The 72,089-nt window shown below is 41.8% G+C and overlaps 1 pseudogene; it reads left to right on the forward strand.

Moving 5' to 3' along the window:
- Nucleotides 1-22,268: 22,268 nt before the first annotated feature.
- LOC114036964 lies at nt 22,269-24,064 on the forward strand (annotated as a pseudogene).
- The last annotated feature ends 48,025 nt before the right edge of the window (nt 24,065-72,089 follow it).

A 72,089-nucleotide genomic window follows, 5' to 3' on the forward strand; every position in this document is an offset into this window, starting at 1 on the left:
TAAAGTGAAGAAAATAATAGAGTTCTTATGAGTATCAGAAGAGATAACATATGTAAAGCACTTTACAAACTTTAAAAAGCACTCAATAAATACTAGCTATCATCATCATCATCACCATCATCATCATCATCTTCATCATCATCATCATTACTTCTACTGCTTTACTATTACTACTACTACTGCTACCACTACTACTACTACTACCACCACCACCACCACCACCACCACTACCACCACCACCATGACTATTACTATTCTAGAGGCCCCTAATCTGCTGAGTTCCACACCAGTCATACTCTTGTGCTCAGTCCTGTATTCACATTTTATGCATACATTTATACCTTATAATCCCACTATGCATTTTACCAACCTAAATACATCCACACTTTGTTTTACATACACTGCATCCCACGTATCCAAAGGTGACTTTCCAGATACGACTAACCCACTTATTACTAGCATCAGAACAGCCTACTATTGTTGTCTGTGCCAGCCTAGAACATTTGACCAAGTCTAATATGAGTCAGCTTAAGAGATTCACATGAAGCATGAAAAAATAACACATTCGAATGTCAAACTACGCCAAACTAATTATTGACTTATGGGGAGATGTGTGGGACAGACAATCAACTATGGATGGGAATATAGGTGGCAGGACATGTCTTGTGGTTGTCAAAGGGAATGCAGGAGGTAGGGAAAGGGGATTCTGGGATATTTCATCATTACAACCACCATAGGTACATTAAAGATATAACAATTCAGATCTAGAACTAGAAGACAGCTTAGAAATCAATTAGCCTAGAATCAGAGAATTTCAGTGTTGGGAGAGACTTCAAGGAGACATCTAGTCCAACCCACATTGGAGAGAAATCCCCACTATAACATAGCCAACAAAGGGTCCTTCCATCTTGGCATAAAGGCATAGCACCCTGCTACTTCTTGGGCAGCCTAGTCCACTTTGGGCAGCTGGAAGTGTTAGAAATCTTTCCTGACATCCAATCTAAACTCATCTGTTCACAACTTCTGCCCAGAGTTCTTGCTTTTGTTCATCTGGGATCACACAAACCAAGTATAATTCACACTCAAAATATAGATAGGCTTTCATGTACCCCCACTGTCTTCTCTTCTCCAGGCTTTTTGTTCTCCCATCATTTCAATCGTGTCCAACTCTTTATGACCCCATTTGGGATTTTCTTAGCAAAGATACTGGAGTGTTTTGCCATTTCCATCTCCAGTCCAGGGTCACACAACTAGGAAGTGTCTGAGGCCAGATTTGAACTCAAGAAGATGAATCTTCCTGATTCTAGGGCCTGAGCTCTCTCCATTGTACCACTTAGCTGCCCCTTCTCCAGGCTAAGAATCCCCAATTGTTTTATCTTGTTCTTATGTTTCATGGACTCAAGGCCCTTCATCATCTTGATTTTCCTCCTATGGACATTGTTTATCATGATTATTATTAATATTTTATTACATTATAAATATTGTTACTTGTATAATAAGTATATGTATGGACTACGTAGAAGTATACATATAGAAAATGGACCCATATATTGGAAACTTTTGGGTGAGAAAACACCCTTTACTGCTGCAAATCAGCACCTTCTCAGAAATGGCAAGAAATTTGCCTAAACTACTGAGAGGTAGAAGTCTTGCCCAGAGTCACATAACCAATCTGTGTTGGAGACAGGATTTGAACTCAGGTCTTCCTGGCTCTGAGGCCAGTGCTCTATTCATGATGTGATATAACCATTTTCAATAACTGATAATAATAACAACTTCTATTTACATGCCATTTTAAAGTTTATAATGGATTGTATGCATATGAGTGTTTAAAATTTCATCAACATTCTTAAATTGTAATGCTTATAGCTGAACCCAGCACTTCAGATGGCATGTAACAAGAGCTGAGTGCTGATGCCCAATGGCGTCTTTATTCCTAGAAGCTATGCTTCTCAATGAAAAAACAAATAAACAAGATCACATTAGCTTTTTTGACTGATACATCATGCCTTTGACTCCCAGGGTCCTTGGATTGCAGGATCATAGATTAGAGTTTGAAGAGGCCCTAGAATCCAAACCCCTTATTTTACAGATGAGAAACTGAGGCACAAGGAGGTTATGTGACTTACTTAGGGAGACACAACTAATAAATTTTGGAGGTAGGATTTGAACCCTGGCCTTCCTGACTCCAAGTTCAGTGCCCTACTACATACTACATTAGGCTGCCTCTTAAAAATTGAGGTAGCAGAAATAGTATTGATCTTTCAACCTACCAAAACCCCCAAAGTATTTCCATACAAACTTCAGTCTTACTGTAATTCCCATATCCTTTCTTTGTAAATTTGATTTTTGAGCCCCAGGGTAAGCCTTTCCATTTATCTGCAATGAATTCCATCTCTACATTTCTTTCCAAGTTCCAGCAAGCAGGGTACCTGCTGGAGTGAGTATGAATGGTCTAGAGAGTTGCAGAGTTAATTGTTTACTTCTTGGTGTCAGGATTTGTACCTCAGAAGTAAGAAAACCCTTCAAATCTGGGTTTCATTTATTGTCTTGTTAATTCTCTAGATTTAAGAAAGTGATGGATAAAGTGTCAATACTGCAGATTAAACTTAAATTTGTGTGTGCAGCCTCCCTCCTAAGAAAACTGGTTGTTAAACATTTCCCAATATATCTCTAGCATGTTACAAACTTTTTGGAGCCTGATTCTGTGATTCAACATGTTAGCTAATCCTTCCAGTCTTCTGTCATCTGTAAATTTAATGAGCATGCTAACTTTCCCTTAACCGTATGGTTAATAAAAATATTAAACAGCACAGGGCCAACTACAGCTCCCTAGGGCTCCACTAGAAACCTGCAGTCCAAGTGACAATGAATCATTAATGACTACTCTTTGAGTATGCCCATTCAAACAATTCGGAACCCATCTAATTGTATCATTGTCTTTTATAAGACTTTCCATCTTCTCTGCAAGAGTGGAGTAAGAGTTTTTATCCAATATTTGCTGAAATCATGGCAAATTATGTCAACAGCTCTCCCTTCATCTACCAGCTTAGAAACTGTCAAAAAAAAAAGAAGGGTAGTTTTATGTGACCTCTTCTTGTCAAAATTGTACTGGCTCTTTGAAATCACTGCATCTGTTTCTCAAAGTTCATTAACCATCTCTTAATGATCCATTTGAGAATAAATTTTAGCTATTGAAGTTCAACACACTGGAGTATATTTGGTAGGTTCTGTTCTCTTCCTTATTTTTTAAAATTCAGACATTACTCCTCTTGGATACTGTTTTGCCTCTCTTATTTTCAATAATCTTTCACATATAACTAACAGTGACTGTCTCATTAATCAATGAGAATGTAGTTTATCTGGAGCATTGACTTCCTTAGCAGCAACTAGGTTCTATGTTATTATTTCCTCACATATCTTGGGTAACCCCCTGTTGGCTATTTTTTGTCTATATTTTCCATTGCAATGATTAATCTTCATGGCAGAGCAAAGAGAAGAGAAATTGAAATGAGTAGCTCTGCCTTCTCTCTTGTATTACTTCCTATCAAATCGTCCACTCCAAGAGGTCTAGCTCTCCTTGGATTCTCCCATTTCTTTCCCGAATGGCTAAAATAAAAACCCAACCCACCACTTTTGTGTTGTCCTTAGCTTCTCTCATCACTCTCAGCTTCTGAGCTTGAATTTCCCTGACACTGTGTTTATAGACCATGCTATACTTTCTTATTCATCCTGTGGCACACACCTTTGCTTCTAAGTTCTTGACTCAAAAATGGGGTTATGTGAATGAAAGTGCTCAGTAAATAGCAAAAAAATGATATACTTACATAGAGATATTCCTACTGGTAGACTCTGAGTGGGGAATGTGTGCCAGAACAGGAGATGGCTTTCTTGCAGCTGGCCCTAATTGTTAATTACCCTCCTCTCTTCTACCTCTACCATCCTCATATGCTTATACTGTAGAGAGTATTCAGGGCATGCTTTTCTGATGCTGGCAACAGGCTAGATACTTGTGACTATAAAACCAGCCTCTAGGCTCATGAACTTTGTGTTTGGAATACTGGGCACATGTGGAGAATGGGAATACATGTTACAAAAGAGATTGAACCATAGTGAGTGAATGAATGAATGGAAAGCTTTTATTAAAATCATTAATTAATAATTAATTAATTAATCTATCAAATTAATAACATCAATTAAATGGAATCAGTTAAGTGGAAACCATTTATTAATAAATAAGTCTATTGATACATTATTAATTGTTTATTAAGAGAAGAATTATCAATAAATGATTGAGGAGATAATTTATCAATCATTTATTAAGTGTTTGCTATGTGCTATGGACTGGAGATAGAAATACAGAAGTAGACATACTCCAAACCCTTAAGGAGATTACATTCCAGTAGAGACAGGGAATACCTATGGGAGAATGGTGGTCAAGAAGAGGGTCTTGAAGCACAAAGTTACAAGAATGGTGAGGGGAGTCATAGAAGAGTAGCTTGACATGCCCCTTTCAGTAAAGAGTCAGGATTTATTTCATTATGTTTCCAGAACTGAAAAACAGACTGTGGGGGGATACGTGCATTGTGTTAGGTTGGCTGGTTAGAACATAACAAGGGGTTAAGGTGAAGGTTGGCTGAGGCTGATGTAAGGGGAGAGGTAAGGGGTTAAATGAAGCACTTACAAGCCTGGACAGTGGGGTTTCAAGGAGGATGTTCTGGAACTAAAATGATTAAGTTCTTCAGAGCATGGTCTCTGGTCCCAGAGGCCAACAGCAGTGTACTTGATGAGAAGATGACTGATGAGTAAGGAAAAGCATGTAGAGAATGATGAGAGATAGAAAGGGGGAGAGTGAGAGGGGAGAAGAGGGAGGGAAGGAGAGAGGGAGAGAGAGAACAAGAGAGAAGAGAAAGAGAAGGGAAAAGAGAGAAGGGGAGAAAGACAAGAGGGAGGGGAGAAGAGAGTCAGAGGCAGACAGAAAGACAGAGAAAATGCAATTGGAAAGTGACCAAAGAGAGTATACGTCATTGCATGTAGCTTGGGGATATGTTTGGTTATTATGATGCCTGGCAGTTTGTGGGTGAGTCCAGTGGATCTCCAGAGATTTGCTTTTAAATGAGTCTTGACTTTTAGTATTATAGAGGAAGCGAGTCCTAGGAATTCATCTGGTAGAGGCTGAGATTATGCTCTATGGATATCTTGACTCTGGGGATTGTCCTACTCTGGGCCTTGGTGTCATCCCCCATTCTCCAAAATTTGAGGGGCAATAAGGAGATAAACCAAATATATGCCATATCTGAATGCCTCAGTTCTGAGCTTCCACTAGTGTCTACTCAGGAGAAGTAGGGCCAGGAAAGAAGGTGGTGCAGAAGAACACCTATAGCTTGGAGAGTAACTGAGAAAGAGTTCTGATTAAGATGGCGGAGTCAATGGGAACAGATCTGACCACCTCTCATACAAATACTCTGAAGAAAAACTCAGAGTTCTTCATGTATACTAGATCTGTACAAAGAGACAGTCAAACACACAAAGAGACAGTGGGCTACAGAAGGTTCTGCCAGAGAAGCCTAGGCAAGCTCCATGCTCAGAAATCTATCAGCGTGGATCAGAGATGCTCAAGAGAGATCTAGAGCCTACAGAGCTATGTACCAGGCTTCAGAAAGACCATAATGCTCTAATGAGGATGCCATAAAGCACTCAGAAACACTCCAGCTCCGATACAGGAGAGGAGAGATGGCCAGGCCTAGTCCATAAATGCAATAATCAGCCTGGCATGCTCCTGGGCCTCTGAAAGTTGTTAGCACTCTGACCTGATAACCTTGAAGAACATGGTGGGGAAGAGGGATGTGTATTTTATTTTACTCTGGAGAAGCTCAGATCCCCCATAAATATCTTAGTGCAGCCCTAAAAATAGATCACCAGGAACATTAGTAAAGAAAAGCAAAGTTCTACCTTCAGTCCAACACTTCACAAAAAGATGTCCAGAATCCTAAGGAAGCTTGGAGAGGAGAAAGCTCAGGTTAGGTCGAGGGCAAAGCACATAAGTAATGATCCAGAGCAGGAGACAGGGACAGACTGATGCCCAGGAGACAATGCTATATCAGTGCCCAGGCAGAGCAGCATTCAGGTCTAGTCAGGACAGCACCCTGGTAGCCTTGATTGGGGCTCAGCAAGAAAGACAATACTCAGGGATCACAGCATCCAGGCCCAGGCAGCCCAGTGCCCAAAAAACCCATGTCCAGGTACAGTAGGAGCCACAGGAAGGGAGCACCTAGACAGCAGCACTCTTGGGGTCTTATTGGAGGCCTGCCGCCAGCACAATAAACACCATCTGGAGAGAGCCTGTCAAGTTCATGGAGTGAGAATCAAGTCTAAGTGAAGAAATGTCCAAGGAGGAGGATAAAGTAAAAGATCCAAGACTAAAACCTCATTGAAGCATCTAAGAGATTGACCCCACACCAGAAATCCCTAAAGAATGAGGAGCTGCATCTTAGCTATAATATCCAAAACCAAGCCGGACCTGCCCATAGTGCCCAAGATTGTGGAAGGAAATACAGTGCAAACAAATCACAAAGTCATAATCCAGAACCTGAGGCTGTAGACATAAATCAACAGAAGAAAATTCTGACTGAAATGAAGAAATGCTACGGATTGAATGAATTCCCAAAAGTAAGCCAAAAAGATAGTAAATCTAAAAGAAGATTTAATAGATCTCTAGAGAAAGTATGCTTCCAGGTTTTGGGGGAAGGAGGAAGGATGCTTTGTAGCTGCATTTTTCTTTTGTTTTGCCATTTGAATTAATTCTTCTGTTGTGTGCTAATTGGGTCTCCTGCATGATTATTATTGGGAATTGTCCTTGTGGGGGCTCATTAACTATAAGTTAGAAGAGCAAATCACAGGGCTATCTCTAGAACCAGGGCTCCTCCTATCAACCCCACTCTGAGGATCCAACCCTCAAGTGTGAGGGCAGTTGGAGGAGTCACCAGGAAGGGTGTTTCACTTACTTGTTTGTCCCTGAGAAGTATGTGAGAATGATGGTCTAGCAAGTTCTTTAGAGTTTTTCATGACGACAGAGAGAGATGAAAGTGTGATATCCATCATTCAGTTACCGCTGGTCACCATTCAAATGCTGCATTGTTGCATTTTCTGCTCAGTAGGTACTTTTAGTAACATCTAGACTCATTGTCTTTCAATGGTATAGAGTAAGGCTGACACCTCTGTGGACTGAGGTACTTTGTAACACATCAAATATAAGGAAATCCTCTATTTCTTCTCCTGCCATTTCATTCTTCTAAAGAACATCAGTTAGCATAATGGAATTAAGAGGTCTGCTTTTTTTTTTCCTCCTCTTGCCTTTATGTGTGACTTCAAGGGAGTTAGTTCTCCTATCTGGATCTCATTCTCCTCATCTTCAAAATGGGGAGGTTGGAATAGATGATCTCTAAGATTTCCTCCAGTTCTAAGTTTTGATACCATGAATTAAGTGATCAAAAATCCAAGTGTGTCTTTTCTATTCAGTCAAGATCTGGGAGCATTGAACTACCAGATATGTGTTCCCAAATTTCCAGCTTCTCTCATAAGAAGTGGAAAGAGAGGAAAGAAAAAAGTGGGTCAAGTGAACATCCTGGGTCCTGAGGGAGTGGTTGAGGGAGAAAAGGCTCTGAATGAGAAGTTAGAGGCTCTGATTTTGAATCCCATTTTTCTATTTGCTGGCCCTGTGACCCTAGATAGGTCATGTGATATCTCTGAATCTATTTCTTCATTTGTAAAATAAGATTGGAGATACACTTTAAAGTGTCTTTTAGTTCTAAAACTTATAATTCTGTGATCATAAGTGACGTAGGAATAGGGAAAGTTGTCAGCTCCTGTATAGTGAGCCTCTGTCCACCTGGAGAATTTCTACTGGTTCTGAGACCTGATAGAGAAAATAAGACTACTCCAGTCTTGGGGTATTAGAACAAGGCTAGCTTTTATATTTTAAAATAGTGTATTTCTGAGATAGAAAGGAAATCAAAAGATCATCTGTCTAAGTCCTTTGTTTCTTGGCTTATAAGGAATGATCCAGAAAGGTCAAGTTGTACAGTGGAAACAACTTTGGACTTGGAGTTGAAATTCTGATGGCAGTATATTCCTCCAAGCCTCAGTTTCCTTCTCTGTAGACTAGGGATGATACTATTCACAAGAATATTGTGAAGGAAGAGCTTTGTAAAGTGCACTGAAAATGGGATTATTCTGATTCTCCACCTGACAGATGAGGAAAGGGAGGCCCACCCAGAGAAGAATAACGTGTTTCCCAAGTGTTCTTGCTCCACAGCTCATGAGGGGAAGAAGCCACATCAGAATCCAGGGCCCTTGCCTCCTAGACCATTGCTCCTCCCCTACAACACGCTTGTGATTTGTGTTTCTCCTCAGAGTATTTGGAAAATAAGGGTTTTCCAACACACCCGCTCCTATACTCATTGAGAAGGCTGGGTCCCGTTGGCTATCCACAACCTATCCAAATGATTGACTGAGTGGGAAGTCTTCAGTTTTCACTTTTCAGAAATGGGGGGTGGGATTTTATAGAACCTGCATCCTCCCAAATCCCACAAGGCAGCCACTGAGGATAAGGAGGCTAGGCCAGGTCCCTCAGGAACTATACCACTTGAAAGCAAGGAACTTTCTGGCTTCCTGTGCTCCCTAGAAAATAAATCCTTTCACGCCTGTTGGATTAAACAGCATTCCTTGGGGGCTAATGTTTTTTTCTGTGGGGCTCTTTCCTTGAAATTCTTATGAGAGCCAGAGCATGGATCCCTGTTGTGAGAACTCCCACCAATTGGGACATGACATCATCTGAATTACATTGGAGTAGTCTTTGTATGTTTTGTTAATATGATATTCTTGGCAAAGATGGAGATGCTCAAGTCAGAAATGAAAATCGATGGGTTTTGCAGCCCACGTCCTTGCTCGCTCTCTGGGATACCCAGAATTTCATGTCATTGTATGCTAACATGCACAAGGACAGAATTATGGTGATTGTGGGAACCTAGACGTAATATTTCCTAGCGTGTGTGTTCAAAAGAGCATGTTTTCCCAGCTGGCCTGTGAGCAAGCATTCCATATTAGCTGATATTCTTATACATACACGATATGGATTCTAAAACTCTCTATAATTACTCCACTCTATTACATTGTGTAGTCAGGAATCGGACTGATGGTATTCCATGGTATTCCATGTACCAAATCTATCATAAGCACCTACTGTGTGCACAGCAGTGTGTTATGCAGTGTTTGTGTGGTGGGGAGGGAAAGTCAAGTTTCCATAAGACTTTTAGCACTTGAGTTGGTAATATCAATTCCTCAATCAGCAGGGATTTATGAAGCACCTGCAAGTTCTAGGCATTTTTTTAGGTGCTGGGGATGCAAATACAAAGGATGAAATTGTCCCTACTCAAAGGGAGCTTGCATTCTTTTGTTTTTCTTAATAGTATTTTATTTTTTTCGAATTACACATAAAGGTAGTTCTCAACATTCATTTTTGTAAGATTTTGAGTTCCAATTTTTTTTCTGCCTCCTCCCCAAGACAGCAAGCAATCTGATAAAGGTTGTACATGTACAATCGAGTTAAAAATATTTCCACATTAGTCATGTTGTAAAGAAAGAATCAGAACAAAAGGGAAAAACCACGAGAAAGAAAAAAAAAAGAGCAAATAATCTGCTTCACTATGCATTCGGATGCCATAGTTCTTTCTCTGGATGTGGACTGCATTTTCTGTCTTGAGTCTTTTGGAATTGTCTTAGATCACTGCATTGCTGAGAAGAGCCAAATCTATCAAAGTTGATCATTGCTCAATATTTAGTCGATCACACAATGTTGGGAGTTTGCATTCCAAAGAAGAAAACAAGGACTTATATAATTATGTACTGCATGAATATAAAGTGAATAAATACAGACATATACAAATTAGTTAAATACAGGTGAGTTTAGGAGGCAGAGAACTAGCAGTTTGCGGTGAATGGAGCAGGAAAGACTTCATGCAGAAGATTGTGTTTAAGAAGATTGTGTCTAAGCTTTATCTTAAAGGCAGAGGGAGACATGGAGAACCATTAAAGCAAAGGCACAGGGATGGGAGATGGGATATAATGAGGAACAAGGAGAAGGCTAGTTCAGCTGGACTATAGAGTGTGGGAGGGTGTGTAATGTCCAATGAGGTTGAGCAGGGCTTTAACGGCAAAACAGAAGAATTCATGTTTTACCCTAGAGGCAATAGGAAGCCACTTTAGTTGGTTGAATAGAGGAGTCATGGGGTCAGATCTGTGCTTGAAGAAAATTATTTTGGTGGCAGTGTGTAGAATGGACTGGAGCAACGAAAGACTTACGGCAGAGAAAACCATTAAGAGGCTTTTGCAACAAGTCAGAGGAAAAGCGATGAAGGGTTGAACGAGGGTGGCAGTTGTGTGAGAGCAGAGAAAGGGTCAGATGAGAGAGATGTCACAAGAAAAAGAAACAAGATAGTCTTAAAAATTTTTACACAGCTAAATGACAGAGAGACAAGAGGAGAGGAGACAAGAGAATGAGAGGGAGAAGATGGAGTATCTCTTCCCCAATTTGTGTTCACACTCATGGGTTGGATCCACAGAAGGTAGTTGCTAGCCCTGGGTTCTAAGTATCCCTCTATGTATACATTCCTAAAACTACATAGAGCTCATGAGTCCCCAAGGTGAGCTTCCCCTTAATATTCTTAGGCTATAAACCAAGTTGGTTCATGCAGCTCTTTCAGCTAGGCCAAAGACCCTTAGCCTAGGATAGGCAGCAGCAGAAGTCTCACCTCTGACTCCTTCAGATCAGTTTTTTTAAATTTTATCCTAGAGGCAATAAGGCAAGAAAATTCCTAATGGGGTCATGAAGAGTTGGACATGACTGAAAGAAGAACAACAAAGAGAGGCAATAAGGAATTAGTTAAGCTTCTTGAGCAAAGGAGCGACAAGGATGTGCGTGATCAGAAAAGAAGGAAGGCAAGTCACATTGGCTAAGCATTGCTCTGGTCACCAGGAAATGTGGAGAGAATCATGGGAAGGTGTTCACTGAATTGGATATATGGTCTGGCAGATTTATGTTAATATGTGGATAAGAATTATAACTCATTCTCAATCGGCTGTAGAGAGGGTGACTATTCAGAAAAGTTTGTCAAAAATCTAATTATCATTGAACATTATTTGGTCATTACTTACAAAAATCATTAAAGTAATTATTATTAAAGTAAGAAGGTATAGAGAGGTTATGAGTTATTTGGTGACAGAAAAGAGTTCCTAATTCAAGACGACAGATCAGCTAAATATCATTTGTTAACCACAAAATCCTTCAGTTTGCTGTGACTCCAGAGACACTTATTGCCCCTCTTCCTTTCACGTTTCCACCTCCTTCTTTTATACACTCTTTGTTGCCTGCCTGCCCATTTTCCCCATCTGACTTAGGTAGCTCTCTGTGTAAGATCAACACTAGCCTATCTGTACCAATCATTACTGATCCTTCCTCTTTTTGCTTCTCCATATCTGCATGTCTTTTCTTTCCTGTACTGTTTTCTGTCTTTTCTCCCCCCCCCCGCCACCCCACTCCTTTCAGGCATAAAACAAGACAAACAAACCAACTCAGTTCAGGATACTGGGGCTGGAATTTAACCTAGAGTTCAAGAGGAGAGACAGATCATCTCTTCTCAATGGAAATTATTTTGCTAAAGAGAAATTTTGCTTTGTTCTCCTCCAGGTCATTAAGTGGTATGTTTGTCTAACATTCCCCTAACGCTCCTCCCCCATTAGATTACTGGAAAGTTGAGGAATCAAGCATGTTTCAAGTTGTTTTTATTTTCTTTCTCCCTCACTCTTCTTTGCCCCTGAATTATTTTTTTCAAGGGACTAGCCAGTTTGTATTTTTTATGTCTGAAGAAAAAAATGGTGTCTCTCAGTGATTAGATAGAGACTAACTCACTCTCAGGATATGGCATTCTCTTCAGTTTCTGGCAGGGGTACATTGGACTTCCTTCTTTGAATCAAATATTATTCTTTATCTAGACTTTTACTGAGATTAAACTAGAAAATGGAGTTGCAAAACAGGATGGTGCTGGCCGTCCACCATTTTTACATTGTTTTCCACTGAAGCAGAAAATCTAAGAATTGAAAGGGAGCTCAGAATCCATCTTGTCTACTCTCCTAGCTGAGGGAAGAAAATTAACATACCTGGCAAATGATCCTCCAGCCACTACTTGAATACTTTTCAGGGACAGGCAGCTCACTCTCTTGGGAATTAGTCTATTACATTGCTGGATTAGAAAGCTTGCAGTGAGTTCTTTAAAAATGTTAATGTCATTGTAAAGTGGGGTAATGTGGATGAGTTTCTTTTAGTTTCTCTAAGAGAAACTTAGAGCTCAGGATTCCTTTGCGATTTCCATGAGCATTGGCTATGTGAAAATGCTTCTGAGCAACTCTTCATCCTATAGGACAATGTGGGAATATCAGAGGTGGGTGGGTACTCTTTGGCTGTTAGGGAATGCCCTAAATATTGATGGCATAAAGATGGAATGACTAATAGAAAAAAGAGGAGAAGAAGGATTTGTTGGAAAAAAAGATAGACCTAGGGATGCCAGATGATTTGGGGGTTGTGAGATGAGAAGGAGGGAGAGAAGGTGAGGAGCTCAATGAGTGGCTTTGATATTTTTAATTAAGTATGAGATACAGACCTGAGCTATGAAAGTGGGGAATGGGTGCTGTGGGAGGCTTGAGGAGAGAAGAAAAGGTTTGGAATGGCTGCTATGGAAAGTGGGACAATTGTGGAAGGATAAAGGATTGCCTTGCAACAGTAAGGGCCCAATTGAGATCAGATAGCATAAATTTGTAGTGGATCCCAACATGGTTGCATGAATTTCTCTAGTTCCATTCAGTACTGCATGAGTAGGAGTAGGGAAGATGGATGAAGGAAGAAATCCAGGATTTGGGCTCAGCAAGGAATGAATGGCAAACAAGAGATTTGAGGACATATGCTAGTGCAGAGTTGGGCTGGTTCACTAAGGGGTTGGCACTGAGAAGGAAGGAGATGACAACCAGAGCAAAGGTGATATAGACTGACAAAGGGCTGAGGGGTAGAGATATCATAGATCACAGTAAAGACTAAGAAATATGCATAGGGAGAGGTGGACTGATCCAAAACTGAATAAAAGTCTGTCAAGTTCTTTTTTTCTTTTTTTCTTAATTTATTTTGATTTATCAACAATCACTTCCATATGCTTTTGAGTTTAAAATTTCCCCACCCTCCCTCCCCACCACCCACCCTCCCCAAGATGGTGCACAATCTGATACAGGCTATACATATACATTCCTATTAAACTTATTTTCACATTAGTGATGTTGTAAGTAAGAATTAGAACCAATAGGAGGAACCCCCAGAAAGAGAAAACAAAACTCAACAGAAGAAAAAAATAGCAAATAGCATGCTTCAATCCCCATTCAAACTCCATAATTCTTTCTGTAGATATGGATAGCATTTTCCATCACGAGGCCTTTGGAGATGTCTTACATCCTTGAATTGCTGGGAAGGGTTAAGTTTATCAATATTAGTCATCATACAACGTGGCTGTTGCTGTGTACAGCATTCTCCTGATTCTGCTCACTTCACTCAGCATCAGACCATACAAGTCTTTCCGGGTTTTTCTGAAGTCTGCCTGTTCATCATTTCTTATTGCATAATGGTATTCCATTACATTCATATACCACAACTTGCTCAGCCATTCCCCAATTGATGGACATCCTCTCAATTTCCAATTCTTTGCCATCACAGAAAGAGCCTCTATGAATATTTTTGTACGTGTCAGAGTTCTTGATGATGGAAATGGAACAATTGTGAGTGGTGTATGCAAGATGAAGGTGTGTGTAGCTGGAGGGGGGAGTGTAGCAGTCCAAGCAGATCAGCCTTCTTGATGTCCCTCACTAACTGTTCTCCATCTTTGGCTTCTATGACGTTTCACTGATTGTATCCCACAAATAGATATTCACCTCCATTTTGCAGAATCCTGTTTCCTTCAAGGCTCAGATGAAGTACCTCCTTCTAAATGAAGCCTTTCCTGGTCCCTTCAGGTCCTAGTCCTTCCTCCCAAAATTACCTAACATCTACTTTGTACATGTCTTGTAGATAGATAGATAGATGGATGGATGGATGGATGGATGGATGGATAGATAGATTGATAGATAGATAGATATGGATATGTTGTCTCTCCCAAGTAAGCTCCTTGAGGACAAGAATTTTATTTCCACTTTGTGTCTTTAACATCAGTAAAAATGCCCGATACATCAAAGGTGCTAAATAAATGATTGTTGGTTGATTGATTTATTGATCTTAGGATGTCTTTTCCAAGAATATTTGCATGGGAACTGGTATTCCAAGAAACACCTTGCCTTAGTGCTTCAGAATACATCTCTGATGGTGGCCATTGCAGACACTGTGGCAGGTGGGTGGGGAAAACTGCAAACAGGCTTCTGCGGCTGTCTCCTCTGTCTGCAGCTGTATGAGATGTAAGTAACTTGGGTGCTTCCCACATGGCATGTGGGTCATTGGCAGCAAGAAAACCAGACAGCCCTCTTTCTGTTCCCAAGATGAGTGAGGAATCAAGATTTCTCTATTGGGAAGCTGTTTCCTAGGCACTGGGCTTTGGCTCAGCCACCAGAAAAAGCTGAAAAGACGTTTGGTGGGGTTTCCATGGGAACCAAAAAACAGGGACCACATGTACTGAAATTTATAGCCTCTGAGGTTGGTCTGGGATCTCAGGAGTTGTTCTAGTTATAGAGGCTGCATAGATACAGAGAGGCTGTAAAGACAGAGGGAAGTAAGAAAGAGTGCATACCCACACACACATGCACACACGTATACACATGCACACATGTATGCACACGCACAAGTTCTTGTGTCCTGCACTGCCTTAAGAGCCTGGATAAAACGTTAACTAGGAGCATTAGGATTGTAATTATCATTATTAAGACAAAAGCGCTCATGTAAGAAGTCTGTCTCCTCCTCTATCTCTTCCCCATTTAGGACAATATCATACAACCCAATAAGCAAGTTTAAGTTGTTTTCCAATTGTTCAGTCGTGTCTGACTCTTTGTGTCTCCATGGATCATCACGCACCAACGCTGTCTGTGGGGTGTTCTCAGCAAAGATACTAGAGTGGTTTGCCTGGGATCATATCCTAATTCTGCCACTTATTGGCTGAGTGATCCTGGATAAGTCGTATTGCTTCTTTGTGACTCGGTTTCTGAGAAATGAGGAAAATAATGTCTACCACCGATCTCTTAGATAACTTTTAGGATTGTTGTGACAAAGTGCTTTGTTACCTTAAACCATTACAAAAATGATGGTTATTACTAATTTACAATAATTGCAATTGTTTTTTAAAGAAATTCAAGTGGAGTAGGGTATAAACCTGGGGTCACCACTTCCCTTCACATTCTAAAGTACCGACTGAAAATTTCAGGCAAATACAAAGTGTTTCTCTCCTCCACCCTGCCTTCCTCAGGGGGTCCCTCATTCTCATTAAATGGTTTTCCTTCCTCTCCAATGACACACCTCCCTTCCTTGGAACTTGTGGCATCATTGGATTTGGAGTTGGGTGGGATCAGGCCACTCAGTCAAACCTCTTCATTTCGCACATAGAAAAATTTAGGTTTCGATAACACTTAAGGGTTGCTGAAGTACCTTTATCACATCAGACCTGTGTAATACCAGAAGGGGCTTGCTGTCCCTGAGATCTAAGTCTAGGTTCTCCTGTTATTTCACCATATGGACTCAGACACAGTCATCCATAGGTAGGTTCAGATTTATGCTGCTATGCACAAAATCTCCTTCTCTCTCCATCTACCCCTCTTCCTCCATCAGTAGGACATGCAATGAATCCCACAAGGAGACTGCAAGAGGAACTCAGGAAAGACATTTTCACTGGGCTAGCCTATTCTCCCAGAGGTGCCTCCCTGAACTCTCCAGCCACAAGAGCAAGTCGAGAGCGGGCCATGCAATGGCCATGAGCCAATGTTGGCTCTCCATTGAGCTACCAGGGTTCGTGTCCCACATTGTTTTCACCCACCCATTCTTCTATAATTTGGTCAACCTCCAAACTAGGATTTAATCTCAGACCTACCAATAGTTTTGTGTGACCTTGGTCAAGTGCTAATCTCTCTCTAGAACCTGGTATTTTCATGTGTAACACGGAAGGGGCAGGGTTGGAGAAACTTATCTGTAAGGTCTTCTTAAGATCTGATATCCTGTGATTGAACACTGTTTGTCCCTTTATGTCCTACCTTCTTCAGAGACCTTCCTTTAAGAAATCCATTCCCTCCCCCAACTATTCACAGAACCAGAAAATGTGAGTGCTAAGTAGCCATCTATTCCAGTCCAACCCTAACCTGGACAAGAATCCCCTGCAAGATACCTGACGAGTGGTGATCCAGTCTCAAATGGCAGAGCTCCAAATTTAGCTAGCTCTAACTCTGGGAGGACTGAACAAAAATTGAGAGCAGAGAAGGAACAATGAAGGAAAGGGAATGGACAGTAAGCAGGTCTTAAGCTGCACCCCAGTGAGGTCAAGTCACCAGGTGCAGGCAAACTGCTACCCTGGGACACTGAAAGAATTGGGATGTGCAATTACTCAGGCAGCCCTGGTGATCTTTATTCCACTCTGAGTTTTATTCTATATTTGGCTTTGCTTTTTAGATGTGTTTCTTGTAAGCAACAGACTGTGGGGTTTGGGTTTGTTTTGTTTTTTTACCCAATCTGTCACTGTCTTGTGTTTTATTACATTGTTTAATTCTTTCACACTTAAAGTTATGAGAAATTTCCATTTTTTTCTCCTTTTATGTCTTTAGTATTTTTATTAGGATAATTTTTTTCTCTCCACCCCCTTTCAAGTCAGTACTTTGTCTTTTGGTTTTGCTCAATCTTCCTTGTTAGAGCCCTGCTCCCCCAGGCTCTTTTTCTCCCCTAGAACATAACCTCAAGTGGTCACCCTTTGCCGAAGACCTTTAAGGAGGAGGAATCCAGTCACCTCTTGAGGCAAGCACTAATGTACTCTGAGCTTCCTTTGATTTCTACAATTCTGAGACTCTGTGATCCTGCTAATGCCCAGATCTGAGCATATCACCAGCCTACTCCATGATTCCGTAACCGTGCCACACATGGAAACACAAAACATACATGTAACGAAAGCTACCCAGGTTATCAAAGTTCTCGGTGATCTATGGCACTGCCACGTGGAGAGCTCCCTTGACTCTCCTCCTGCTGGTGCATTCAGCTCTTCAGTATGATGGGAAGGCAAGTTAGGAAGTAGAAGCCCTGGCTAGCTCTATTGTTATAAACTCCTTACAAATAGAGAGAGAGGGAAAGAAGGGGAGGGACAGAGAAAGGGAGATGGAGAGAAGAAAAGGGAAAAAGGGAGAGAGGGAGTGTCTCAGGTGTCTCTGAGAACTCCTAGGGATGAGCTGGTTGGTTCCATGTCCCTACTCCACCTCTCCCCCCACCCAAACATAAAATGTGCAGGCACCCTCAGCATCTGCCAGGGGTGTGGCCCTCTAGGTCCTTGGGGGTGGCCTTTTGACTGGGTCCAAGTTTTACAAAGCAAATCCTTTTATTAAGGGGATTTGTTCTATGGAGTTTGGATTTAGTCAAAGGGCCGCACTTGAGGACCTAAAGGACCACATGTGGCCTTGAGGCTGCAAGTTCTCCACCCCGATAGTGCTTGAAACAACAATGTCTCCTGAACCCTTCCAGATCTATACCTCAGGAACAGTTTCACAAGAAAAGAATCCTTGCCCAGAAGTCAGCATAAATGGCTTATGATCCACACAGGTGTACAGGGGTCACCAGGTAGATTTATGTTAAAGGCCAAGGGTCCAAGTATATCCAGTGCCCCCCCTCACTAACACCTGCATTATAAGACTCTCTTGTTTATGGGGGGGTTGAGTTTTGGGGATTCTTTTATATACCTGATGTTCTTGGTGTTACATCATGGAAGCATTGATTTAAACCCAGAAGAGACTTGGCAGGTCATCTGCTCCAACCCTTTCCTTTCTGAAGCAGGAAAAGGAGACTCAGAGAGGTCAAATTACATTCACCAAATCACATCATACAAGAAATAGGATCCAGCTTCCCAATGCAGAGAACTTCCCACTACAAAACTCTGTTTTTCACATTGGCAGGGGATTGCAAGCCAACATTCCCTCCCTGGAATTCTTAGTATCCTGGAAAACAACAACAACACAGATCTCTAGCTGGAGGTTTGTGGACCCCAAAGGGGCTGAATCCTCTTTTCTGTCTGATATCTCAGCAACAAAATTATCCCAAGAAGTGCCTCCTAAGAAAACTTTTGACTCTTAGAAAACTGTGCATTTTGGGCTCTCCTGGAATGTAGGTTAATTGTTTTCTGTTAATTGACTCACTGGAGAAGAGAAGATATTCCCTGGTAATGGATCTCTGTCAAAATCCCAGCCTATCCCAATGAACCAACAGACTGACATGCTTTAAGCATTCTGACTGAGGGCATTGCATGGGAATGAATCTGAACCTAAGAAAATTTCAAGGACCGGTTTGCCAATTAGCCAGACCTCCTGGGCTTAGACGGAAAACTGGAACTTTTACAAGTTCATGCTCTGAGAGATTTCCCCTATGATTCAGGACTTGCTCATGCCATCCTTCACTTATTCCTTGTCTTCCCAGTTCTTCCAAATTATACCTACTTAAATGTTGGGGGTGGGGGAAAGAAAGCGAGAGAAACCTTAGAATTAGAGCTAGAAGGAATTTTAGAAATTATCTAGTTCAGATGAAGACCTTGGGGCCCAGAGAAGGAAAGTAATGTGCCCAAGCTCACCCAGGGGGAAAATTATTATTTTTAACTATTTTTATTATTAATTTCTATAATCCTTTATAAATATCATCTCATTTTATGCTCACAACAAGCCTGGGAGGGAAGTTGCTGTTATTATCCCCATTTTACATGTGAAGAAAGTGAGTCACAGGAAGGTAAATGAGTGACAGGTATTTGAGGCTGGATTTGAATTTAGGTCTGCTCACTCCAAGTCCAATGCCCTTTCTGTAGGAATGAAAACTAGAAAGAATCAAGAAGCAGAGGGTGATCAACAGTGTCAAAAACTGAAGAGAAGTCAAGGAGAATGAGGATTGAGAAAAGATAATTGGTTTGGGCAAATAAGAGACCATTCAGAACTTTGGAGAGAGGGAGCCATGAGAGGTTTGAAGAGGGATGAAGAAAGGTTTGGAAGAGCTGCTGTGGAGGGTAGGATAGTGAGTTGATAAGGGAGGTATAGTAGGATTGCCAGGCAGCAGTGAGGGCCCAGTTGTGTAATGAGTCTTTGTAGTGGACCCAGTCAGAATGGTGTGTAATTTTCTTCATCTTCATTCAGTAACTCATGGGCAGGAGTGAACGTATCAAATGATGGCAGTGATCCAAGGCTGAGGCTTGGCTGGGTATAATTGGCTATGATATGGTAAAGGCACTAAAGATTCAAGAGAAGATATTGTAAAATTGAACTGTTGCATCAAGGGGTCAAGATGGGGAAAAGAGGAGAGAGAGGTTAGTGCAGGGAAGATGGCTTGGGAGAGAATTGAGGGGTCAAGGGATTAGAGGTGATGGTATGGCTGCCAAGGAGGGTTTTGTAAGGGAAGGCAAAGGAAGAGGTAGGAAGCCAATAGAGTGTGGTTGAATAATCCTTGAATTGTCAAATTTGCCTTTCCTCTGCCAAGCTCTCTGCTGACCTCCAGTCTTGCATCTCCAGCCACCTTGCAGACCTCCCCACTAGGTATCCAGCGCACATCTCAAACTCAACAGGTCCAAAACAGAACTCATTGTCATTCTCCCTAAGCCCTCCCTGCTAGCTTCCCTATTATTGTACAGGGCAGTGCCACCCTCCCAGTCCCTCAGGTTCACAAGCTAGAAGTCATGTTGGATCCCTCACTATCTCTTACCGTCCCCCCACCCCAATATCCAAATTGTTGCCAATGCCTATGGATTTCACCTTTGCAAGAGTTCTCAAATAAGCCCTCTTCTCTCCTCTGCCACTGCCACACCCCAAGTGCATCCCTGATCACCTCACTACTGGGCTAATACAATACTGCTGCTAAGTCTGCCTGCCTGTTTCTTCTCACTACCATCTATCCTCCATTCAGCCACTAAGGTAATTTTCCTAAAAGACGGGTCTAACCATGTCACCCTATCCTTCCCACTCAATAAACCCCAATGGTTCCCTTGTGCCCCCCAGGATCAAATACAAAATACTCTGCTTGGTATTCAAAGACCTTCATAGCCTAGCCTTCTCCTGTCTTTTTAGTCTTCTTACACCTTATTCCCCACCACCTAGTCTACGTCCAGTGACTCCTGGAAATTTCTGAATAAGACACTGAATAAGACTTAAGACACTGAAGACTTAAGACACAGTGTCTTAAGACTTTTCTTAAGTCCCAACTAAAATCCCACCCACCTTTTTTATAGGAAGCCTTTCCCAGCTCCTCTTAATTCCCTCTGTTAATGATTTCCCATTTAGCCTGTATAAAGCTCACCTGTATACATTTGTTTGCATATTGTCTCTCTCATTAGATTGTCAGTTTCCTGAGGGCAAGGCCTGTCTCTTGCCTCTTTTTGTATCCCCAGCACTTAGCACAGTGCCAGCGCATACTAGTGAGAGAAGATAGACATATGTGAACAAAGGCTTGCTTGCTGTGTCCCAATAAATCATGATAAATCCCAGGCTCCCCATCTCCCAGATTGACTCTTGACTGCACCACCCACCCTGTGTTTGCCTTGGGGATCCTTCCCAGAGCAGCTTTCTCAGTAGAGTTAGTGTGAATGCCAGCAAGCTTCGGTTGAAGCCACACGCAACGAGAGGGCTCTCTGCATTTTAGGAGAAACAGGCCATTCTGGGTATGGAGCCCCAGCACCCAGGCACTGGCTCTGACTCACAATTGTTCCATCCATTGTTACAGATAAGCTTTGCCTGATTCACACTTAAGTTTTTCAAACCCAAAGAAAGAAGGCAGAGTCAAAGTCAATGATGTTGGTTAAAAACCTGCCTCTGACACTGTCTTCTTGTCTGACTTTTGAACAAATAGCTATGATAATACAACCTAAAATAAATAAATGTAATGAAAAGAGTTCTGGCTATGGAGTCAGGTGACCTAGGCTCATATCCTGCCTCTGAAGCTTATTACCTGTGTGACCTTGGGCAAGTCACTATAACAATGCAGCCTAAAGAAAATAGAATTAGGAAGGAAGGAAGGAAGAATGCATATTATATAGTGTGTGTGTGTGTGTGTGTGTGTACACATACACATATATGAGAGAACTGCTTCTGAAGTTAAACAACTTAGCTTCCCATTTGGCCTAAAAAGGTTAGTATTCATGTGACCTTGGGCTAGTCACTTAATGTCCTCAGCCTCAGTTTCTTAACCTGTAAAATGAGATGGCTAAATTAGATGACGTTTTGGCTTCCTAAATCTATAATAATGTGGCCAAATTTAGTGTATGTCTTTGAAAACCCAAAACTTGGAAGAGTTTGTTAAGCATCTTTTACCACTTGTAGAATGCCTGCTTTGGACAAGAACAGCCATTTATCTGTTATCCTAGATTTTAGTTGTACCCCTCCCCCACCCCCAAGCTATCCTCTGCTGGTACAGTCAGGTGTGCCAGAAGTGAGATCCTGTTCAGGCCATAGCCTTCCTTGGCAATAAGTCTGCCAGCACGACTGGACCTCTGAGAAGGAATTCCATGGTATTTTCACAATGGCCCTGCTGATCACAACATCTAATCCTCCACCAAGTCAGGGGAAAGTTTCAAAAAAAAGACTCAAATATTTCTGCAGCAACTTGTCTTTTCAGTTGAGCTAAAGGTGGGTAAGAGAGGTAATTGGTGGATCGCATTTCATTCCTTTGGGATATTCACATTCCATCAGCCCCTGCAGTTGATGGAAAAGCTCCCTCCCCTGAAACATGCATGAATCCTTATTGTTTGTCACATCAATAGTGGTTTTCATGTTTATAGGAAGGCTTTCAAATCTCAAGGATGGTGGTGTACTTTAGAAAGGACAAGGGGAGGGCACTCAGGGGAGAGAAGATGGCAGCAGCAGCAAAGGCCGTGAACAGCATCATGGAGAGTTTTGTGGCCACAATGGCTAATGGGATGAACCTCCAGCCTTCCCTTGAAGAAGAGTCATGAGCATAGTCTGAGAGCAGTGAGAAGCCCAATACTGAGACCATGACATCCAAGAACTATTACTTCAACTCCTTTAAAAAAAACTTAATTTATTTTTGTTACATTTTAAGTTCTGAACTGTCTCTCTCCCTCCCTTCCCACCCTGCACTAGAGAAGGCCACCATTCGACAGATACATAAATATATGTAAAGTCATACTATATATACTTCTATTTATCAGTTCTTTCACTGGAGGTGGACAGCATCTTTCTTTGAAGTTGATTTGAGTATTTATAATACTCAGAGTAACTTGGAAATTCACAATTACTCTTCAAACAATGTTATTTGGTTTTGCTTATTTCACTCTTCATTATTTCATGCAAATGGTTTTATGTTTTTTTAATCAGTCAGCTCATCATTTCTTACAGTATAATCATACTCCATCATATTGCTTTGACTATTATGCCCACCTTGAGACTCATGAGGATATGCTTAAGGAGGAAGGGCAGACACTCACTGCAATTCCGTGTTCCGTAATCAGCACCTGTTCAAGGACAAGGTGGTGCTAGACGTGAGTTCAGAGACTGGCATCTTCTGCATGTCTGTGACTAAGGTCGGGGGCCCAAAAGCGCATTTGAGATTGAGTGCACCAGCATTTCTGACTAGGCTGTCAAGATCATGAAGGCCATCTGAGTGACCCTAGGCAAGTCACTTAATCCCATTGCTTAGACAAAAAAAAAAAAAGAAAAGAAAAGAAATCATCTGGACTAATCCCCTCATTTTAGGGGGCATCTAGGTGGTGCAGTGGATAGAGCACCGGCCCTGAAGTCAGGAGGACCTGAGTTCAAATCTGGCCTCAGACCAAACACTTGACACTTACTAGCTGTGTGACCCTGGGTAAGTCACTTAACCCCAATTGCCTAAAAACAAACAAACAAAAGATTGTCAAGGCCAACAAGCTTGCGGTGACCAGCATCAAGGGGAAAGGGAAGGAAACAGAGCTGCCCATGGACAAGGTGGATGTAATCACCAGTGAGTGGACAGGATACTGCCTCTTCTATGAATCCATGCTCAACATTGTCCTACATGCCCAAGACAAGAGGCTGGCCTCTGTTGGACTCATCTTCCCTGACTGGACAATACTGTCTGTGAGTACCATCAAGGGCCAGCAATATAAAGGCTATAAGATTAGCTGGTGGGAGAATGTCTGTGGCTTTGATATGGCCTATATCAAGGACGTAGCCATCAAGGAGCCTCTCATTGATGTGGTTGGCCCCAAGCAGCTGGTGACCAATACCTGACTCATCAAGGAGGTGAATATCTACACAGTGCATGTGGACAACCTGACCTTCACCTCCACCTTCTGTCTGCAAGTGAAGAGAACGATTATGTCTATGCCCTGATTGACTACTTCAACGATGAGTTCACATGCTGTCACAAGTTCACTGGCTTCTCCACCAGCCCTGAGTCTCCTTACACACACTGGAAGCAAATAATCTTCTACATGAAGGATTACTTCACCATGAAGATGGATGAGGAGATCTTTGGCACCATTGGCATGTGGTCCAATGCCAAGAACAATTGAAACCTTGACATCAATTTGGACTTCAAAGGAAACTGTGTGAGCTCCCCCGCACTCAGGGTGAGCTGAGCTGGCCCAGCAGACTGATCCCTGGGCCCCTGCCCCAGCTGGGGCACCTGGGCTATGCCTCCTGCCTCGGCCAGCCCACTCCACATGGAACTGGCCACCACCTTGGGCCCCATCCTTCCCTGGGGTCTGATGGTTTGGAGGCCCCTAGCCCTTTCCCCTCATCCTTTTTCTCCACTCCCAAGCCTTGCTTCCTCCTAGTGGGTGAGTGAGAGGGGCCCAGGAATGACATTGTGATTGTGTTTTTCACAACTTATATTTTTCTATGGTTGCATTCATGACAATAGACCATCAGCCACAGGGTACAGGGGAGCAGAGAGGCTCAGAATAGTTTCAGGACCTGGCAGAATTTTTTTTCTCCCAAAATGGTGGGAAAGGTAGAAAATTAAGGAGAAACAATGTAAGGAAGGGATTCAGAGGGAGAGGACCAGAAGAGATGTGAGAGGGAAGGAAGAGGAGAAGAAAGCTGAGGACAGGCTAAAAATCTTTCCATGGAATTTATACTGAAATGTAAAAAACAAAATAAACTACGTCTGTGATATTTGTCGCAAAATGAATTATAATAATGTGATTTTAAATTTAATTTAATGTGATTAATTTTAAAAATTTACATTCTTTAAAAACACTGAGCTCGCATTCACATTGCAATAAGTAGTAGTGAGACACGACCTCACAAATTATACATATGTTTTTGAAAATTGCAACAAATTTGTAAAGTAATATATTTCAAATAAAATCCAAAATGCAGCTGCTGTTTGCTTTTCACTGGAAGGCAACCTTTTAAATTTTTTATGTTTGACATGAGATCTTGTTTATTTGGAAACCAAGAAAGTACAGTTAGAATTCATTTTAAAATAAATTGCATTGTTTTGTAACATATTTTTGTAGGCCACTTAACATTTTGTAAAGAGAGAATAAAAAAACCGAAAACATTTTATAATAAGATAAAATTGTACTTTTAAGTACCAAATTGCAGCTTTATTCACAAAAAGTTATTTTAAAAAAATAATCCTGAAATCATTTGTCACCTATATAGTTGTACTATGTAATGACTTGTCTGACTGACTTTTCCCCAAGTCCCAGTCAGGGACCTTGTACCCTCCTTCTACTTCTCATCCTCCTTTTATATTTTGTCTTTCCCCATTAGATTGTAAACTCATTGAGCGCAGGGATTGTCTTTCTTTTTGCATAGGGTCTGGCAGATAGTAGAAGCTAAATAAATGTTTATTGGTGATATATCGATTATTTGAAAAGTTGAGACTGCACAGCAGATGAGATGGCATTGTCGTATTGCCAAAGTACAGAAGCGAATGTTTGTGTGGTTGTGGAACATGAAATATACATACATACATATAGTAAAGAATTAAATTGAAGTATAATTACATTTTTCTCAATTTAATTAATAGTTCTTTGGTTCAGTCTATATTTACAGGTAACTGACAGAATTTTATATATCATTATTTTCTTTTCAATGTGCCAGTTTTACCATTGATGTCAAAAACAATGAGGAAATCATGATACCAATGAGAAAGACATGGCATGAGCCACATAGGCAGGCCCCAGGCCCCTTCCATAATAAAAGGTCCTAATAATTTTGTGCTTCCTTCCTCCTACCCTTTTGGGCTCTGGAAAAGAGTGTTGGATTTGGAATTCCCAAAGGTGGGTTTGAATGAGATCTGATTCTTTGCTCCCTGGGCAACTCTGTGTACTTTCTCTCTCTGGGGATCTGTTTTCTCATCCTTAAAATGAAGAGATTGGGTGAAATTATTTTCTAGCTCCTAATCCTGTGATCTTAAGGACATACTTAGACCCTGACTTAATGCACAGCCAGAGGAGGCTGTTACTGTGGTATTAAATTTCGACCTTTTGCTACTTCTTGGATAACAATTTGAAGTCAATTAAAACGTTATAATGGCAGTCAGCAGTGGGTCCTACATGCATACATGAAACCACTGGAATCGTACTTTAGCCTCTGTATCCCAAGCATCTAGCATAGTGCTTGGCACATAGTAGGTGCTTACTGAATACTTCCTTAATAAATGAATGAAAGCCATTATCATCATTAAATTGGAATAGGCACTCTGGTCCCTAATTGAATAGATGAATGATTTTTGTTGAGCAGGAGATTTAGGTAAGTGGTGGGTCTGGTGGGATCTTGTAACAGCCCCTGGCACACGTCCAAAATGGATGGTTAGTGAATATTTCATGGAGTGGATGAGTGAAAAATAGAGATATTCCAGGGGAAAACACTGCAGGCCCAGCAAGTAAAAGGAGAGAAATGAAAAGGAGGAGAATTGCAAGGTGGTGGAGTGAGAACTGAAGACAAATGTCACCTTTTTCAGTCTAGGGCTGAGCCTGTATGAACTGAACCAAAGACTGCAGCATGGGTAGAGTGAATGCTAAGACCCTGGAGAAGTGGCTTTAAATCTCCTCTCAGTCACTTCCTAGCTGTGTGATTTAGGAGGGAGTCACTTAATCTAAGAAGAGAAGAGTTAGAGGCAGCCCAGAGTGCTCACGTGTGCCTGTAATCCCAGCTATTGGGAAGGTTGAGCCTGATCTGGATCTTTGAAGCGTGAGAGTGCTGGACGGCAGTGCACTAAACCGAAGGGTTCAGTGTCCGTACTAAGTCCTAGCATAAATATGGTGACCCCTGTTGTGTGTGTGGTTTTGGTGGGGGAGTGGCACCATGTTGCCTAAAGAAGGGCAAATGAGCCCAGATAGGAAATGGAGCAGGCCAAAGTTTCCATGCTGATTGGTAGTGGGATCAGGTCTTTTAATAGCTCCAATATTTTCATCCTGGTTGAGATAGAGACACCTGGTCTCAAAAAGAAAAAAATAGAGGTAGAAGGGTCCTCAGAGGTCATCAGGTGCAACACACTTAATTCTCAGAACAAAAAACTAAGCCCAGTTGGGGAAATAACTTACCTAAGGTTGGATAGCTGGTAAATAGCAGCCTAGATTTAAATGTAATTCCTCTGCCTCAAAAACAAACAAACAGGATAGAGCACCAGCCCTGAATTCAGGAGGACCTGAGTTCAAATCCAGCCTCAGACACATAACACTTACTAGCTATGTGACCCTGGGCAAGTCACTTAACCCCCTTGCCCAACCAAAAAGAAAACAAACAAACAAAAAACCCACATCCCCAGACCCTATTCTTTGCACTCTGCTACATTCTTCTACTAATCTCAGGCACAAATGTGGGGGGATGTACCTTTATGTACCTGATGTCAGGGTCTGTTATCTATGACTTTATGATAAACCCTGAAGAGATGTCTCTAAATACATCAGAGATCTTAAGTGTTTACGAATGATAATCACACACACACACACACACACACACAACAACACAGAAGCAGCATAGTTTCATAAAGTACATGTCTGGTGCCCTAATCTGATTCCCTCATTTAACACTTACTAGACTTATATTGAACAACAATGTAAACATAGTTGAAAGTGTTTAATAAAGTCACTTGTGCCAGTCTGGTAGTTAAGATAGAGAGATGTGGGGTGGATGATTTTTAAAGTTGGTTGCATTTGGAATTGGTTCAATGGTTGGACCCAAAGATAATTCATCAATGGCTGATTCAAACTTGGAAGGACACCTCTAGGGGAATGTCCCAGGGATCGATCCTTGGCTGAATGCTGTGTAATAGTTTTATTAATATCTTCAATGAAGATATAGATGGCATCCTAATAAAATTTACAGATGACAAAAAGTTGAGTTGAATTTTGCGACACAGCCTAATGGGGATAAACGTAAATTCCTGTTCTAGTTCCAAAAAATCAACTTCATGATTACAAGATGGGAAAAGAGTAATGGACAAAAGTTTATATGACTAATATGCCATCTTCAAATTTTTATTATTTATTTTTAACATTCATTTAAAAATTTTTTGAGTTCTGAATTCTCTCACTCCATCCCACCCATTGAGAAGGCATAGAGTGCTCCAGCCTCTGTGGTGCTCATGTAGTATTATTTAGTTCAGTTTTCAAGGAGGGACCAAAAGGAGGTTCTGTGACATAATGGGCGCACCAATGGACTCAGAGTCAGAAGAACTAGGCCTAAGTCCGTGCTCTGCCACTCATTAGCAGTTTGGCCTCAAATAAATCATTTCCCCTCCCTGGGCCTCAGTTTCTCTTCTGTAAAACGGTAGTGTAGAATTTAACTAAATACATGGCCTCTAAGTTAATTTCTTGTTCAAAATCCTATGGTCCAGTGAAATATGGAGTCTACTAAGAACTGGAGACACTGTTCATGATGTGTCCAAAGGCATGCAGTGATTCATTCACTCCAACACACTGAATTTTTTTCATTAATTTTTTAATGTTTATTATTCCTTTTTGTTTTATATCACATTAATTTCTGAATAAATTATTCCCTCCCCACAGCCTAAAGAAGCATGCCTCGCATTTTAGAAAAAAATTCTGCATATCTGACCAACATATTACCTATGGCTGACAGCATTGGAAATATGCTATACCCATAGTCCCCCACCTCCGCATAGAAAGAGCATTTCGTCGTCTCATCTCTGGGGTCATACTTGGTCATTCTAATTACATAATATCTAGCTTGGTACTGTGACTCAGTGTTTTCTTCCATTTACATTGTTATACTCAGTATGCATGTTCCTTCCTTGGATACGTTTGATTCATTCTGCATGGGTTCATATAATTTTTCCAATGACTTCCTGAAGTCTTGATAGTCATCATTTTGTATGCACCATGATGTGTTTAACCATCCCAATCAACAGGCATCTAAGGTCTTAATTCCAGTTCTTTGCTACCAAAGTAGCTCTATGATTATTTTAATTTATATAATACTATTTTTAAATTGTATTTAATCTGATTAGAGTACTTTTCTAGCATGTGGTTTGAGGTGGTTTTAAAATATGATTAATTTGTTAATTATTTTACTAATAATAAGCCATCATTGGTAAAAAAAAAATCCAACTTGGTTGAAATGAATAATATGGGCAAGGTTATAATATTGTACTCTTTTGATCAAATTCTGTTTAAAATGTTGGAAACACTATTCTTTATTGATTTTTATCTATGGTTCTCCTATTGTTTTTTTAATTTATCATTCCCAGTTGGGGATTGAGACTTTTTTTCCTTGAATGAAGTTTGGCATAATGTTTTCTTTCTTGTTTTGGGGGGAATAATTTGTATGGCATAAGAATTCATTGGTTTTTAAACTTTTGGTAGAGTTGACCCATATGTTCTTCTGGATCCAGTCTCTTCCCTGTTCAGTCTCTTATCACCTTTTTCAGTTTCTTCTTGTGTGCTGTCTTCATCCATTAGATTGTAAGCTCCTTGAGGGTAAATTGTTTTTCTTTTTTGTCTTTGCATCCCCAGTGCTTAGCACAGTGCCTGGCTTGTAGAAGACACTTGATAAATGGTCATTAACTGACTGATTGACTGAAATACGAAGTTTGGTTGGCACTTATTTCTGTATAATAGGTTCCGATAACTTTTTTACTTTTGTTATTGTGCTTTTGCTTTGCTCATTGTTTACGTTAGTATTCTCATTAATGTAATTTTCCTGCCTCATTTTAATCAATTAATCTAAATATTTATCAACCCTGTTAATCTTTTTTTTTAAACAAGCTTTCAGCTCTGGATACCAATTCCATAATTTTTTGTTTCCTCTTTTTATCTATTTCTCCTTTAATTTTCAAGATTATTTTGGCATTTTTCAAAAATTTGGTTTCCTGATTTGTAATTGCACCTTGAGCTGATTCATCCTCTTTTTTCCTAATTCGTTAGTGTATGTTCTCAAAGAAATGTATTTCTTTCCGTTGAAGACTCATACATCCCTACAATTTTGGTGTATTTGTCATTGTTAACATTCTCTCACATAGTTACTAATTGTTTCTTCTTTCATCCTCTCATTAGTCAGGGTGTCATCTTTAAGTCTTCATTTAGGTCTAAATCTTTTGTTAGTGTTCTCTGTATTAATTTTCTATTTTTCTATTGTTATGATCTAGAAAGCATAAATCTGTATAGATATATGTAATATATAATATATTTTATATGTATATTACCTATACACATATTCTTTAATGTTCCCATTAAGGAAGTACCAAATTCTTTCAGCTCTAAGTTATTTGACAGTTTATACAGGTCTACATTTTCCCTTTTGGAAATCTTTCAATTAAATTTGTACAGCTCTGTGAAAGAATTCTCCTATGATTATCATGCTACTGTCTAGGTCTTTTGTAATTCAGTTAACTTTTTCTTTGTGAATTTAGATGCTCTGCCATTCAACATATATGTATAAATATGTATTTATTTATTTGTGCGTGTTTATTCATTTTAATCCATTGTCTGAGTGTTTTTGTAAAGCATAATGACCTCATTATTTTAAGGATGAATTCAGAGGTTCAGTGAGGTGAGTGCCCTGCTCAAGGTAGTAAGTAGAAGAACTAGGTTTTGAACTCAGATTCTGTACCTCCAAATCCAGACCTCCCCTCACTCACTCACCTCAGAGGAACATGGTGAATCAGTAGTACCCAAGACAGTGTCTGTGAAGTATTATTACAATGTCCCATCTCCATTGTGATCCATCACAATGAATACTGTCCCCTTCAAAAAGAACATCATAGCTGCTAGATAGACTTATCCAAACACGTCATCATAACTGAAGATGTGTTCATTACTCATTCTGCTTTGGGCACTGCCTCCTAAGCCCAGGCATACTCTTTTGCCTCAGTGGCCATGCACATTCCTCTACTGAGGATGGCTTTGATTTTCTGAAATAAAACCCACAAGTGGAGTCGGCTACCTCAAGAGGTCATAGAGTCTGACTCATTAGATGAGTATAATCAAGGCTGAAAGACCAATTGTTCTGATACTTCTAAGTTCAGTTACGACTGGCTTAGTTGGTCTCTTGAGTTCCCTGAGACACTTGGATTCAATGCAGTTAGATCCAGCAAAGAAAGTGGGCAATCCATAGCTCTTGGAGGGTAAAAATAAGACATAATTAGGGTCAAGAAATGGCTCTGCAATAGGAAAGGGGACCTAGCATAGACCTCGCCCACCCCCCTCTGCTATGTCTCTTTGTTACCTTCCATAAAAATAAAAATTGAGATTACCACCACCCCAAATCACCTTTCCCTATAGTTGGCACCACTGTGTAGCTCAGACCCAGAGGATTAAATAGGGTGCACTGGGGGATGGTCATAGGGAGGAAGGTTTGGCTCATTGCAACGACAAACTTTCTTTAAATGAATTAGCCAGAAAAAGAATGAACTTGTCATGTGACCCTCCCTCAGAAAGTAAAAGATCACTTGTTGGAGATTTAATGGAATATTCTTATGCAGCTCCTGAGGTCTCTTCTGATTCTCAGATCCTGTGATGCTATGATTGTGTGTATGTCCCATAATCTGTTTCTTTAAAAAGCTATGGAAGAGACATCCCCCAACATTTTTTGAGTAGTGAGATATCATTTGAATTCTTGGCCAATTTTTAAAAAATTTTTTTTATTCCGAGGAAATGGCATTGAAAGAGACTAAGGTTATCTAGATGGGTAAATCTTGGTATGCCTAGTTTTAAAATAAATATACAAGCCCTCATTCTTTTTTTACCCATAGTACATGTTAAATTTGGGAGAAATAAAAGCAATTTCTTTATACAGAGCATAGATATGTAACTTGAAGAAAGCTCACAGATTATCTGTCAAATTCATCCATTTTACAGATGTATAAACTAAGACTCAGAGAGAGAAAGTGAATTGTCCAAGGCCATATAGCACATTTGTTATAGAACAGGAGATAAAGCCCTGTTCTACTAGATTCCATTTCAGTCCTCCTCCCATTCCCCTACTCATCTATCGTCCCGTTCTGCCCACTATGTCCTAGGGCTATATGCCCCAGGGCTATATGCCCCGCACATTTGTTGTTGTTGTTCAAGTGTGTAGTCATTTCTGACTCTATATGACCCCATGGATTTTGTTCATGGGGTTTTCGTGGCAAAGATATAGGAGTGGTTTGCCATTTCCTTCTCCAGTGTTTCCTCATTTCACAGATGAGGAACTGAGGCAAATAGGGGTTAAATGACTTGCCCAAGGTCACACAGCTAGCAAATGTCTGAGACCAGATTTGAGCTCTGGAAAGTGAGTATTCCTGACTCCAGGCCCACCAGGCTATTCACAGCCCCACCCACTTGCCCCACCTGGTACACAGTAGGTACTTAATAATGCTTGTTCATTGTTGAGTGATTTATTGCTTGATTCTTGCCCCAGACCTCTGGTGCTGCTTCCAGCTTGGATTGAGCTTAAACTTCTGAATTATTTGAAAAGGAAAAGGAAGGGAAGAACATGGAAGGCCAGAAGTTTGAGTGTTGTTTTAATTACAGAAAGGAAACCAAGGTTAGTCTGCCAAGATTTCTACCACTAGAGTTTGTCAAGGTTCAATAAAATCCAGAAAACTGCTGCTTTGAGAGGCCTGTCTTAGCTCTAGTGCCTGCCTCTGCTCTAGGCCCATCCCCTTCCCCTGCCTCTGTTCTGGGTCTGTCCCTTCCCCTGCCTCTGTTCTGGGTCTGTCCCATCCCCTGCCTCTGCTCTGGACCCATCCCCTTCCCCTGCCTCTGCTCTGGACCCATCCCTCCTCCTGCCTCTGTTCTGGGTCTGTCCCATCCCCTGCCTCTGCTCTGGGCCCATCCCTTCCCCTGCCTCTGCTCTGGACCAGCTGGTGTTCAATCATTTCAGTCATGTCCAACTTCATGATCCATTTGAGGTTCTCTTGGCAAAGATACTGGAGTAGTTTGCCATGTCTTTCTCCAGATCGTTTTACAGATGAGGAAACTGAGGCAAACAGGGTTAAGTGACTTGCCCGGGGACACAGAGCTAGTGTCTGAGGTCAAACCCGAACTCGGGTCCTCCTGACCCCAGACCAGGTTCTCTATCCACAGAGCCACCTAGCTGACCATCAATTAGCACAGACAAAAGCTTGCTGGAACTAGGGTGTGCCAAAGCCAAGTGCATCCTCTCACAGGACCCGGAGTGAGAACACCCTTCAAGAACAACAATAAGTCACAGCAATGGAACAACAGGGTGTTTTGGTGAAACTTGAAAGCGCTTTCAAGTCCAGCAGGACTTCGGTTTGGACAAACGTCTGAGCGCACGACGAGACAACGTCCAGACGGGGGCGTGACTTCGATCGAAGCAAATGGGAGGACCAAGAAAAGGTCTCACTTTGACTTTTGGTTAGGGGAAGAGTTCACAACCCACAAACACAGAGACAATCACAAGAGATTAAAGGAATGATTTTGATAACATACAATTAAATACTTTGTGCGGCAACAGAACATCTAAAAAGTTTCTTGACTTTCCATAAAGACAATTGAATTCTTCAAAAGGCAGAAGAATCTATAAAAAATGCTATTCTCTGTGTGATCCTGACCACCACCACCACCACCACCACCACCACCACTACTACTACTACCACTGTTACTGCTACTACTACTATTACTACTACTCTTCCTCCTCCTACTATTGCCATTTATAAAATGCTTTAAAGTTTGCAAAGTACTTTATAAATATCTCATTTAAGCCCCACCATAACCATAGGAGGTAGGTGCAATTATTATCCCCATCTTTCAGAGGAAGCAACTGAGGCAAACAGAGGGTAGGTGACTTGCCCAGGTTTACACAGTTAGTATGTGTCTGAGGCCAGCTTTGAACTCATGTCTTTTTGATTCCAGGTCCAGACCTCCAACAGTGTATTACCTGGCCCCTTCCAATGATGATTTGTTTGTAAAAGTGGAAATGAGGAGAAATGTGGTAAGACGTGACTGTTTCCATTTACAGTTTGTGATGGATCTGATAATCCTATGTCTGGGAAAAATGTATTTCAAAAGATTCAGAGAAAGAGTGGTCCAAAGCCAGGACCCGTGATCTAAAATTCTACAGGAGAAGTAAGCCCCAGAAGCTGCGATGATTTCACAAATAAAATTATAAAAATCCAAATACAAACATATTACAAGGGGGAGTAAATACAAAGGTATCTAAAGAGAACAGTATGGAGGCACAGGAAAATGTTAAATGTTAAAGGGACATGTATAGAAGATAGATACAAGAATAGGTAACTAGGGATGAACACAGCCAGGCAGCAACGTGCCTTGGGGAATGATGATATGATTATTAAGGTTCAGAATGAGCTGAGTCTGGAAAGGATAGCACAGGACGGACAAAATGTCTTGTACTGCTTTGTTTCGGCTGTGCAGGGGAGAAGCAGATAGGACTGCTGGTTGGAGATGACGGCCTGATAATACTGAATGTTGGTGAGAAGCCACAACTTTTCAGTCTTATTTTGCTTCTTTTTCGAGAAGGAAAATAATCTTTAGCCTAGAAAGGATAGAAAAAAGATGAGAAATAGGATTGAAACCCAAGATAAGTGAGGAGATGGCAAGAGGACATCTAGCTGTCCTTGTGTTCAAACCACCCTTCCCAGGTGAGCTACATTCTAATTTACTGAAATAGGTGACTCTACTGAGACATTTTCAGCGATCTTTGGAAGACCCTACAGATTGGGAAAGATGATATAAGACTGGAGACATACAGATGTTGAGCTGCATTTTAAAAATGAAGAGAGAAAGATGGAATCTGCGAACTACAGAGTAGTGATAACGACTTCTATTTCTGACAAAGTTTTAGAAGACATTATTAAAGGATTGATTTGCCAACAGTTAGAATGGTAAGCATACTCACTTAGCAGCAATGTGGTTTCATTAAGAACAGGTGTAGGAAGACAGTAAGTTTTTGCCTTGACAGAGCACAGCACAGATTTCCTAGGCTGCTGACAGACAGACACAATAAAGGCAAGCATGTTGGCCAGGAATATGGCAGATAATAATTTTGCCTTCTTCACTTTCCTTTGTCCATATTGACCCCATTAGTTTACTAATCCAGTGGGAATTTCTGGAGCAAAGTTGACTTCTTAGAAGAAACCTTTACAAAGCTCTTGTGGGCTTCCTTTGGCAAGACCCCCAAAACGAGACTTGGAGGTCAGAGGATCAACACTGGGGTTGAGAGTTACACAGAATGTCTAACCCTAAATCAAACAGCTGTCCCGAATCTATTTGAAACCATAGACTGTCAAAAGAATAGATCTGGAGAAGGGAATGGCAAACCACTCAAGCATCTTTGCCAAGAAAACCCCAAATGGGGACAAAAAGAGTTAGACAATACTGAAATGACTTAACAACAATAACAACCCCCCCCCAAAAAATTGAAGATTATCTTGAAGACACTCAGACCTTTCTATTGTCTTGCTACTATCTGGGTGTGGTGGTTATTTGCCTTGCATGTGTACTAATAAAGGACTGCCCTGGTCAAGAGAGGTTTACAAGTCACTATGCCTCAGCTAATGTGAGTCAAGATAGGCAGGCTCTGGAGAGGTAAAGACCCAAAGCTGGTGACAGAGAAAAGCTCTGGACCATCCATATTGGGTAAACAACCAATAGTGAACATGACACTGGTATGATGACCAAGAGAGCTAACATGATCAATGGTGAGCAGAGATTTCACACCTAACACAGACATGACACACCAGTGTAAAGTGTAAAGACCCAGTGTCTGGTAGAGAATGAGTGAGAGCAGTTTGAGGACATCATCAGTTCTCCAATGCCAGAGGTCAAAGCTGTTTTGGCCTCGTGTATACTCTGATCAAGAAGTTCTCTGGAGTGAATCTCTTTCACCACCCAGGTTTTCTACGTATACACCCTCCATATAGGTTCACTAGGCAAACATGTCTTTTGGAAATGTATCATCTCTCATCCATTGTATGATAAATTGCTCATTGTTCAGTCATTTTCAGTTGTATCTGACTCTACATGACCTCATTTGGGGTTTTCTTGGCAGACACTGGAGTGGGTTGCCATTTCCTTCTCCAGCTCATTTGACAGATGGGGAAACTGAGACAAACAGGGTTAAGTGACTTGCGTAGGATCACACAGCTACTCCACGTTGGACACCAGATTTGAACTCAGGAAGATGAGTCTTCCTAATTCTAAGACTGGCACTCTATCCACTGTAGCATCTAGCTGCCCTAATGATAAACTGCCAGAAGGTTTATTCTCTGTGTGTTCAGAAGGGGATCTCTTCTTGTCAGTTTTTTTGGATATTGTGGTATTTCAGGAGGGATCTCAGCAACACTCCACTTCCCTCCAGATTCTACACTCTGAGCTGCTTTCCTCCTCTGCCAGCAGCCTCCCCCCTCCTTTCCAAGTACCTTCCTTGTTCTCGCTAACTCCCCTTGGTGAATTGTCTTCTCCCATTAGAATATAAGGTTCTTGAGGGCAGGTACCATCTCACTTGCTTGTATTTGTGTTCTTAGCTCTTAGCACAACATTGGACACAAAATCAACACTGAATAAATGCTCCGTCTCTCCAGTTAGCATCCATTTTCCCCCAAACATCTCATTTTGGGAACTCTGCCAAAGAAGCCTATGTAAGGGCTGGGCCCAAGGAGTTCACTTTGCTCCAGAGATCCTCTCTGGGTTGGTGAGCTAATGATGGTGAACATGGACAAAGGTGAATGAAGAAGGTGAGGTTATCAATTTTTTACCTGACTTTCCCAAGAAGAGAAAGGAGCAGGAGGGCATATTTGTTCAACAGATTTAAGCTATTAGAACTTCAGATTTAAGCTATTAGAACACTCTCCATATATTATTTCACGTAGGCTTCACAACTGTCCAGCAAGCTGGGGACTGCAGGAATGACTAACCTTGGGTCGTGTGAGGAAACTAAGCCTTGGGCAGGTCATGTGGTTCCCCGCACTGGAGACAGATCACAAATGTGCCAACCTTGGTCCCATGTAGCCTGCATGACTGCCCACAATGTGTTTGCTAGTTAGACTTCAGGTGAGATTCTCGGATCATTTTTTCCTCTAAAATATTGCTTCCTTCTGAGCAGCCTTTTATAAAAAAAATGTTAATGAGAAATGTTCCTGAAAACAGGTCACAGCAGGACCACTCTGCCATGCTGTAGACCATGCAAGGAAAAGCGATCACCTTATATAAGCAGTTATGGGGAGGGGGGTGGGTTCCTTGTAACTCTTAGCATTGACCTCATAGGTGAAGGCTGTCTGTTGGCCAAATCTCACCTTGCTGTCAGATGGGCCACCCATCAATTTAGTTCACTGGCACAGTTGTCTCAAATCAATGCCAGAAAAGACCAACGTGCCACATGCAAGAAGAATGAATATGAGGAGGAGAGGCGGGCATGTTGCTTTTGCAAATATGACCACCAAGTTGCAATCTGACACAATAACCTCTCTTGAATGTGCCATGTGCTCCTGGTGAGGCTGGATGACTTAAAATCATGGACTAGTATTATGTCAGCAGAACCATAGTGGCAAGTGACCCAAGAAACAGAAGAATGTCTAGTAGGAGCAATAAGTTGGTATCATATTCCCAGGGATAACCTGGCCGTGAGAAATGCTACAAAATACAGTTGGCCATAACCCACTTGGTGGCAGGGACTGTTTAAGTGTTCTCCTCTCCTTGCAGTGTCTCTGATAAAGGCCCCATTTCTAAAGTATATGGAGAACTGAGTCAAATCTTTAAGAATACAAGTCATCCCCCAATTGATAAATGGTCAAAGGATATGAACAAGCAGTTCTCAGATAAAGGAGTTAAAGCCATCTATAGTCATATGAAAAAAATGCTCTAAATCCCTATTGATTAGAGAAATGCAAATCAAAACGACTCTGAGGTACCACATCACACCTATCAGATTGGCCAACGTGACACAACAGGAAAATGATAAATGTTGGAGAAGATGTGGGAAAATTGGAACACTAATGCATTGTTGGTCGAGTTGTGAAACAATCCAGCCATTTTGGAGAGCAATTTGGAACTATGCCCAAAGGGATATAAAAATGTGCATACCCTTTGACCCAGCAACAGCAGTTCTAGGGCTGTATCCCAAAGAGATCATACAAATGGGAAAAGGACCCACACGTAAAAAATATTTATAGCAGCTCTTTTTGTGGTGGCAAAGAATTGAAAATTGAGGGAATGCTTATCAGTTGGGGAATGGCTGAACAAGATGTGGTATATGAACGTAATGGAATGCTATTGTGCTATAAGAAATGATGAGCAGGCAGATTTCAGAAAAAACCCTGGAAGACCTGCATGGGGTAATGCTGAATGAAGTGAGCAGAACCAGGAGAAAGTTGTACATAGTAACAGACACTAGTGTGATGGCTAACTTTCATAGACTTGGCTCTTCTCAGCAATGCAAAGATCTAAGACATTTCCAAAAAGTCTCACGATGAAAAATGCTATCCATACCCAGAGAAAGAACTATGGTGTTTGAATGCAGATCGAAGCAGACTATTTGCTCTTTTTTTTTCTTCTGTTGTGTTCTGTTTCCTCTTTATGGTGGTTCCTCCTATTGGTTCTAATTCTTCTTTACAACCTGACTAATGTGAAAATATGTTTAATAGGAATGTATGTGTGGAGCCTATATCAGATTGCATACCATCTTGTGGAGGGAGGGAGAAAATTTAAAACTCAAAAGTTTGTGGAAGTGAATGTTGAAAACTCAAAATAAATTAATTGATTAAAAAAAAAGAATGTAAGTTCTTTGAGGACAGAGATTGTCTTTCTTTTTTCTTAAATTTGTTTCTTCACCACTGAGCACAGTGCCTGGCATATAGTAAGTACTCGATAAATGCTAGATGTCTTGCCTTTCAAGAGAGTAGTATCTGCTGAATGGCATTTGCCAAATGGAGGTTGAGAACTCTTCTAACTTGTCCCCATCAGTGCAAATGCCTCCTTGAATCAAAGCCTCCTAGAACTGGGAGGGTCCCCAGATGTCATCGAGTCCTATTTCCTTATACTGATGAGGGATCTGAGGCCCAGGGAAGGTAGGGGACGTGTCTAATGTTATGCAGGCCTCAATGAGAGGATTTGGACCCAGGTCCTCTGGGTCCAGAACTAGTCCTCTTTTCACTCTACCAAGATGCCTCCTCCTGACACCTTTATCTGTGTCTGATCTGGTAATGGTGAGGACAGTAGTAGGATATATACCAGGATGTCTTATGGTCACATGATCCATCTGGAACTAGGAAGCACAGGGTAGTCGCATCTCTTTCAGTGCCTATGTGGGGTCCTGCACACACACTGGCTAACGTTATCTCAAGATGACAATTACCAGAGACCTAATCTCTCTCTAATTTGAGTTATAGGATCATATCTCAAAAATTGGAAAAGATTTCAAATGCCATCTCGTCTCCCCACCCCTTTTACAAAGATGGAAACTGAGGCTCAGGAAAATCAATCGGTTTGATTTTCTAATCTACAACATAGGTAGTAAGCATGAGAGAAAGGATTTGAACACAGGTCCTCTGTCTCAAGAGTCAGTGTTCTTCCCTCTGTAGCATTCTTCCTCCTCTATACTCATTCCAACCCTTGCAAACATTCATATTTGTCAACCCCCAACTCTACCAAGATGAGAAGCTGTAGCATCTCAATGCCACTCTCCCCTATTATTCATTCTTCCCTTCTTTGGTCAATAAGCTCCAATCTAGAAGGCATCTCAGAAGTCAGCTTTTCTAACCTGACAAAGAATGCTCACTACAGCATCGCCCATAGACACAAGGTTTTCCAGCCTCCACTAACAAACCTCCAGTGGTGGGGAAGTCATTTGAATGTCAAAGTGAACTGAAGAATTGAAACACATGGCACTGCCTCCAGCAGAATATCGTTTCCTAGAGGGCAAGGACTATTTTTCATCTTGTGTCTTTTTCTCCCCAAGGCTTAGCACAACGTCATTGCACATAGTAGGTACTTGATAGACGCTTCCTAGATTGTCATAATGAGGTCAAACGAGGGACCACCTCTTAGGACAGATGGCAGAAGACCACCTATGATTTTGCAAATCATGTTTTCCAAGGAGTGACACATGCAATCTGGCCCCAGCAGGCATCTTGAAATCCGCACCTTTGGGCACACAAGTGCCAAAAATATACCCGAGGTTGTGAGGGAGCAGTAATGAGCTATGGAGCCAATTAACTCCACTAAACTCATTTAATTTCTCAACACTCACAGCTAGGGTTTTAATTTGCATGTTGAATGGCTACAGCTGCTCTCTCTCCTCTTGCCTTGGCCCCTGTAGCATGACGTCTTTTCTATAAGAGATTGAAAGCCGTTGGACGGAAGCAAGTGTACGGGTCATTTTCCTGTGTTGGAAATCCAAACGTCAGTATAGTATTAAGAAAATACCAACAGATGGATGACAACTTTGGTGGGAAATAAAACTTCAGATGAATCTTCCAAAGCACTGAGAACAGATTAAAACAATAAAGGAAGAATTCCTGAAGCACTGCAATATGACTCCCAAGGACTACTGAAGTTGATTAGGAGTTAGACTGTTGTTTTATGAAGGGAAGCCTGCATGGTGGGACATGGCCAGGTCCTGAAGGCTCAGCCTGGGCCTCCACGTGACACGGGCCTCTCTGGGGAGCCACTCACCTTTCTGATCTGAACTCACCTGTTTCTGTCCTTCCTTCTGGTCTTTTTGATCTCTTCTGATTCTCCTTTGGAGCTGGTCCCGTAGCAGTCTCAAAAGCTTGCTGGGCAAAAGAAACTCTTAGATTCAGCCCAGGTGGAGAGCTGGACCCGAGGAGTTTGGCTGTGGCCTGGCATACTAATTATTTGGCCAATTCAAGATATCCTAATAAAACACAGAACTAGGGAGCTGCTATTAAAAGGTCCTACAATGGACGATAAGGCTGCAATAGTGGAACCAAAGCAGCCTCTGCCCCCCCCCCCCCCCCCCCCCCCCCCGTGAGCTTGCAGGAGATTTAGAAGGTGAAGAATAAAAACCACAACAACAATGACAACAGCAGCTACAACAACGACGACAACAACTAGCTTGCGCAAGCACTTTACAGTTTGCTCAGCATTTCACGTGTGTTTTCTCATTTGATCCTCAGGACAACTCTGGAAGGTTGTGATTATTATTATTGTTATGTTATTATCCCCATTTTACAGATGAGGGAACTGAGGCAAACAGAGGATTAGTGACTTGGGCAGGGTCACACAGCTATGAAGTACCTGAGGCTGGATCTGAACTCAGGTCTTCTGCTCTCCAGGCTCAGTAGTCTATCCACTGTGCCCCCTAGCTTGCCTCTATAAGAAGGAGAGAGCAGAAGTGGACAGTGATTGTCTCTAAGGTCCATATTTTTCCATTTCAGCATTTTACCATTCTATTCAATGTATGCAACCAGCATTTGCCAAACACTGGCTCTGTTCCAGGCCCTGTGCTGGGAGCTGGGGATTCAGAGACAAAAGGCGGTCCATGCCCTCAGGTAGCCTACATTATGTTGGGAGCACAGCAGCAGCCTAGAGGGGCAGATGCGAAGTCATTGTGAAGTAGAGAGTGGGGGGCCAGCCCTGAAATCTGGGGGACCCAGGAAGGAACTCGAGCCCCCTTCAAGAGGACCTCGGAAGGCTTGCTTATCTTCTGCCAGCAGGGGGAGGAAGTAGAAAGGTTGCCAAGCTTCTTGCTCACATCTGTTCTTGGTTTGCATTTTCTCCATCTGCCACCTCAACAGCAGCCAAGAGACCCACTTAGGCCAAAGTTCCCATCAGCAAGACGTGGGCTCTTGGACCACGCTCCAGGTCCAACACATCCAAGACACATCATCCCTTCGATGGAGAGAACCGGCCAGCCTCCCTGCCCCGTTCCCTCCCAAAGACAGCCAAAGGCTTCCCGTCTTCGCTCTGTGCCTCAGTACTTGGTGGATGTGCCCAGAGGAGGCCACAGTCATGCCTCAGGAATGCTGATCTACCAGCTGTGGAATTGCCTTTCTCTTCATGGAGGTTTCTTTACAGATAAAACACAAAAACATCTTGAGCTTGGACTCTGAGGACATTTCCTTTGATAACAATAAAACGTCTGTGAACTTTTGTTTATGTGAGAGTGATGATTTCTTACAAATAAGGTGAAGCTAGCCAGACATGTTTCCCTGCATTTTCAGTTGACTTTTTGAACTGACCAGTCGTCTTCCCCAGTATCTAAAGTGAGTAAGGCCATGCTCCACAGAGCCCAGCAGCCGAGCTGAAGAAGGATCCATAGATGCCCTATAATTATGTCACTGGGCCCTCATTCATGGCTGACACCATAAGGTTTATACTTTCCTGCCTTAAGAGGATTTGGCCATGTGGGGATGGGGCTAGGGAGCTAGGGCAGAGCAGATTATGTAGCAACATAAAGAATTATGAGTTGTGTGAAACACCACCTTCCTCAAACTTTAACTCTTCATAAAATCTAATAGAAACAGTATCAAATTTCTAAGGGCTTTAGGAGTCATTCAGTGAGAACTTACCTAACTTATCTACTATGACATCTCAATACAGGTATGCATAGAAGCTAAGTCTGTCCAAGCACATTCTAATGTCCCAAAATGGATTTGGTATTCTGGATCTTATTTTGTCTATATCTTTTTTTTTAAGGTTTGCACAAATTATCTCATTTAATTAAATCCTCGCAACAACCCTGTGAAGTAGATGCTAATATAATCCGCATTTTACAGATGAGAAAACTGAGGCAGGTTAAAGCCATTTGACCCATCAGTATCAGAGACAAGATTTGAACTTACATCTTCCTGTGAAGTCTGTATCTTTAAAGTAAAGTTTAGTTTTTTTTTAAATCGTTTCACTTTCTTTAGTTTGATAAAAATAATTATCTTTATGATTGAGTATGCAATAAACAGGCAACTAGGTGGTTCAGTGGATAGAGCACCAGGTCAAGAGTCAGAAAGACTCATCTTTCTGAATTCAAAACTGGCCTCAGACACTCGCTAGCTGTCTGACTCTGGGCAAGTCCAGGGTTAATCCCTATTTAACCCTATTTGCCTCAGTTCCTCATCTGTGAAATGAGGTGCAGAAGGAAATGGCAAACTACTCCAGTATCTTTGCTAAGAAAACCCCAAATGGGGTCACAGAGAGTCAGACACAATTGAAACAACTCAAGAACAACAATAATGAATTTGATGTGTTTGTTATAACGACAGCAATACTCACTGTTATAAGTGTCTACCCAGCCCCAGACAAGTGGGTATCTAACTGCTCCATGAAGTTCTTAAAGAAAGTGAGCCCACTGCTGCCCAAGTCGGTCCATTCCACTTTTGGACAACAATCGTTATGGAGAGGCCATTCCCTGAATTAAGCTGGAATTGCCCCACTGTAATTTCCACCTATTGTTTCTGGTTCAGTCCTTTGAAAGCCAAACAGACCAAAATGAACTCCACTTGTGCATGAAAACCTTTCAACTCCTTGAAACAGCTAGCATGACCCCCACTAAGCCTTCTCCTCTCTAGGCTGGCCATGCCCAATTCATTCAGCTCTGCCTGGCATGACATGGTGTCCAGGAACCAGACAATCCTGCTGACCCCACTCAGGACACACTCTATCTTGGCAATTCACTTCCTTCCATATGGCATTCACAGCTAAGTGAAATACTTCAGGTGGAGCCTGCCTATCTTCACCCTCATCTTTCTGGGCACCACATTGCTCTCCCCTCAGTCTAGGATAATACAAGCTTTGGTGGTTGCTGCATGACAGGACTGAATTGTAATGAGTTTGTAATCCAGAAAGGTCCTTGGGTCATTTTTCACATCAAGTGCTGTTTGGCCATATCTCCTCAAGCCTGTCTTTGTAAAATTGCTTTTGCAATTCAGGTGTAGAATTTTTTTTAATCCTTATTCACTTTCTTCTTGAGAAGCATTCTAGCACAGTAGATCGAGGCCAGCATTGTAGTCAGGGAGATCTGTGTTTGTACCTTATCTCACACACTTAATAGCTATGAGATCCTGGACAAGTCATTTAAACTTTGCCTGCCTCAGTTTCATCATCTATAAAGGAGGCTAATAATAATACCCACTTCCTTGGGTTGTAGTAAAGATCAAATGAGATAATGTTTGTAAAGCAATCTGCAAATCTTAAAGTAACACATTAAGGTTAGTTATTTTTATATTCAAATCTTGCCTCTAAGGTAGACTAACCACCTCAAATGTACTGACAACAAAAGCCATGTTCACTTTTAGCATCCCCAGACAAGTCCTTGAGGTTAAATTATAGATAAGATTAAGTTTATAAACGGAACTAGGGTGAGGGTTAGTGCCTAACCCTAAATCCTAATGGAGGATGTTTCTGAATCAGGAATTCTCCAGATAAATGAAATCACAGATTCAGACCCCATTCCTACTTAAAAAAAAAAAAGTATCACCTTATTGTAATCTGCCTATTATTCCAGTTCATCAAGATCTTGTTGCATCCCAAACATTCTCTATGGCATCATTCAGGACTGACCTTCTGGCTGGGGGTCATACGCATTTGCCAGTGTTTTGTGATTTAAGGGGTATTGGTGAGTTCCAGTGTCCCCCAAGATCTTCCACTCTGGCCCATCACAGCTCTAAGATTTATTGATGCTAAGTATGGTCTTCGAGAATTCCCTTTTAAAAATTTATCACACCCCCAAAAATGGAGACAAACAAATGTTATTAGTGAATAAGGTAGAGATGATTCATTGATAGAAGGCTGGGACCCAAAGGAGGCACCTGGAAAAACTAGAATGCTAGGAGTTTGGAGACAAATGTGAAAAAAGGAGGTAGGGGAGTATTGAAGGGGGAGAGAGAGAGACAGAGAAAGAGGCAGACAGAGAGATAGAAAGAGAGAATTAGAGACAGAAAGTGGCAGAAACAGAGAGACAGAAACATAGAGAAACAGGGACTGAGAGAGAGACGAGAATGAAGAGGGAACATGACTTTTGTTGTCAGTACATTTGAGGTGGTTAGTCTACCTTAGAGGCAAGATTTGAATATAAAAATAACTAACCTTAATGTGTTACTATTATTCTCCCCAGGAGAATTTTCACCCCCAACTCCCTTCTCCCCTTGACTGGTTCCTTCCCCTTTCTTGTGGAGGGCTCCATGCTGACCAGTTGTCATGCCCCTCCTGGCTCTGCTTTGGAATTTCCAAACCTTGCTGTTGTGCCCTACTGTGGGCACCTCACCGTGCCATCTTTCAGCTTCCTATTATGTGCTGTCTTCCTCAATTAGAATGTTAGCTCCTTGAGAGCAGGGGTTTTGTTTTGATTTATATTTGTATCTCCACTGCTTAGCATAGTGACTGGTGTACAGTAAGCACTCAATCAATGCTTGTTATCTGGCCAGGGAAGCTAGTTGACATAGTGGATAGAGTGCTGAGCTTGGAGTCAGGAAGACTCCTCTTCCTGAGTTCAAATGTGGCCTCAGACACTTACTAGCTGTGTGACCCTGGGCAAGTCATGTCACCCTGTTTGCCTCAGTTTCTTCATCTGTAAAATGAGCTGGAGAAGAAAATGGCAAATCCTGATCAAGAAAACCCCAAAAGTGGTCACAAAAAGTCAGACATCACTGAACAAGAACAACCCGGCCTTACCTCCCAAAATGCTCTGCTGGGATTTAGCCAAAGTGAAGTCCCATTCCACTTTACCCAAGATGTTGTTCACTAGTTGGCTTAGCTTCATCTTGACTCCCCCAATCATTTCTTTCCAGTGCAGTCTTTCCCTCTTTGTATGCTGTTTATTTGGCATTAGTTCATGTTAGGAAATCTTGCCTTCTCGATGTTTTAACAGTTAGAGAGAAAGGATAATGAATCTAGGAAGCAGGAAGGGGGCAGCCGCTGTGAGTGCTCCAGTGGAGCCAGCCAAATCACGTTCTGACCCAGAATTTAACAAGCCTCGAAAGACAAGGTTCACCCTGGTTTCTGGGCCTCGACTCCATATTTAGAGACTGTTGTGTGGCCAAGAGGAACATAAGGAAGCCTCGTGGGACTCTTTTGGGGAAGGACAGTGCAGATTTGGGGAATCTGATTAACCAGGTGGCACGGAGCAGGCTACCAGGTATAGAATATTTGGAAGAATTGACAAAATATTGACATGGTGCCATGAGGTTATAGATAATTTTGTCTAGAGGGTTGGACTTGGAATCAGGAAGACACTTATTAGCTCTATGACCTTGGGCAAGTCACTTAACCTCTGTCTGCCTCAACTGTAAATGGAGACAATAGTAGCACTTACCTCTCCCATGAGAATCAAATGAGAAAATATGTGTAAAGAGCCTTGTAAACCTTATAGCCCTTTTAATTGTTGGCCATTCTTATTGTCAATATAACGACAGTAATGAGTATGGTACAAAATAGACAGCAATGAGGCGCAGGTGAGATCTTTGGTGGTTGGGGTGCATGAAAAGAGAGATCCCTTTCAACTGGAGGGAACTCTAGAAGACTTCATGAACTTAGAGGTACTGGGGCTGAACCTTGAAGAAGGAGAAGTGTTTCTCCAGTTGGATATGTGTAAGGAATGATTTCCAGGCAGGGGCCATGACCGGGTCTGAAGCACAGAGGTGGAAAACAAGATAAGGTGAAAACACAGCCAGTTTAACTGGGTTGGACAGAGACACTCCATGTCTCAGCTCCTGCCTTCGCCCTGGCTGTGCCCCATGCCTGGAATCCTCTCCCTCTTTATCTCCACCTCCTGGCTTCCCAGCTCAAATCTCCCATTCTCCAGCAGGCCTTTCCCAGTCCTTGCTTCTTATTCCTTCTTCATTCTAGTGTCTTCCCTCCTTCTTTTTATCCTGTTATAAGATTTCCTGTTTATCCTCTACATAGATTGTTGACATAGTTTTTCCTCTCCTTAGACTGTGAGTTCCTTGAAAGCAAGAACTGTCTTTTGCATTTCTTTGTATCCAGAAGCAGCTGATGGGGCAGTGGATAGAGTGCTGTGATTAAAATCAGGAAGACCAGAGTCCAAATCCAGCCTCAGACACTTACTGGCTGTGTGACCCTGAGCAGGTCACTTCATCTTGCTGTCTGCCTCAGTTTCTTCGGTTGTAAAATGGGGATAATAGAACCTACTTCTCAGGATTGTTGTGAGGATCAAATGAGACAGTATTCATTAAAAGTGATTAGTACAGTGTCTGGCACATAGTAAGCACCATATAAATGCTTTTCTCTTTTGTCCCCTTCCTCTTTGTATCCCAAATACGTGGCACAGTTCCTAGCACATAGCAGGCACTTCATAAATGCTTCCTGCCTGACCAATAAAGAGGCAGACTGGGAGAGTGGAAAGAGCACTGGATTTTAGGTCAGATGACCTGAGTTCCGACGTCAATGAAATCCCTCACTACTTGGGTATCCTCAGACAAAGACACCAAGCCTCTGTGGGTCACATTCTTCTCAGCGGTATAATGAGGGGCTTGGACCTGGTCTCTTCTATCTCATCTTCTAGCTCTCAATCCATGATCCCATGTCCAAATGAACATAAAGCGAGTGAAAGGAGGTAATGCGCAATAAAGCAGGAGAGACATTGATGATGGATTGTAGAAAGCTACAAATATCAGGCTGATGAGTTCATACAGTATCCAGTAGAGAGCCAATGAAAGTGCTTGAGCAAGAGTGGGCCATGGGCAGATTGGGTCATTGCAAGTTGACTTTCATTATGACATTTTTGGTAATAAGGTCATGTGGGTAATTGAGTTTGGCAAATCTCATAACATGACGAGAAGTGAATGTACATTACCTCTGATGACTTAAATATAGATCTGCCTGCCTCACAGAGCCTTCTCCTTCCCCTTCTTAGCAAGAGGATGCATTCATGACATTCATGAAACTTATTTTACATGTCATCTTTGCAATCCTCTCCATCTTCCACGCAGATTTCTCCACAGAATTAGTTCCCTAGCTTCCTCGTCCTGCCTTCCCTCCAACTTTGCAAATTCTCCATCAAGAGAAGGAATTTAGAATAGCAATGTGACCCAGTCATTTTCCTCTGGGGAAGTAAAGATCTGCCAGGGCTTAATCGAGCCTATGAAGTGGCCTTAGGCTGGAAACATTGGCCTGAAGAGAATCACCGTCTTTTTGGGCTCTGGCCTCAAACTCTTCATGCTCTAAATCCAAGGAACTGCACGTAATCAGCAAGGAGGAAGTTGGAGACATTTCTGGGACCTGAAGTGGTTCCTTTCAGGGAATGTAAACTGTCTGCTGGCGAGCTGTGGGAATGGATGTCATGTTCTGATATGAGGCAAGGAGGAAATGATGTGGAAAGGGTTAGAGAAAGAATCAACTTCTCCTTCCAGTAGCAATAATCATTTCACAGCACAAGCCAAATGAGGAGGTCTGGGGAGGTGTGAGGTTGGAGGAGAATGAGGAGGGGGTGTAGAAATCTAGGCTAATGAAGATAAGCAGGTGGGCTTCCAGCCAGCTCTCGTCCACTTGGGACAAGCTTCTCGGCAAGGGTTCTTATCTTTGTTATAACTGTTCTCATTCTTTCATTTACACCAGTGTCCAGCATGAGGTGGTGAACAGATTGAGGCACAAGGACTCCAGGGCTCTGAGTTTGAATCCAGTCTCCCACGTGAGCTAAATTGTCATAAGCAAGTCATTTCATCTTTTGGAGGCTTAGTGTCTGCATTCATAAAGTGTGGCTAAAAATATTTGGCAATGCTTAACTTCTAGGGTTGTTATGGAAGAACATCTATACTTTGTAAAGTACTCCTAATGTCATGTAAATACGGGATGTTCTAATTAATCATTTTTATTGTTAGTTTAGGGAGGCCATTTTGTTTTAACAGTTGTAGGATTGTTTATTGTTGTTTTTTTTTTTATTGCATTGTTCTGGAACTACGAGGGATCTGGAGAAGTCCAGGTGCTGGAGAAAGACAATATGACCTTCACCAATCAGGGTAGTGCCAATTATTCCAACCAACCAGTGAATCGACATTGAACAAACCAATCGGGACAGAGAGGATGAGAGAGACTTGGAGCGAATATAATTTCTATGAGGCAACTACCAGCAATCAGGGCAGTGAGGGCCAAATAAGAGAGGCCAACTACGGATAACAAATGCAGTAAATGTTGCAGTCTTCCTCCCTTTATATTCCAGCAAAGAGGGAGAATAAACAATGACAAACCAGTAGGCATGCTTGATCATGAGTGAGGCTGGTACCTTGGAAGGAGAATAGAGAAAGGGAAGAGCTGGAGAGAGGGCAGGAATAGATACTGGGAAAAATTGGATGACTCTGCAGGTTTTATCCTCCCCTTTCATAGAGATGTCCTAGCAAATTGGAAAATTCTAGAGACTCACCCTCAGCTTATAATTTTTTTTGATCGATTAGTTACGTCTGACTCTTCATGACCCCATTTGGAATTTTCTTGGTAAAGATCCTGAAGTAGTTTGACATTTTCTTCTCCAGCTCATTTAACAGATGAGGAAACTGAGGCAAACAGGGTTCAGTGACTTGCCCAGGGTCACACAGCTAGTAAGTGTCTGAGGTCGGCTTTGAACTCAGGTTCTCCTGTCTCCAGAGCTGGCACCTCAATCCACTGCCCCACCTGGCTGCCCTTATAATAGCTAGCGCTTATATATAGCAATTTAAGATTTGCTAAGCACTTTTACATATGCTATCTTTCTTGATCCTCAAAAAAAGCCTCATGAGGTAGATATTATTATGCCCATTTTATAGATGAAGAAACTGGGACTGACATGGGTTAAGTGCCTTGCTCAGGATGACACATTCGTAAGTGTCTGTGGCAGGATTCAAACTCAGATCTTAACTCCAAATCTGGTGCTCTATACACTGTACCCCATGACCCTATCGATTATTCTGTGATTTAAGTGACTGCACAAATTGGAGGGAATCTAAGTTGTGGCAGTTGGGAGGTATTTAAATGTTATTCCTCAGGTAATTTGGGAGGGTATTTTGGACCCTTGGGGGTGGGGGGGCAGATTCCTTGAGAGTTGGGGTTTCATGCTGGTATAAAACTCTTCCATTTAGGAAGTATAGAGTGCTTAGAAGTGAGGAAACTCAAAATGCCAAGCTACCACAGTCTACATCCAACTCATGAGATTTAAGGGTGCCGAATCTTAACGTCAACGTCCACAGAGAGATTCTGAATGGTCACTTTGCAGATGTCATTGTGCAAAGGTTTGGAAGATGGAGAGAGAAAACTGGCATCCCGGTAATTTTCAGATGGGAAAAGAGCCCCTGGAAAGAGGGTCCTGGGGCATTTATCTCTAGGGTGGGGAGTGATTGAATTTGAGAGAGGCCACGGAGGGCCATGAAGGGCATGAAATTGAGAGTATGCATATGGCTTTAGGCTTAATGGTTGCTCTGATCTGCAAAAGTCTCTTTTGTTTTTCTTTTTCTAATAAGATGTTCATCTAGATATCGTGACCTTTGATCATACAAATAGGAAGTAGGTCTCAACACGAATGGGGGGTTCCGTGACTACATATTTTAAGGTTTTCTGGGTAAAGAGTATAAGTCAAGAGAGTGGCAAAATGTGCACCAAGTGCCTCATAACCTGAGACATGACTATTTAATTATAGCTCAATTATATACAATTCTTTGCAACTGGTAGCAAGTTGATGACTTGGCAGAGAAGAAAGAAATATATTAGATACGATGTTAGGAGGGAGGAGGAAGTTGAGATGAGCATGTTATTTTTCTTTGCTTCTCCAATTGACATCTTGGGATCATACTATGTAGATATAGAAGTTGTGATATGCCCCTGGTCAGTATACTATGTTGTGGATCATCCCCTACTGTTACCAAGTTCTCTCTGTCTCTCTGTCTCTGTCTCTGTCTTTCTGTCTCTGCCTCTGTCTCTCTCCCTCCTATCTCTCTGTCTCTCTCTGTCTCTGTCTCTCTCGCTCTCTCTCTTTGATACCCCCAATAAAATTCACCTGTCCTATGCACCATTCCTTTATCTTCATATAACACTTTAGAGCTAGCCTCCCTCTCCCAGAGCAAGGTAGGCCTCACCTCTCCTCTCAGAGACCTACAGATATCTCTAATCCAATTTTAGTGGCTTGAGCCCACACGCCTATAGCTGGTAGTGATTAGCAACCTGGTTGCATTTAACCAATCAACATCAATTAGCTTTTACAAAGGGATTTTGCCTCTAACAAACAGCAAAAACAGAAGTTACAAGCACTTAATTCCTAATCACTCAAGGGCACACTCTCCCACTCTCCTTTATGCAACCTCAGATCCTGGTGAAAGTGGGCTTATAGTTAATTTAGTTTCTACATAGATTGATCCCATCAAGTTCATGCCCAAATGCACCATTATTTCTGGATGAGCCCATTTCTCAGCTCCCCCTCAAAACTAGATTAGCCAAATGCTGGCCTGGCCTTTATGCTCAGACCTCCTGATGGCTTCTTTCCCTTACCTTTTGAAACTCACAAAGTGAAGTATAACCACTGCTCATCTCCTAACCCAAAGGGCAAACACTGAGACAGAGAACCAAGGCCCACCTGAGCAGGCCGTCTGTCAGCCTTGAATGACCACTCCTTTTTCAGCATTATCTCTTTGCCCTCACTGGATCAGTGCCAGGAAAGAAGAAGATAGCTTCAGAGGAGGAGGAGGTTCTGGACAATGAGCTTCTTTTGAAGTCATCCCATGTGCTGGCGGGTAGTCATTCAAAGTAGCTCACCTTTACCACCTGGACTGCAGATTGGAACTTGTTACAAAATGCCAATCCATGCTCAAAACTCCAAGCGGGGATTGCATCAGCAGAGAATGGGGCACATGCTTATAAAGGCTGGTTCGTTGGTCAGTCCCCTGTTATACTTGGCTCGTGTTCTCAGGTTCATATTGGTTCTAGGTGAGAGAAGGCCCATCCCCAGCTACATTTTGCAGCACATTTTCCCACTGTCCAAAGAAGAAAAAGTATATATAATATTATACTAAATATAATATATTATATATTACTGTTATGATATTAATATAGAATGGTATACACATTCATACACATGTACACGTATACATATGTATATACATAAATACACATGTATATGCATATAGAAATTATATTGTATGTTATGTAACATATTTATATAATGTATAGGATATCATATATAATGTGTGTGCATACATATACACATGCACATACACATACACATACATATTCCTATGTATGAATGAGAAGTGAGGAGCTAAGAGATGGAGAAAACCCTGCCCGGTCATTTGAATGGTTAGGTACTGCTATGTTGTCAGGTTCTCACTCAGAATATGAGAATTTAAGGAGACCATTCTGTCTGTTCTGTTCTACACCCTCATTCATTCAGGTTCCATGACTGTCAAGGTAACAATTAGTATAATGGAAAGATTTTAGGACTTGGCACCTGGCGAGATGGTAGTTCAAATATTGTCTCTAACACTCTCCATATGACTCTGTGTAAGTCACTTAACCTCTGGCCTTAGCCAGAAGAGCCCTTATATTTGGGCCTAAGTATGGCTAAGGGTTACATACGTCTGGAATTAGCACTTGCTCATCCAAGGTTGTGTGCATTTCTCTCCTTTTAATAAAACTGTCTTCCATATATAATGGGGGAGGGGCTGCCCGATGAGAGCCCAGACCTCAGGAGCATGTTTGCCCTTGGTGTAACCACCCATGTGAACTTCAGAGCAAATACAGGTAAGCCATGATTGTTTCCTGTCAGCTTGCTGAATAGTGAAGAGTTCTCTTTGGCTGCTGAGCCAGAATTTAGCACGCATGCAAAAGTCTCTCCCCAGGAGCAGCTCAGGCTCTTTATTTCCTGGTGGTGAGTGAGGCAAGGGCTGCTGAAGCTTTGACACTGGAGGAGAGATAGCAGCATCAGCTATCTTCCCCCACCCCCTAACATGTGATGATGAATATGGCACTTCTGTTCTTCACCTGTTTGTATTTGCTCATTGCTGCTCTGAGACGAAGGGATGTTGAAGACAGAGCATGGACTGGACTGAAACTTTGCGACCTTTGAAAGACTGAGAAAGCCACCAGAATTCCAGAAACTAGAGTCCATATGAGGGCTCGTCAGCAGCTGAGTCGAGAGGTGCTAGTGAGGCTATGAGGAAGAATGCCTAACCCAACCTAGCGGGGGATTGCCTCCAAAATGTTGTGTCCTGCTGCATGGAGGGATCAAATCTATCCGTGAGCAATGCTACATTTGAAAATGACCATGGTGGGGCAGTTGCATTGTAGCTACTGATCTATGTGGGACAGCACAATCCCCAGGGACCCGGGTGGTCTAAGGAACAGTATGTTCCAGATTTAGAGGGATATTTTATACTTCTGTTCATGCTATATATTCTCACTAAATATCTTTCTTTTTTTTTTTGCAGAAACTAATGGATGTTAATTAGTTAAATGTTACTGAGGTGCTAATCAATGTTGTTGATGATACTGCCACTGGTATTGGTTAGGTGATATTGAAAAAACAACTGGTGATTGATATGCAGTCACATACCAGAATGGGAGCTTGTGATGACTGAATTGGAGAAAATACCCCACATATGCAGAGGTATCTCTGCAACCCTGAAGGGGAGATGTCCCCTTTATCTTGGGACCCAATTTGCCAAGAAGAGTGGGAGCTGAGACAAAGATGCCCTGAGTCTGAGATTCATGTGCCCTCGGGCAATTTGACGTCCAATAAGGGCATTTGGATACATTGCCCAGATTTTATAAAGGCTAAAAGTTGGGAGTCAGTTGCTATATCCCGGGGGAGGGGATTGGAGGATGGTGCATCCCATATAGATTCCCAGATTTTCCATGAGACAAGAGTGAGAAAGTCCCTCAAAGCATACCTGGGCTCTTTGAGTCATGGTAGAGCCTCTGGCACAAGGTTATAGGAGAAAGAAGAGCTGCTAAATGATGGTTCTCTCAGGGGCTCCAAAATTCTTTGATAAAATAAAACATTTTGAGGTTCAAATAAAACAAAAACCGAACAAATTATCTAAGGAAAATATGCCAAGCCAAGCTGATTTTTTTTTATTCCCCTGGAAAACTTACTCTCAAAATTTCCTTTAAACTATGCCTTGACAACATTCTTTTCCAATTACAATATACTTCTCCAAAAGCCATGATTTCATCTGTGTGGATAATTAGCTCCACTGATGCTGATCACAAAGCCTCGGAGCCTTAGGAGATGGTTTCACGAGTTCTTGTGGTCACAAAGAAATTTCACCACCTGCTTGCCAACCTACTGTCGATGAGACACTCTGAACACAGCCACTTTGGGTCCCAGGTTATGGATCGTATGGACCAAGTCCATGGGAATTACAAACTGTAATCAGTTACTGTGTGTTTCCATCCCAGTAGACACACATGCTTAGATACACGTACACATGCACACACACACCAGAATAGTTGTGGCAGGCTGGCTGAACAAGTGGTCATGACTAAGCTGAGTTCTTTTCCCTTTATCACTTCAGCACCAAATAAGGTAAGAGAACAAAAGAAAGATGGAGGAGAGGAAAGAGATCCTATTGAGGACAACTATCATAAAGAAAAAAAAAAACAAAAGACTGACTCTAAAAATGATTATTTTTTAAAATCCTCATTAAAATTATTAAAAATTTTGAAGAAACATCTCCAAAAGAATAGAGCAATAAGATGATAAGAAACCCAAAAGCCAAATGGAATTGACCACAACAAGTTTTGGAATTGGCAGTTCCAAGAAACTGGGCTCAAAAAAACCTAGTGAACCGGAACCCCAAGAGCTGTTTGGTCATTTGAGGAGCTAAGGATGGAAGTGTAGATCTGAGAGTCATCTTCATACAAGTGATGATAAGTGAGAGCTTATCAGCGGGAGCTGATGAAGTCCCCAAGAACCGGTGTCTAACTGAAGAAGAGGAAAGGACTTAAGAAGACCTGAAAGGAATGATCCAAAAGGGAATAAGAGAATGACAATAGGTAAGTTCCATTAAAATCCAGTGGAGAGACTATATAGAAAGAGGGATGATCAACAGAACTAAAAATTGCAGAGGTCAGGAAGGAGAAGTGTGAGAAAGAGCCATTGGATTTAGCCATTTAGAAACCCTTGATAACCTTGGAGAATAATGTTTCATTTAAATTTTGGGAACAGAAGACAGATTACACGGAGCTGAGGAGTGAGAAGTCAAGTAGCCAGTTAGTGTATACAGTTGATGCCCCCTCCCGCTTCCCCTTGATGATGAAAGGCGGAAAGAATCTTCGACAGCTGGACGGGATGGTAGGGTCAAGTGAAAACATTTTAAGTATGGCAGACACCTGGATTTGAATGTAAGCAGCAGTATTTGGTTTGTATTTATTATTTATTTACTTATCTGTTGTCTGTCTACAGCAGAATGTAAGCTTTCTAAGGTGGAAGCCATTTGCCTTTTATCCCTCAAGCATCTCCACCCTGAGCACATGGGTATATATCTTGACTTGACTTGACTTCAAGGTCAGGAGCAAAGAGCCTGAGAGACTCCTTCAAAACCCCTATAATTTTCCAAACCAAAATAACCCTGCCTGCCCACTACTCCCCTTTATATGTTGGCAGACTCTACTGGAATAGAACTTCTTTTAAGGGCAGAGCCCTTCTTGGCTTTCATATTTCCATCACCAGTGCTTAGTAAAGGAATTACAACATAGTGCATTTAATATATGCTTTTTCCATTCATTCTTTTGTGTGTATATGTGAGGGACAAGGAGTATGGATGGGTCAAGCTGAGGAGTGTGTGGACAGCACTTCCTGTAGACTTTCATCAGCATCATAACTACCCATGATTCTAGGGGATGGATGATGAAGGTTAGTATCCTGACACAGAGGTGAAAGACTCAGTATGCACAATTTGACACACATCTTTAGATATGGCCAACGTAGACATTTGATTATGTCTATTTATTTTTGTTTGTTTGTTTGTTTGCTTTTTGGTGAGGCGACTGGGGGTAAGTGACTTGCCCACGGTCCCACAGCTAGTAAGTGTTAAGTGTCTGAGGCTGGATTTGAACTCAGGTCCTCTTCACTCCAAGGCCAGAACTCTATCCACTGGGCCACCTAGCTGCCCTATGCTTATTTGTTACATGGGTTTTGTTGTTCATTGTTGGGGAGTGGGGGAGGTTATGGGAGAGAGAAAAACTAGTTAAATAAATAAAATTTAATTTAAAAGAGAAAAGCTTCACGTAGGAGACAGGACTTGATCTGTTGGTGAAATTTGGTTTTGATTTGGATAGGTAGAGTGGCACTGTGGAGAGAGCACTGGGCCTGGAATCAGGAAGACGTCTTCCTGAGTTCAAATCTGGTTTCAGACACAAACTACCTGGGTGACCCTGGGCAAGTCACTTAACCCTGTTTGCCTCAGTTTCCTCATCTGTCAAATGAGCTAGAGGAAGGAAATGGCAAACTAGCATCTCTGCCAAGAAAACCCCAAATGGGGTTACAAGTTGGACATAATTGAAAAATGACTGAACAACAACAAAGAGAACAGGAGAGAAGTGTTTTCTGTTCGTTTGTTTGTTTTTTTTCCAGAGGCAAGAAGAGGGGAAAGAGTGAGCCAGAGTTCAAAGAGGTCACCTGTACAGGATATATATCCACTGCTCAGGGAGCACATTAGGGTCCTGTATGGGAGCAGCTGGAAAGGAGGAGATAAGTTAGGAGTGTTAGATTGGAGCCAGGCTGGGAACAAATATTCCATAATTATCCTTAAACGACAGGCTTGTGCCCATGAAAGTTTCTCACTTATAATCTTCTCCATTAAAACATGTCTATTTTTAAAAGCCTTTGAGAAAATAAAATCCCCATGGGGATCTAGGCATAAAGAAGAGTAGAAATGCTAATTGACATTTCCATCTCTAGCATCAAGAAAGACCCGGCTCCCCCAGGGGGATTACACTGACAGAGCCCCAAACCCTTCAGCCTAAATGGTGACTCTTAATAGGCGTGAACTTTGCTAAATGAGCCATTTTAAAGGACCATAAAGGAGGTGGGAAGGAGATCAGGCTAGAGCAGAGTGACCTCCCACTCATGCAGGACCTTCGGGAAGAGCTCCCCAAAACGGAGGCCATGATTAATGGTAATGCGAAGTGTTTAGCGAGGCTATTTTGTCTGCCTGTGCGGCCAGCTTTACTGTTTCTTGTAGGAGTCCGGTAAGTTGTCCTGTTTAGAAGTTTCTGTGCAACATTTACTGAAAGGCAATCCTGTATATAAAGAGAGATCTCACCTCCAAAGCCAGGAAGACTTGGGTTCAGAGGACACTGGGCAAGTCACTCAGCCTATCGATGTGTCAGTCAACTCTCTAAATTGCAGAGAAAGTGGTGACCTGAATCAAGAGGGAGCTTCCTCACCTGGGAATTTCCTGTGCCAGTATCACCGTAGTCCCCATCCTATATACCATAAAACCTTAGACTTGAGAGGCCTTTAGAGGTAAAGGAGTCTTAGACCTTATAACTGGAAGGGTCCTTAGAAATCACCTCATTGAACCCCATCATTTTACCAAAAAGGAAACTGAGGCCCAGGAAAGGGAAAGGATCTACCCATAGACACACAGGTATTAAGTAGCCGTACAGGGGTATTATCCCAGGTTCCAGTCCAGGGTTCTTTTTGTGCCAACAAGCTAAGGTCCCTGGTCTGCTTTTCCTCAAGTTTCCATGATCTCTGGGAGATGGCCAAGCAATCTACTTTGTGGGGACAGGCTGGTTTTTCAAGAGACTGTGGTATAATGTCCTCATTCCAGCCTTGTAAATGATATTAATAGAAGCATTGATTGGGCTCTGCCCCAGCAACATTGCATCTTGGGATCTGAATTACTGAGAATACAGTGCACCAATTTGTTCATAACTTAGAGACTCAAAGAAGCATGGAATTACAACATGAAGCAGAGTGGCAGACTCAGCGGCAGAAAATTCACGTTCAAGTCCCCGGTCTGCCACCTGCTGTGTGGCCTTGGGCTAGTCATTAACCTCTCCAAGTCTCAGTTTCTTTGTACATAAAATGGAAAAATTTTTAATTTCACTGCCTTCCTTGGGAAGAAAATGGTTCCTTTGAGCATATAGCACTAAAGACACGGGAACTACTCCTTTTAACTTCAGAAACATTTGAGGAAACAGAGGCTTAGGATACTGTCCTCTCAGGCCAAGGAACCTTGCATTGAAAAGTTGGGGTTTTCATTACAAATATGAGAGAAGTTATTCAAGCTAGGTCATGGTGTTTGTTGTTGTTTTTCAGTCATGACCCCATTTGGGATTTTCTTGGCAAAGATACTGGGATGATTTGCCATTCCTTCAACTCATTTTATATATGAGGAAATAGAGGCAAACAGGGTCAAGTGACTTGCCCAGGGCCACACAGCCAATAGGTGTCTGAGGCTGGATTTGAACTCAGGTCCTCCAAACTCCAGGCCCAGAGCTCTGTCCACTGTGCCACCTAGTCACGGACTCTTCTGAGAACTTAGAGCTGGGAGAGACTTTACAATTCATTTGGTGTAATACTCTCACAACCTTTTCCCATTTCACAGGCTGGGAAACAGAGTCATAGAGATATTAGCAGGATGAGGGGGTATCTCTAAAGCATTGTGGAGGGGAGGGGAGAGAGTTGACTTCCCACTTTGGAAGACTGGGTTCAAATCTTGCCTCTTACATACCTGGTCAATGTTATACTGGACCTTCTTCTTACTCTCTCTGTACTCCCAGGCAATTGGCACAATTGAAAGGGTCCTTAACCTATGGGCTAGAAATATTTTAAAAATATGTGTTTTGATAACTATGTCAATATACTTGTAATCTTACACATTGAAAAACATTTTTTTTCTGAGAAGCGGTCTATAGATTTCAGCAGACTGCAGCCAGAGAGGTCTGTGACGCAAAATGACTTAGGAAGCCCTGGCTCAAGGCTCCATTTCAGAGTACATGTTGGTCTGCATTGATAGAGCAAATTTCCTTACCAGGAGTTTCTTATATCAACGAAATCACCGTTCTGGTTTTTTTTAAAAATAAAGTTTGATCATAATGAGGTTTTAAAGAAACATCTTGTTACAGCCCGGAGTCATGAGTGTGGTAGTAAGGAGGGGAATGTGTTATTTAATTTTATTTGTTTATACGTGTAGTTTCCAATTTTCCTTAACTTTGGGAATGCAGCCAGAGACAACACATGGATCTACTCCCAGCTCAGAGGTTATGGACTCAAGCCCAAAAGTGAAGGGGAAAGCTTGGTCAAGGAGATAGGGCTCGGGTAGCAGCTAAGGGTCATTAGGAATGAGTGAAAAGACCACAATGTTGCCAGCCTTGGAGTGAGCTGGCATCTGAAAAAAAGGCCTTCGAGCTCCTTGAGTTTTCACACAGATTGTTGGGGTATGTGGGGGTACAGTGTGAATAAAGGCTGGTGCTGTCACCATTGGTTTAATTGGGAGATTGAGCTGACAGCAAAGACTTCATTTAGCAAAATTCAGAATGTCCTAGCCTTGAATTGATGGTTCTGCAAAGTATGAGAGTGTGTGTCTATTTGCCTAGCCAGCATACATTGATGCAGCAAATGAATGTTTTCCCATCTCATCTGGGATCTCCCTGTGACTGGCCAATTCTTTCTTCTTTTCCCAGATGAACTTTCTATCCCACTCACCACAGTGACTGCTCTAAACCTTGTCTTCTCAAGCCACCTACACCAGTGCCACCCCCTTCCTCTCAGCAGAGGACCTCACTTCACACTTCACTGAAAAGAAAAACAAATTGAAGCCAACCATCCTGAGCTCTTTCCTCTCCAACTCCATGCACCTAAGCATGTCAGTATCATCTGTTCTTTTCTCTTTTTGAGAAGGCAGCATTTTGCCACTGCTCTCCATTTGGGTCCTTCCTCTCATCCCATTTGGTACCCTCCAGGAGCTTGCCCCTTTGATCATCTCTTTTCTTTCCTTAAATTTCCTTCTCTCCTAAACTGCTGACTCCTTCCTTGTTCCCTTAACACATGTTCAAACAGTAACTTGAGGGAGTGATAGCTTCATTTGACTCTACCACCCCCTCAAATTATTGTCCTGTATCTGCCCTCCTTTCATAGCCAAACTCCTAGGGGAAAACAACAGTAACAACTGTCTACACTCCTGACTTCTACTTTCTCACCTCCCACTCACTTCTGACATCATTGCAATCTGGCTTCCATCCTCACTACTTGAGTTCTTCTCGTGGTTGCCAGGGCTCTCAATTGCTAAATCCAATGCCCTTTTCTTAGTTCTCACCCTCATTCCCTCAGTCCTCATCCTGACTGCCACTTTAGGTTCTGCTGGCCAGTATCCCCTTCACGATACTCTTACCTCCGTGGGTTTTCATGATAGTATTCTAGCATTGTCTTCCTGCCTGTTTTCTTCATTGTCTAGATGTAATGTGATGGAGAAAATGTCAATAATGGGGATTAAACTTAAAAGTGTGTCAGGCATACATTTTTTTCAGAAAACCAATTGTAAAACATTTCCCAGAATTCTTCTGCCCATAAGGCTCTTTCCTGGGCCCTCTTCACTTCTCCCTCTAGACTGTCTCACTTGGTGATCTCATTAGCCACCCTCAATTCAATTACCATCTCTATATAGATGATTCCCAGATCTATATATCCAGCTCTAGCATCTCTCCTGACCTCTAGTCTCCAATCATCAAGTTCCTAGCAGACATCCATCTTAAGCTCAACATGTCCAAAACAAACCTCATTTTCTTTCTCTCCAAGACCCCTCCCCCTTGCCAGCTTCCCAATTATAGTCCAAATATAAGTGCACTCCCATCCTGTCAGTCACAAGGTTCTGAATTTAAGTATGATCCTTGACTCCTCACTTATATTCATCCCACATATTTAATCTGTTATCAAGGCTTCTGGTTTCTATCTTCCTAACACTTCTCTTTTATGTCCACTTGCCCCCACTCACAGAGCCACCACCCTAGTTCTAACAGAAATGATTATTAATAATCAATGATTTAGGAGATCCAGAATTCCCCCCTTTTCTATAGCCCTCAGTTCAAAGTTCAGTCTCTTGAAGAACATTGAATTAACTTCCCTCAGTCTTGGTCAGAGCCTACCCACCCAATCTTACAAGGAATCTCTAATCTAAGGTGAATTGGAATTCACTCAATCAAGCTTGGGTGGAGATAGATCCTTTTATGTAGATTGCCCACAGCTGGGGGTGGTCTGGGGCTAGGGATAGTCTCTCTGTCCAAGAGTGACATGATGTTGTTCTCAGCCCCTCATTGGAGTGAGCTCAGTTTTCTTTGTAAAGTCTTCCTCTCGGTCATTGTTAACTAGTCAAAGCTGATTGCCACCCTCAGGAACATGCCCTCTTCCAGGGGCATAAAAGTGTGTACCTGCTGCCATCAGGGTCTTTGGCATTCAAGAGAGCCACTGACCTTATATTATTAAAATGCTAGCATTATTAATAAAATGATTAAATCACCCAGAAATTATCTCTTGAACTTTTTCAATGTCACAGTTCACACTTCACACTTTGACTACTGTAATAGCTTGCTAGTTGGTCTCCCTGCATCAAATCTGTCCCTTATCTAATCCATCCTCCACTCAACTACCAAAGGGATGTTCCTGGAGCATGTCTGACCATGTTAATCACCCACTGAGTAAATGGCAGTGGCCCTCTTTCACCTCCAGGAACAAATATGAAATCCTCTGTTTAGCTTGTAAAGGTCTTCACAACCTGGCCCCTCCCTACCTTTCCCATCGTCTCATACTTAACTCCCCTCCAAATACTCTGCTGTACCGTGTCAATGGACCTGCCTACTGTTCATCACACAGGATACTCCACCTTCTGATTGTTTGCTTTTGCCCCAGCTGGCCCCCCTGCCACGTCTGCTTCCTGGCTTCTTTGCTGAGGCTGCCTTCCTCCCCAAACCAATGCTTGTGTTTGCCCTCTGATATTGCCCCCCCCATTTACATTTATATTTATCTCATATGTAAGGAGTCATTTGCATGCTGTCTCCCCCATCATATTACATGATCCTGGAGGGCAGGGACCAGATTTTGTCTTTTTTTATAGGTCCAGTACTTAGCACAATGCCTGTACATATTAGGTAATTAATAAATGTTTGTTGACTATTTTATGCATTTAAAAGCATTATTCTGAGAAGGGATCCATGCACTTCACTAGATTGCCAGAGCCATCTATGATACCAGAAAAGGGGAAGAGCACCTACACTAGATGACTTTAAAAGACTTTCAGTTTTACAGGCCTATTATTTTCCTCTTTTTCAAAAGGTAGTATGGGTAGAGAGTAATTGTCCCAAAGTCCTAGGATCATATGCTACCAAATAAAAAGGACCTTACAGATCAACTGGTCCCATCACTGATTTTAGGAAGAAAGGAAGGGAGGAATGAAGGGGGAAAGCTGAGAAAGACATGTGCAGTAATGATGGAGTGTGGAGGGCTCTGTCATGGAATCAAGGGACACCCAAGGCAAATCTTGCCTCTGGCATTTGCTAGCCATGTGACCATGGGGAATCACTTAGCGTTGCCGTGCTTCAGTTTCCTCATCTGTAAAATGGGAATGATTAAAGCACCTATAATGCCTGCTTCTCCAGGTTGTAGGAAAGCTAAAATGAGATAATGCATGCTGGGAGATTTGCAAACTTTTTAAATGATGTACAAATGCTAGCTATCATTAATTACCAGGTAAGACCAAAGAGAAAAGCACCTCTAGAGTATCCAAAGCTCCCAAGAAGCACCGCATGAAACAGAGTCATGTGGTGGGGAGGTAGTGGGGAGGGCAGCCTTCTTTTTCCAGGGGATCCTGCTATATGGTTCCAGATGGCCAAGACAACCTTCGAGGTCTGTTCTAACTCTGAGATTCAGCCCGGAATGTATCCCTGCCTCTGGCAATAGCTAGTTGATAGACAGTTTGGTGCAACAGAACAAACATCTGATTTTGAGTCATAAGATGTGGGTTCAAATTCTGACTCAACCATTTGTAGCTGTGAGGGTTTGGGCAATGGGTGCCTGCTGCTACATGTGTTTTCACGATGGTAAGGCTTAGTTTTATGGAATTTCACTTTATTCCCTCATGATTCTTAAAAGCAGGACAGGACTTATTTAAAGGGATAGAGAAATTCTTCTCTGAATTTAAGAGCCCTTGTGGAGAGTAGGATATGGGGGAAGTGTCAAAAATACCACATTTACCTTGAACATCACTCAAAAGCCACCCTCACTTTGCATTTGGCTCTTTATGGTATTACTATTTTCTGACTGTTTTAGACACGCACAGCAACTAATCCCTGTAAAAGACAAATATAAACCTCAGTCCCATTGGCCTGATTGGCTTGGACAGAAATGAAAAGGTGTTCTTTCTTCAAAAGTATATTAATCTTACTCCCTTTCTATTCCATTTAGTCCGGGCCAGTTCAATTCAGCAGCTTTGTTGGGGTCAGGGTTGCTAAGAGTCGTACAGTTGTTGGGCCATTTATTAATTAAAAAAAACTCTCTTGGTGGTTGGATATTTTTATCCAATCACCAACAAGTAGACTTAATCAATGGAAAACAAAACAAATCTTCTATCTTGACAGCATCATTACCAATGGGGTAGCTAGGTGGTGCAGTAGATAGAGTGTTGAGCCTGAAGTCAAGAAGACTCATTTTACTGAGTTCAAATCCAGCCTCAGACATAGACCCCTGTGTGACCCTGGGCAAGTCATTTAACCTTGTTTGCTTCATATGAGGAACTCATCTGTAAAATGAGCTAGAGAAGGAAATGGTAAACCACTCCAGCATCTTTGCCAAGAAAACCCCAAATGGGGTCATGAAGAGTCACACATGACTGGACAACAACATTATTATCAATGAAATCAAAGAAAGGAGGCAGTTCACCTACATCTTAGGATGACTCACAGGTCCTCCTAGGAGAGGTTTAGAAAGGAATCCATGAAATTCATTTTATCATGTGCTCAAATTTAGCAAGAAACATTTCCCAAGCCATTTCCACAGCATGGTACTTATAAGAAGTATTTATAAAATAATAATAATGCCACCACAAAAATCATTGCAATTCATTTGCTGATAGAAGTTGCAGAAGATAAAGAAGTAGGGAAATTTTATGGGAAAACTTGATAACTCCCAAAATTAAATCAGCATACACGTTAGTAAACGATGACTTAAAGGTGAAGGTAGAAATCCAGGAGCAATGTATGAGAATTCCTGAGATGGGAAAGAGAAATGAAAGAGACCACAGGCTGCATATAAGATAAAAGCCTCAGACCTTTACATCAAAAGTGTTTTCATTGAGCAAAGAATCAGAAGGTGCTGAAGCTCTGAAAAACATAAATAAGGAAATTGATTCTATTTTAACTGGGAGCAGAAGACTCATGATTGATTATATAAGAGTCGTCCCTGAATTGGCTGTCTGGGGAAAATCAGACCATTGACTATCACAGAATAGATTAGAATTTGTGAAAAGCTAGAAGAAATAAGAACAATGAGAAAAACATAGGGCAGACCATGACAATTCAATCCTCAGCTATTTAAACAAGTATTTGATAATGAAAACATGGAAATGGACACTAGAAATGACATTGACAACACTTGTGCTCACTTATAGAGAAGTATAACTGGTGTGACCAAAAGAGCTTAAAAAGAGCTTTAGGCATCTATCTAGCCCTAGACTTGCTTTCGAACCAAATACAAAGAAAAAAAAAGAGCCAAACTGGACTGAATATGCATAAGAAATCTGTTCTTGAGGTAATATCACTGTCAGAGTGTTCAGGGACCAATTCACAAGGTCTCTGGTGGAGGGAAAGATACTAAAAATGTGTGTGGGGGGAGGGACTTGGACCTTATTAATGCTGAAAAAAGCAACCACAAGATCAGCGACTACCAACCTATAGACCTACTTTCCCAACTGTACAACATTTTTAGGAGATCTTCCTACCCATATATCAAAGGCATCCTCAAAGAGAGTATCAGCAGGGATCACACAGCTTGTGCAGGTCTCAACCAATAGGCCACATCTTTAGCGTCTTGCAAATAAATGAAAATTGTAGAGAATATAGAATTGTTATGGACCTGCTTATTATTCATTTATTATGAAAAAACCTTTGATTTAGTAAGACAAAACACTTCCGTAAGGATTCACAACAAGATACCTTTCCTCCATGTATCAAAACCATTCCAGATTTCTTGCAAGATATGAAAGAAATAGCCTACTTCAAGGATTCTCTAATTAAAAACATCAGAAGAGGCATAAAAAAGATGTCTGTTCTTTAAAGGCATGTGTTTACTACTGTGATGGAGGACACCTAGTACAGAGTCAAACCCGAAGAGGCATTACCTGTGTAATGCTCCTGCTTGCTAGTGACTTTATGTCGGATACATCAAGCCTCTGAACAATGAAGAGAGTTGACCTCCAGAGAGAGGCCTACAACTACTCAGAAAGGTTTGCCGTGGTTATCCATAAGCAAAGATTAGATGAATGAAGGATATGTGTTGCCTAGATTATGCTGTGCATTTGGATGAAAAGTCTATAGAGTTTATGAGTCATTGTGGGGGGGGGGGAGGACAGCCAGAAGAAATGGACAATGTGTAAGACCCAAAATTAATGAGGAGGAGGGTAGTGGGCTGGTTTGCTGTCAGAAAAGTACAAAGTTCCTTTATAATATAGGGGTAACAGATTGCTGTTCAGAGAAAGAATATACCTACCGAAGGCTGGTAAGAATGTACTTGTCCCATATGTTGCAAATTTAGTTGAAAGGATTTTAAACTGTAATGGATAGGGAAGGTAGATGACTACATACGTGAATGAACAAATGAATGGATGATTGAAAACACTCATTAAGTATTTACTATGTATGAGCACTATGAGTGCCCGTATGGAAATCCATGCAATCTAGACTCTGTGTTTTGAAGGAGTTTCCATTCTCCCAGAGGACTCCGGCACAGAAAGGGGACCTAGAAAAGGGGGCCCTGCTTGCACTGGCATGCTTTAGTGATGGTGGCATGGTGGTTGGCTTTGGGCCACAGAAGTTGAAGGTTCACCTAGCAAAGCCCAGGAGTGGAGTCCAAATTCTGCTGGGAAGTCAATGAGGAAAATGGTTAGTATGAAGGTGGCGTGATTGGCAGATGACTGAGAAATGGCCTGGTGTTCTAGTCCTAGGCGAGATAAGACAAAAGCTCACCTATCAGAGCCAGGTCCCGGGAACAATTTAAATTCCGGGGGGGGGTGGTGGTGAGGGTGATCAGGGCTCAGGCTGCTATGGAGAGCAGGCAATAGATGAGGAAGAAGAGTAACAGCTGAGACACCCCAAAGCTGAAGAGAAACAAAATCCGAAGGAAGAGTTGGTGGTTATATCCACGGCTATGGAGAAGCCACAGACTCAGGGTCTGCACACAAACACCCAATGTGTAGGCAGCACCAAAGAGGAACTAAGGGTCCTAATGCAAAGAGCAGCTTTAACCTCATGAGCATCATTGATGTTTGATGGTACGAAGCCCACGACTGGGCTCAGGATCTGGATATGCACTATACCACATTCAAAAGGAAAGAAAATGCAGGTAAAGGGTAGGAGTTGGGGGTGGGGGGGTGCATTTTTTTAAAATCCCAATTTCGTCTGCTGGATGTGCTTCTCTTTTTCCAGACTTCATCGTCACACCTCAGCTGCAGTGTCACCCTGGAATCTCCCTCAGTGCCTGCTGCCTCCTCCCCCTGCAACATCCTGCCACCATGCCAGTCCCCTTCTCCCACTAGTGAGTTCTTCCTGGGGCCTCCATTTTGGGGAAGGGTCCAGACTAGCCTGTCTTTGTTTCCCTCATGGCTCTGTTAATGACTCTCTAGACTTGAACACCATGCCTCCTCTGATGAGAACCCTACTCCCCACCCACCCTCTTTTCCACCTTTTTGTGGGTTGTCTTTAAATATAATTCAAATAATTCAATATTATTCAAATATAGGCTCTTTAAGGGACCAGCTAACAAGGTCTCTGGTAGAGGGGAAGATATTAAAAATGTGGGGGGAGGGACTTGGACCTTATTAATGCCAAAAAAATCTTTCTTTCTTTTTGCTTATTACCAGTGCTTAGCACAGTGCTGGCACATTATAAGGGCTAAGCAATACTTAATCACCTTAACATGGTCAATGACCATGACCAGGGAGGAGAAGCCTGAAGAAGAAGATCATGAGTGAAAGAAGATCATGGAAAAAAAAGACACAAAAGCAATTTTGTCACGGGACTGAGCTTTCCCCAATACTGATCATCCTCCTTCTGTCTATCAGTTTCCTCTTCACATGCCCCATCCCAAGTGCTCTACTCCATGCTGCTCATTTGGGTGCCCAATCCATATCAAGATCTGAGACTTTGGGCAATCTCCAAATAACAAACTTGCACACTTGCAGATCTGGAAGAGGTCTGCTAGATATCTTGGACAACCCATTCATTTTTCAGATCGGAATCTAAAGCCCAGAGATGTAAAGTGACTTACCTAGGATCACATAAAATAGTATGAACCTCATGTTCAGACTCAGAACTTGTGGCTCTAATATCAGAATCCTTACTGCTATTCCCCAGAAGACTGACGGGATAGATTGTCACACCATTTGGACAACCGCCTAATAATTACTGATTGTGAATTTCATGGACTTGCAGACTTGCACACTGGAAAATTCCAAGGACTTGGGACAATAAGAGACTATTGGACAGTCTGTTAAGAGATGGATTTGACTTCTGCTTGACTCCAGAGGGCAGAACTATTAACAATGGGTCGAAATTGGAAAAACAGATTTAGGTTTGATGTCAAGAGAAGCTTCCTAAAAATTATTAAAGCTGACCATAAGTGGAATGGACTGCCTTAGAGATCAGAGATTTTTTTCTCTCTGGAATTCTTTACACAAAGGCCAAATGACTATTTGTCTGTTGAAGAAGGGGTTCTTGTTCAGGTAAGATTTGGACCAAATGGTTCCTGAGGTCCCTTTCAATTTGGACATTCTGCAATTTTGGAATTCAGATAGAAAGGACATTACCTGAAAGTTGCTTATGATCGTGCTTTGGGTGGGTGGCTCACAAATTTTGGCATATCTTCAAGTGTTTGGTAGTTGTAAATCCTGCCCCAGGTATCCAGGTGTATCAAAAATTAAATAATTCTAATGACTTACGGAGGTCCCAGTTTTTAGGATCATTGAGCCATAGGAGTAAAGCTGGGCAGAATGTAGCCATCATCTGGTCTAATCCTCTCATTTTGCAAATGAGGAAACTGAAGACCAGCAGTGGAACTGATTACTTGAGTCAGAGAGAAAGTTAATGGCAGAGCTGATATTAGAACTTCATCTTCTCCCCACACATACAATGTTCTTTCCGTAAGCAGAGGCTCTATTTTCTGAGGATGCTTTGCTCTGTTCTAGCATTTGGGGCTAGCATGATAGAAAATCAGGTTTGTGGAAGAGAAAACCATATGACTTGATTCTAATAGACTCCTAGACTAGAAGAGTCAGGGATCATGTAGATTATCTGCTAGGGCTTCTTAAACTGTGGGTCTCGACCTCACGGTTTAAGAAGTGCTGAGTGGTGTCCAGCTCCCATTATACTACACCATACATAAGGAACCCCTCCGGCCACATATCGACTTAGAAAATGACATGCTAACATTATCTGTATTTTATTGTATTTTTATTTACTTTGTTCCATTTTTCCTAGTTCCATTTTTATCTGGTTCACAACACTTAGAGTGTTGTGGGTTTCATATGTTTCAGATCTCTTATCTGGACCAATACCCTGATTTCACAAATGAAGAAAAGGGCCCAGAGGAGCAGAAATAACCTACCCAGGGCCATGTGGCTAGCATGTGGTAGAGCTAGGACTTCACTGAAGATCTTCTGGCTCAATTTGCATCAACACTACAACACAACATTGCTGCCTGAGGGACACAAACAACCACAGAACTAAGGGTGTCGAAGGGAAGAGCTTTCTGCTGCTTCTCAGCTGAGTTGCTGTCCTGGCTGAATGAGCTCTGTAGCACTCCATGGAAAATAGCGCAGTAACACTCGAGCAGCACAGTACCACCCAGGCAAGCCAGTAGCTGGAGAAAAGATGGTGATTGTCCATCAAAGAGTGAGCTCAACAGACCAACCTGGGCCGATTCATATGGAGTTACATGACCAGGCATCGGCGCGCTCTTCAGTTTGGAAAGGAAGTTCGGGGTCTTGGAACAACAGTGTGGGGGACTCTGGCAGTCTCTTTGGTGCAGTGGGAAGAGTGACAGAACAGGAGTCAAGGAGAGACCTGGGTTTGAATGCTGCCTCTGTTTTGGTTAAACAGCCTTCAGCAAGCTCATGAACATTCGTTTTCTCATTTGTCAAGTTGGAATAATCCCTTATGAGGTTGTTGAAAGGAAAGAGTGAGTATGTAGGTAAGGCACTTTTAAATTTCAGTTATTGTTATTGATAAGGCAAAACTAGATAGTTTGATCCAATATGAAGCATGAATCTCCTATATGTAACCTAATTCAAGTGCTCATTTAGCCTCTATTTGAGGCCTTCCAGTCATAAAGAGGGGCTCCTAGGTGATATAGTGCCAGGCCTGGGGTCAAGAAGACTCATCTTCCTGGGTTCAAATAGGACCTCAGACTCTTACTAGCTGTGTGACCCCAAGCAAGTCCCTTAACCCTGTTTGCCTCAGTTTCCTTATCTGTCAAATGAGCTGGAGAAGGAAATGGCAAATCGCTCCAGTATTTTTGCCAAGAAAACCTCAAATGGGGTCACAAAGACTTGGACACAACTGAAAAACAACAGAGGTCACTTACAAAGGCAGTTTATTCCATATTTATTTGTGTAGCATTAACTTTTAGTAAATTATTACTTGCATTAAGACTAAATTTATCTCTCTGAAATTTCTACCCAATCCTCCTTATCTGTTCCCTGAGGTTCAATGTTTCTTCTCTTCGACAGCCCTTGTAATACTCAAAGACTGCTACCATCCTCTCTCTGCTCCCCACCCCCGTGCACACACCCAAGCTAAAAATGCCTGGTTCCTTCAGGTGATTCTTCTGTAACACAGTCTCCAATGCCATTTCCATCCTGCTCTCATTTTTCTGAAAATCCAGTTTGTTAAGACCAAAGGTGCATCATGATAATGGAGTTAGGAGGTTGACAAAGTAAATAGAGCCTTGGGTTTAGAGGCACAGGACTTGCTCTTAGAGTCTGGTAATGTCGATCACTACCTCTGTTACTAGGAGTAAGTTACATGGGGGTAATGTCCATGGACTTCAGTGTCCTCTTACATGAAGTGGAGGGATTGAAACGGATGATCTCAAAAATGCCTTCCAACTCAATCTATGATTTTATGACCCTGATGTTGTCTATCATCAAGTAGAATATCCCAAAGTTCCAGCCCCCTCTTTCCATTTGAAAAAAAGCCCCACAAAGCCCATTTGGGGGGGAGGATTCCATCTTGTTTTAGGAATCCTTTGACATCAAAGATCATTAAGCTTGATTACATGACCAGGTCCCTTTTTTCCTTTGAGATTTGCCAATGTCGTTGCTAATACAATGACCAAACCAAATGCAGAACACATTGCCAACTCTGCCCAAGTTCTAGGCACTCTATCTTAACGAAGCCTAATCAATCCATCAGTGAATATTTATTAAGCACTTGCTGTGTGCTAAGCATTGTGTCAAGTGCTGGGTATACAAAGAAAAAGCAAAACCATTCTCTATGCTCCAGGAGCTCATATTCTAATACAAGGATACAATTCTAATATAATATGAGATCAAAATGATATTCTATTTGTTTCACTGACATAAGCTAACAATTTGCTAAATCTTTCTGTCTCTTTCTGCTAGCTGCTATCTATCCACGCTTCCCTCGCATTGATGCTCTTACCTTCTCCCTTGGATTGGTATCAAAGTTCTAACGTGTGGGCTCCATTCAGTCAAATGTGTGTCCATGCATCAGTGGTTCAAGAACGACCATGGAATGCTGTGTACATCCAGAGAAAGAACTATAGAGTCTGAATGCAGATTGAAGTATACTATTTTCTCTCTCTTTTTTTCTTTCTCATGGTTTTTCCTTTTTGTTCTGATTCTTCTTTCACAACATGACTAACGTGGAAATATGTTTAAAATGATTATACACATATAATCTTATCAGACTGCATGGTGTCTTGGGGAGGGGGGAGGAGAAAATTTAGAACTCACAATCTTATAAAAGTGAATGTTGAAAACTAAAAATTAATTAATTAATTAATTTGGGGAAAAAAAAAAAGAATGACCATGGCACCAGTTCACTGTTGTATGCACAGTGAGCAAGCTAAACTATGTGAGCCCAAGTTACACAAGCAATTACTGTTGCCTAAAAACAAGACAGAGAAAGGAAGAGGGGTGATTGAATGTTTCAGAACTTTCTAATCATTCCAGATTCTCTTATCTCTACAGCAGTGGCAAGCTGGATCTTTGGACAGTGGAAATACACACACACACACACACACACACACACACACATTTTATATACATATTTTATATATATATATATCCAGAAATATGTCCAGATGCTCATTGAAGACAGAAGTTGATGGGTAAAGAGGACAAGATACTTGGAATAGCTCTGAGAATGGCCTCCCAGATTAAATGGTTTATGTTAAGACTGTTGGCCTATTTCAGGGATGAGACATGGGACTTGGGAGCTATTTGGCCGCAAAGCCTGGTCCAAAATCCTAATCTCCTCATTTCTTTCCCTCCCCCACTCTATGCTTCCTTTCCTAAAAGATCTCCATGAATTAACCAGAATGTTCCATATATTGAGATCACAGATTATCCCAATCAATCAAGATTTGAAAGGCTAGTTTTGCCTCTCAGAACTCTGAAGACTGCATACCCCACCACTGACAAGCTAACATTAGAAGAGCAATGGATGACCTCATGAAGAGCCCTTATTCCAAGTGTGGCACGTGGACAAAAATCATGCCTATTGGTTATTGCTGAATAGGGAATTGAGGTCAGAAGCCCTGGGTTTGGTCAAGGAGCTAGAGAATTCCTTTAGAAAAAAAGCCACACAGAAAAAAGAAAATGTTTTCAGACAATGCCATGGTTTCCCTAGTCCCTGAGCTGGAGGGGCCCCTTCTTGCTTGGTAGGGGATCAGCATCCTGGATATGCACGATAAGGGTGAAGTTGGCTTCACTTCCTAGCATAAATATGATAAGAAACTCAACATGAAAAAAAATGAAGCCGACTTGAAAAATGCTAGTATTCTATTATTCCCGCTACCTTTGGTCCATTTTGCTTCTCTTGTGTTTAACACCATGTCCAATACCGGCAACAGGAGCCTGAGCCAAATCTGGGCTGTCACAGCCATTTTATAATTAGCGATAGTGGGTAATATATGGACATTTGTGCCTTCATTTTGTAAGAGCCTATCATTTGGAGCCAAACTAAACCCCCAATTAGTGCACATTTGAGTTAAGTCAGCAGCTTGTACATTAATAAAGGAGAACTCAATGTCAAAGGAGATTTCTT

This window comes from Vombatus ursinus, unplaced genomic scaffold (genome assembly GCF_900497805.2).
Source record: "Vombatus ursinus unplaced genomic scaffold, bare-nosed wombat genome assembly UNPS02010193.1, whole genome shotgun sequence".
NCBI lineage: Eukaryota > Metazoa > Chordata > Mammalia > Diprotodontia > Vombatidae > Vombatus > Vombatus ursinus.